The sequence below is a fragment of the Paralichthys olivaceus genome, chromosome 12, assembly GCF_024713975.1.
Source record: "Paralichthys olivaceus isolate ysfri-2021 chromosome 12, ASM2471397v2, whole genome shotgun sequence".
In the NCBI taxonomy this organism is placed as follows: Eukaryota; Metazoa; Chordata; class Actinopteri; order Pleuronectiformes; family Paralichthyidae; genus Paralichthys; species Paralichthys olivaceus.
In genome coordinates, this window is record NC_091104.1 from 9975475 (window position 1) to 10036422 (window position 60948).

Sequence of the window (60948 nt, forward strand, 5' to 3'; positions counted from 1 at the left end):
TTACCATTTCTTTCTATAACCCATTTGCAATAACATGCAATACAGAACCACAGCGACTCCCCACCTCTGAGAAGCTGTGATAAAGAAGCATAAGAAACATGTAGCCCACACAACACACACTGGAAAACACCACCAGTGAAACGAGGAATCCCAACACGCTGATGCCAACTCACTAATGTTTTTAAAAAGACTCTTTGATCTGAGTCTAATCTTTCTGGAGACAAACACAAAGACGAACACAACTGAGATAAAAGCGTCTATTTAAAGAAACGTGTTGTTTATGAGCATCGGGAAGTTGAGTTGCTTTGCTGAATACATTTCTCACATGTTAAGCAGAGGATTAAATTGTTTGACACTTTCTAATGTCTCAACCTTTATTGTGGTAAATAATTGCTTCATTAGTGTTTAATGAATCACCTACCAGTGCCTTATAGATCGACTATCCTGCGAGTCATTGATTAGAACTATTAATATGTATCACTAAAAAATACTTGATGACTAATTCTTAACACATTACAATAATCAATCACATTCACTCAAGCTGTTGGTACTTGTACTTAGCATTTACACAATACTAGGTAGATATTGTGCTTTTTATTCTAATTTAACTCTACTTTACTTTTTAATTTTCACTTTTGCTTTTCACTCAGTTAATAATGACTTTCTAGTTTCAATATTTAGCATTAATAATCATAATCCAGTGATATAATATATACAAAAAATGGCCCATTCGTCAAATAGAGTAATTTCACCTTTGGTACTTTAATTTTATCATGATTGTGAATACATGACTTAACAGAATAATTTAGACTGTGGTATTTGCAATTTTGACTTCAGCAAAAGTTCTGAGTGCTTGTTCCATTACCGGAAAAATGCAGTTTTTTTGTTGTTTAGTTTCATTCATTTTTAAATATTTCAAACATGTAAATAAAAAAAGAGAAATTGACTTATTGAATCAACTTCATCGTTTATTATTTTTCTTTAAACCACATCTACCTACTTGTGATTTATAGAACTGTGCAGGAATGATATATTTGGAAGAGTGGTTTGGCCTAACTGATATCTGCCCAACATAAAGTTATGACAGGTTTCGGGTGGAGGACGAGCGCAGGTCCTCAGAGAGATCCACATCCACCTGGGGAAATCATGCAAACCCAGATCGTGGAAAAGCACACAGGCAGTTCCAGCCTGACTAAACACACATCACATCATCAACCCAAAACCACTCAAAGGGAAAATATACAAGCCTCATTCCTTATCAACCTCATTTACCATCAGCCAATGCTGGGTCCCCACCCCGGGGCGTGCTGTTTGGACTGATCTCACGGACTGAATCAGAACTGGTCATTTTGATCTGTCACATTACCACAATAAATATATGCAACAACAAATGCCAGAGAAATGTTTGCAGCTCTGGGATGCTGGTGGAGAACAGGCAGAGTCAGCTGTTGGTGCAGCCAGTGGGAAGTGATCCTCCACATCCAGCAGTGGAAACACGTCTTTCACTCCGAGATGTGATTAGTCAAAACACGTTCCACCATAATGGCTCGTGGGAATTACCTACAAATGCCTGACAAGTAGTTTGGGCTGCATTGGAAGGAGAGGAGCTGGACTCAGTGCTGCCCACCAGCGGTAGTAACACAAGAAGCAGCGTGAACCACCAGCACCGGTTGATCTGATGGTTGCCAGACATTCTAGCTTTCTTATAAGTAACTCAGTTTGGAGTCTTGCACAACTCAAGGAGTCGATGACTTATTTGTTATTTCCTGTGGTTGGAAAAAATGGGAGTAGCGCTCATAAATAAGATGAGGAAATACATTTTTTCACATTTCACAATAGTCAAAAACAAGTTCCACATGAATTTAATTCCACATTGAATTCAGGAGAAGGATTGTGTTCACAGGATTCATGTGTTCAATATATTGTAAATAATGTAGATAAATGACAAAAGTGGAGCCAAACCATCTACACTGACTCTTGGTGGTTGGCTGCAGTATAGATCATAAACCTCCTCCATGTTATTGAATGGGATATGGACAAAACAAAGTGCACATCAAATACATTTTTCTTGAAGACAGTTTCTGTCATTATACTGCTTCTCACTAATTTTGGTTTTTATCAATTTTATTCGTTGCTATAAAAAGGGTAATATGTCACGATTGATAGCTGAGACTGACTCGTGAAGGCACCTCACTGCCATTCCCCTGTTTACTACTGTACAAACTGTGACTCCAAATGCGAAAGATGGAAGTGTTCACATCCAGGATGTTTTGGCTTCATTTCTGGATAACTGGGGGAAGTGGAGACATGTCGTCCATCTTTATCTACAGTCTAGGGCCTGTGATACTGTCTGTGCAAAATCTTTCTCTGATAATTCTTCTTCTTTTTGAACTTAATTATACAATTTCCATGTTTGGTTCAGACGTAAAGATAGACAAAAGACAAAAATGTTATGGTGAAGTGTTGAATGTATCGTGTGAGGCAAAAATGCAACTGGACTTAAAATCATTTACACCTTGAATCAGGAGACACACGTTGGCCAGGGCGTTCAACAACCTGCATGTTTAATATAACGACTCTCAAGATAAGTAACAACCCACAGAGGTTAAATACCTGAAACCTCCCACTGTATTGAGTTAGAACTCAAGAAGCATCTTGGATGAGAAGAGAAATGTCTTCAAGAAACACTTTGGATCACTCTAAAAACCCTCAATGTGATGTCAGTTGGAATAAACCAATACATTTTCACATTTTATACCAGGAAAACAAAACGATTTCATTTTAATGCATTTTAAAATATAAATGTTGATTCATTTTCATTGTACACTAAAAAAAGTGACGTGTCAAATTTACAGTTTGTCATAAATACCACGGGCTAAAGCTTTTAAAGATGTGGGTAAGGATGCTGGAGCCACTTGAGAGCCCCATTATTCAGTTTTTGTTGTTTGATATCACTGAACACATTTATGAATAATGAAATCTCCACAAAGTAAATGCTACACAGAGCGTTCTGGGCCACAGATGGTTTGGGGCAGCATGGTGATCCATCCTCGCCTGATGCAGTGCATTGTTTATATGCTTTAAGACGTTTTGAATAGACTGTAAATCCATCTGCAAAATAAGTAACTACAGCTGTTTGATAAATGTAGATGGAGAGTATTTACCTACACCTGGATAGTAGGAGGAGGTGGAGACGTGTCGTCCATCTCCATAGAACATAACAGCGATCGCCCACTTAAAGAACGACTCTGGTTTCAGAAGAAAAGAGAAAAGACATGATTTATGATACCTACCTACACACTTACCCACCTAGTTACCTACCTACATACCTACCGTCCTACCTTCCTACCTACTTACCTGCCCACCTCTTATCTACCTACCTTCCTTCCGACCTACCTACCTAACTTACTTACCTATCTATCTATCTATCTATCTATCTATCTATCTATCTATCTATCTATCTATCTACCTAACTTATTTATCTATCTATCTACCTAACTTATTTATCTATCTATCTACCTATCTACCTTTGTCTGTCTACACTTTCTATTGGCTGCTGGCGGATGACGCGGTCGTTACGTGTGAACCAGTAAATTAAAGCGACTCTCCCTTTCACCGTGTTTTCACATAGAGAGAGAGAGAGGGTGAGAGAGAGAGAGGGTGAGAGAAAAAGGTAGATCTCTTCTTGTTCTTCTTCTTCTTCTCTCGCTTCATCCGGGGATCGCAGCTCCATGGAGACGCAGTGAGTCTGTGCGGCGGAGCCCAGAAACCAAAGTAAAGTAAACGGGGGAGGGTCGGCCACGGGAGGGGGGGTCTCTCTGAGCGAGTCACAATGCGTCTTTCACGGTGTTGAGCGGTCGCGGTGAACGATGAGCCAACTTCGCCGGTCGCCTCTCAGCGGACTGAGCCACTCTTGAGCCCCCACGAAAAACAACGAGTCCTTCCCGGCGGCGGAGGGAGAGAGAGCGAGCATGAAGAAGCCGAGCGCCGCGCTCCCTGCTGTCGGCTTGACTGGGAAATGGTAGCGTACTGTGGGGACCGCACTGGGAAGGAACATGGTCGAGAGGAGCAGCAAATTCTTGTTGATCGTCGTCGGATCCGTGTGTTTCATGCTGATTCTCTATCAGTACGTGGCCCCCGGGGTGATCAATTTCGGCTCCCCGCACGGTTATTTCACGGAGGAGGACGAGGGGGACATCTTCCCCACTCCGGACCCCCACTACGTTAAGAAATACTACTTCCCCGTCAGGGACCTGGAGAGGACGATTGACTTCCAAATCAAAGGCGAGGACGTGATCGTGTTTTTGCACATCCAGAAGACCGGGGGGACTACGTTCGGCCGGCACCTGGTTCAGAATGTCCGCCTGGAGGTCCCATGCGACTGCAGACCGGGCCAGAAGAAGTGTACCTGCTACCGGCCGAACCGCAAGGAGACCTGGCTCTTCTCCCGGTTCTCCACCGGCTGGAGCTGCGGCTTGCACGCCGACTGGACCGAGCTCACCAACTGTGTGCCGGGGGTCCTCAACAAGAAGGAGAACAAGCAGAAAAACCTGAGGTAAAACTGGGGGAAGTGTTTTTTCTTTTATTTGACTATGGAGAAGTAAAGTGTTTGGTCGTAACCTGTAGTCACAAAGTGGGAAGCTAATGATTATATCACTCTAACTTTGTGTGTGGCTTCTTATCATATCTCATGTTAGATGAGTGTTCCAGTGATGCCACAGTGTGGAAAATACACCTGAAGCTACAATAATCAATAAACTCCCCAAAATACAAGCAGCATTTCTGCAAAATGACTCTAAACAGATTGAATAACACAAACAAATTTAAACATGTATAAAAAGACTAAGTTCTCATCATTCTCTGTCTTACACTGTGCGTGTTTGTGTCTGGTTTACAAAACAGCCTTTAATGCAGGCTCGGTCCTCTGGAGAGGTCCTTATAACAGGCCTTATCAGATGGTAAAACATTGAAGCGTTTTGCACAAAATCTCAAAACTGTCAAATCTATGCCAAAAGAATGTAGCAGAGACACAAGAGAAGACGCAACCTAACAGGAGGTAATATAGTGGTGATATAACCCCACATCTGAAGACTGCAAACACATTCAAGTCCCACCATGTGGTTAATTGGTAATGTCACATTTGGTTTTCCTAAATCACAGGGTTTTCTCTTCATCGGGTCATTATTGTGTCACCGCTTGGAAGAACAGTGTGGAAAGGACTGTGTGCGACTTTCTGAAAATAGAGGGTTGATAATATGTGTTGAGAGACAAATGTTGATTGACAATTCAGCCCTCCGCTGTCACAAATGCCACAGGAGCTCAACGGTGGTTGTGACAACTGTTGATAGGAGCCAGTGTCAGGTTTGCCCTCCCATCGAGTCCCACACTGAGGATTGGGCTGAATTAATTTGCAGGCAGTGCATCCAGGAAACGTACACTTCAGTAATAATCCCCTCGCATTGACTGCAAGGTATCCAGACACAATGTGCATCCTTGTTAAGTTATAACCCATTTTCTTCTCCGCGGCCCCCCCATTGTTGTTGCCAACACATTGCATCCCTCACACAGACATATTGACGGCTGTATCACCTTCCATTTCACTGCACCCTTGTGGTTAAAGAGTACGCTCGTTGAATGGGGTGTAGTTTCTTTGTCTTGCCTGAGCTTGTTCAATATTTAATTCTGGCTGTGGATGATCAATAGGACAAAAAGGGGGTTAGAAAAAATGTGGGGTTTTTAGAGAGAAAAGAAAGAAAGAAGGGTTTTTCAGCCCTGTGCCTATCTGTCTGGCAGCCAGGGGCGGTGGAGGTGTCGGGCCGGCTGCTCTGCTTCCCATGGCAGCTCAAACTGGGGGATCAGAGCTGCAGGCTGGGCAGGGCAGGGCCAGTAGGAGGGGGCTAGAATGGGGGGGACCCTGCGGGGGTTTGGCTCCGCTCTAATCCGGGTGATTATTACCGCTGGGACACACACACATACACACACTAGCACTGGTATTTGCTGCTGGCGTCAGTCCTGATTCCCGTGGTCTCCCCCCGGTCATAGGTGATAACGCGTCCGGCCATTCTGCATGGCGCTGAGATATCACAGTGGATGCAGGATAAACGGCCTTTCATCACTTTGTGAGCACTTTTTCAAAGCCCAGATGTGTGTGTTTGTGTGCGTGTTTGTGTCCGAGTTTGTGTGCGTGTTTGTGTGCACCTGAAGAGGCCACAGGAACAGAAAGAGACAGGGAGGCAGAGTGGATGAGAGAGATCCACTGTGCAAGTGTGAGCGCAGCAGAGAGAGGATCTTGCCTCTGGTATAATCGACTCTCCTATCACTCCTGACAGAAGAAACAAGGGACTATAAGCTTAATAGCACCCTGAAGAAAAACAATGCTGCTCCGTATTACACGCAGCTCCGCTTCCACTGGGACGAGAAGTGAATCGCTGCGGCAATGAACTATGAAGAGAAACTGAAAACACACTCTGCGTTTCTTCTCCTGTTTTTGTTTCTTTTTCTGACTCATCGCCTGCTTCTCTCTGTGTTTGCTTCTGTCTGAGTATGTTAAAAGTCCTCTGTCCCTTCTTTGTTTGGCTCTCTCGTGCCGGTGCTGCGGTGCTTGTTTAGGGACATTTGTCTCGAGGGCAGTAGCAGTGTGGTGAAGAGGCCGGAGAAAGTGTGAAAAAGATCATCTGTGTTTACAGAGCAGCGGTGAGGGATTTCTTGGCACAGTGTTGTATGCGTAGCTTTCAAATCGGCCGTGCGTATTATCAGTGTGGCGGAGATAAACAGTCTGTCGTTCCAGTCGACTTTAGTGGCCGACACGCTACATACCTGCCCACATAAGTGGAGGAAATGTTTTGGAGCTGTGTCTTGAACTTGACGAAAAGGGGGAAAAAAAGCCCAAGCTGACAATCTAGAAATCTCTGACCTCGGCAGCAACAGCAGCAGTTCTTGTGCTGAGATCCAGCGTTTCTCTCTCTGCAGCTGTGTTCTCATTCAACTGTCATGTGCCATTTTACACAAACGTTTCAAACGCTGCAAAAATAAAACGTGAATTAGGAACATTTCCATCAACTGGATTCCAGCACATAAATTCCCCCTACTCTGAACGACAAAAACACGCTTCCACAGGGAGAAAATGGAAAGAATTCAAGACTATCCATCTATATTTAAGAATTGGTCAGCACTGGACGAGTTGCAAAGGAAATATTGTAGTTTTTATTTTTGATGATGAAAACCAAGAGATGTGTTTAGGTTTAGAGCTGTAAATGATTGTTTTCATCATCAATCAACTGTGTCTAGACATTCTCACATTGATTGTTTTGTCAAAAAAACATCAACAGACCTCAAATTTATTCCATTTCCTGACAAAGACCAAGAAATCAGCAAATATTTATGCCCGTCAACCTGGAACCTATGTGAAAATTGTAAAGCACAGTATAATGTCAGTGAAAGCCTGACAATTTCCCTTTCAAGGAATGAGAGCGACAGTTGTTGTGGTATTTCTTAGATTCCTGAGTCTGTAAAGCTTCTATTGAACTGTTTTGTATTGATACTGTAATGTTCACAGGGCCTGTTGTTGGCTGTATTATGTCTCGAGTCTGTATGACAGCGTGTATCAGGGTTTCTGCAAAATGTTTCTTCCTCACGAGAGCATTAAAGCATTCATCACACATTGAAGAAACTGGATGGACTCTGTTGGATTTTCAAATTCAGTCTTTCATAAATTGTGGGAGAAAGAATAAGAAATGTGCAATGGATTAGGTTCAGTTTGGTCCAGTGACAAATGTCTCAGCTTTAGAGGAAGGAGCATTAAGGAGGAGTGAGTGTCACTGAGATGAATGGTTGGTAACAGGAGAGACAGGTCCGTCTGTTCAGTGATGAGGTGAGATGGAGACAAACTGTGGCATCGTGGGGGAAAAGAGCTCGTGCTCAGCAGAGCGCCGCTCAGAGTTGATTTGTCATTTGCCACCTTTTATATCAATTTTTATGTTCTTCACTGATCCCATAGGACACCCCCCCCCTCACACACACATTAATGAGTGTGTAAAACAAACACTCAGACCCTAATGCAAGGCCTTAGAAATGAGGTTTCTAATTGGTTAAGGAGGTTCCTATCACTTTGCTCAAATTAGAGCCACACTCTCAGATGGGGGATACCATCTGTCCTGTGTGTGATGTGTGTGTGTGTTCACATCTCAAGACTGTGTGTGTTTGTTTTTAATCCCAGTGTGTCATAGAGCGTCTGGGTAGGCGAAGTGATGGGGCTAATTTTACTGCCTCTATCTCAGTCCTCTCTCCTGTTTTTTTCTTTCTCTCTCTCTCTCTCCCCCCCCCATCTCTTTCTCTCCTGCCTCCTCCTCATCCCCTCTGCTTCCCCTCTAAAACACTTTCCCTCCCTCTCCTTCCATCCTTCGCTCCCTCCATCCCTCCGTGAGGGTGTCACTCTCTAATCAAACAGCAGGCTTGCTTTCTGCTTGGTGGCTTTATGGCCGGGGGCTCGCAACTCTCTCTCTCTCTCTCTCTCTCCTTCACTTTTCCCCCCTCTCTCCATTTTTCTCCTCTCTCCATCTCTACCCCCCGTCTTTCTTTCTCTCCTCTTGCCATCTTTCTCTCCCTTTCCCTCCAAGCGTGACTACCGCATTAGAGGAAATGTCTTTTCATGGAAGATTTGCTGCAATTTCCAAAATGGCCGCTTTGCCTAATGGACAACTGCCTTGGTTCTAATGAATGATTACATGTGTAGTATGGGGGGGGGGGGCAGTATGATGAGGGCAAGGAGGGGGACAGAGAAGTAGATGGAGGCAATGAAGAGTAATATGAGGAAGATGATGGGATGAGTGTGGGACAAGAGGCAAGCTGTCAGGGAATGATTGAAAAGATAAAAGATGGAGGGGTGAAAACGTTTCTTTTCATTGCTGGGGAGGGGGCTAGTCAATTAGCACGGTTGTCAGGCATTGGGTATTACTCTTCTTTCAATGGGTCTGTTTTAGATTCACAGCACAAATCACTGCACTCTGAGATGGCGTGCGTGTGTGTGTGTGTTTGCGCGCGTGCATGCGTGTGTGTGTGGCATGAGAGTGGATGCGTGTGCATGTGGTAGCCCAGCATGGTGCCATCAGCCAACCAGTACAACTCAGAATCCAGATGAACTCCAGGAAGCTGCAGAGGCAACCATGGCTGATTGGCATATAGCACAAATGTGTGTGTGTGAGATTGTGTGAGTGAGTTGTGTGAATGTGACCATGTCTATATATGTGCGTGCGCGCGCTCATGTGTAGCCAGGCAGGTCGGTGTTAATCCAATCAGATTAGCTGGGTTTAAGCGCTGGCGGCCAGGCGCTCCAAAGCTGGTTACGTCCGCTCATCCTGCAACTGCGGCTGCACCACGTTCCAGCATTCCCAACAAACATTCCCACATCCCTCCAGCCACCCACTCCCCGACTGTTTACAAGGCTCAAACAGCACAAGTCTGCTTCTCTGACTGGAAACCTGGCTCTAGCAGGGATTACTAGCGGTGGTTTAACACCTGCAACACGTGTATGTTGAGTATGTGAGGAATGAGTGAGTGCACAGGCAGAGGCATTCATGTGCATTTTGTGTTAGAAAATAGGATGCTTTGAATGTTAACTTCACATTAACTGGACTTTTCAGTGTGCTCAAAATGAATCAATGGTCATTTCAATCTAATTTAGTAAAATAATAATCCAATGCTGGTCACAGACTCTTTTCAAATGGTTGAATGGTGATTCTGTCCTAAAAATGTCATGGAGACTCTGATTACTGTTTAGAAGCTTTTCATTTTGACATTTTAAACACTAAACTAGCACGTGCAGTCAACGCTGGCTGTCAAGGGAAGTGGTCTTCCACATAGGGATCTTTGTGTATGCTAGTGGTAATGGGTGAATGATGACATTTTCATCCTGAACATAGAGGACCAAACTATAAATTAGTCTTTAATAGGTAAAATTACCCTCTAATTTCCAAACTTGCTAATCATCTCATGGCCCTTTAAATTCATATTTTGTCCTTTTGGTGGTTTCCTGACCCACAGGTTGGAAATTATCTTCAGTTACAGCTCTGCTCAATTTGGTTATAATGACAATCACCTCATTGACAACACCAGTAAGCTGTTACTATCTAATGTTTTCTGTTATAGGCTTAGATGTTTTGTTGATGATCATCAGGATCATTATTTTTCCTAGCACAGTGTATTGCTCACTAATTATAGCCTTAAATTCAACACCAGATCAGCCCACCTAGCTGATGATGTGGCTGAGTAAGTGGCCCTTCGTGTTTTATGCTCTGCCCTTCACAATGCAGTGAAATGCTGGTCAGCTCACACACAACCTCACACATAAAAGGGTAATATATGGCCCCTATGTGTTTTCTTCTTCAGTAGCTTGAGGCGAGCGTTGACAGGGCTCTCTTACCTACACCGCCACTACAAGAGTTCAACTGAGGTTCAGCCTCCGGTCACAATAACTTACAAACCCAACATCACAATTCAGAGCTAAGACACTTTAGCTCAAGAGGGTACGTTGTTACATACGGGGCAGTAGTTTGACTCGCTGCCATTCCGAGCGTCTGCAGCCATTTTGCTCACAGATTGACCGAATAGCCCTGATTAAAGCCAAACTGTTGCTTAAAGTCTGTGGTGTTCTTGTATTCACTGTAGGATCACAGAACATCAAACTGAAACTGTCCAGAATACAAACCAGTACGGTCAAGTTGAGTTAAGGCCGATGCCGCTATTGATCTGCCCCGACTGTCTCACCTCAGTGCATCTTAAAGACAGGACAAGGAGGGGGATTCGCCTGACTGCTGACGACTGTCTCTGCTGGTTCTCCGTGAAGGGTTATCTCTGCTCTGCCTGCAAGCCTTCATTATTGATTAGCCATTATGGATTGGCAAGGGTTTTTTCATTGATTGATAAAACTTGAACGGCGCTGACACAGAGCGGAGACTTTCCGGCTGTACGCGCTACAAAGAAGGAAGACGGGAGGGAGAGAGAGTAGTAAAGAAAAGCCATAGTGATGCATTTCCTAATCATTACACAGCCTCTGAACCTCTGTGTGTCACTCTGTCTCTTCCACGCTAAGCTGCCAACTGTCAAATGTCACCCCCCCTTCCAACCCCCCCCCCCCCCACCACCACCACCACCACCACCACCGACACCAAAGTGATTCCACGGCCCTGTGGACAAATAGCCATGCGGGGAATGATTAGCGGACATTTCTATGGCTTGTAATGAGGGGTGCTACGCCGCAGCAGCTCCACCAACAGGATTACCGCCCATTGATTAGCCTAGCCTAGCTTTAGCCTTGCTAGCCGAGAGCGACTTGACTGATTAGTGGACATTTCTGTGGCGGTTAATGAGTGCTGCTGCGGAATGCTAGAATGAGAATGGGATTACAGGCCATTAATCAGACAAGAGGCGAGCTGCAGTCATTAGCCGGCCCCGCGGCAATGTCAGCGCGTCTGTAGCTGATCCCAGATCCTGGTTTCTAAATCGGGGTTTGGCCTCGTCTCTGTCGTCCGGTTCTCCTGCAACATTATCGACCCTAAGTGTCTGTGTCTCTTTTAACACCCACACCCCACGGTGCCTTTTTGTTTGATTGCCGTCCTCCCTCATCCTTTCCCTCCTTCTGAGATGGAGAAGGACAGATGAGAGAAAGACATCCCCGGGGACTGCTCTGTGCGTTCATTAACCGCACTGTCCTCTCATGTCCCTTGGATGTGACGAGTCCAGACAGGATGTGACCCGGCAGCTTCTCACCATCTCTCCGTCTGAGGTCCTTGCATTCGCTCTATAAACAAACAAATGAATGCATCTATTTTCTGCATGCATGTGTTTATGAATAAATGCATCTATTCATGAAGCTGGTGTGTTGCTGTGGGAGAGCGTTTGTGTTTGTGTGTGTGAGCGAGAGATGGCCAAAGGAGGCATGTGAACGGAGAGAAGAGGCTGACAAGCGTGTTAATTGAATTGTGGGAAAAATGCAAATCCCGTACTGCCTCTTTGAATTAGGGGGAGGAGTTTTTACTGATTTGGACTGTCTCCTCTTTAGACGCGCACACAGACACAGTAGGTTAACTTTTACTAATTCTCACAAATTGGAATGAATGATAGCGTTGTGTCTGCATCCCTTCACGCCTCGTCGTGTTGTTTTCCCATCGGGTCTCTCCATTTTTCTGATGCCATCCCTGTGTCTTTTGTCTGTGTGTTTGTATGTGAGCATGTGTGTGTATATGTGTGTATGTATGTATGTGTGTATGTGTGTGTGTGTGTGTGTGTGTGCATGTAACTGTCCCACCAGAACAGCTAAAGTGCTGATACCATTCATGGAAAGACGGAGCAAAAGTAAAGAGAAAAATACAGTGATTCCTCGTTCTGCTACACTTGGTTTGTCTGCTTCACTCCGGGGCAGAGCTGTGGATCGCCACAGTTGCTCCTTTTTGAAGCTGCACACGTTTTTGTGTGTGTGCTTGCCCGTGTTTGTGTGTTAGTGGGTGCTTGTGTGTGTGTGTGTCTCCTCTGCCTTCATTTGTGCATTCAAGCAAGGATTGCATGTGTCTGGGTGTGTGCCGTGTGAATGTGTGGTTTGTAGGATCGGTGTTCACAAGTCAGACCGGTGATTTGACGTGTGTTCTGTCTGTTCTCGTACCCGAAGCTGAATGATATGAGCTTTTAAAATCTTAAATCACAAATGTTTATTTTCTATTTTTCTAACTCAATCAAGGCATTACTTGGTGATGTACAATACATAAGGGTCTGTTTGTATCAAGCATTACTCGCATTTTTTTACTTTAGACCTTAAGCCACATCTCACTTTGACTTGTGACAATTACCAGCTTTAGATGAGGTTGAAAAAAGTAAGACAGATATTACTGAACGACAAATAAATAATAAAACATTTTTTTAATAATTAATAGAAAAGCTGTCATGAGCTTTAAAATAGGCGTTCTTTAGCATATCTTTCATTTATTTCAGTAAAAGAATGTGGAATGTTTTAACACATTTTATGACAAATTGGAATCCAGTTAAAACCTTTTATTTATAAAGGTCGGTTTCACTGTTTTCACTCCAACTATTCCATATGTATAATTCTCCCCTTCACTCTCCCCGTTTGTATTCGCTGCTGTCTAAAAACACACTTTTAATCCTCTCTTACCTTTCAAACGTGTCTGAACGTGTCTGAACTGCCAACACACTGGTTTCCTTTGTCGCACAATGACGGTGTTTACTATGTCGTTCGACTTATGGGAAATGATGTTTGTCAAAGGCTTCTGAAAACAGAAATATTGAGCAATTTATTATATCATTTATCCCAAAACTACATAACAAACGATGTAAACATTCAATAAAGTGTTGAGGAAGTCTTCTGTGCAATGCATTGGGTGAATTCTTTTGTTTTTTATGTTATTACAACATTTCAGTCTTATCTTTGATGGGGAAAGAAGTGGAGGATTTTGTATCTCAGCAACAGAACCTGGAAGCTCTGCTTTCCCTTCAGCTCGCTGTATGACTCACAGAGTTGCTTCATCCTTTTGGGGGAAACATCTTTAGTTGAGCCTTGTGCAACAGTACAGACTTTTATATACAGTGAGGATGGTAACCAGTCAACAAACGACCATAGCACCCCCTCCTCAAATACAAACTCCTTTTTAAGAAAGAGAAACAAAGTCACCTCTTCTGGAAATTTCAACAGCTTAACGGTGAGAAAGTAGGACAGGCCTGTAACTGCTGTAAAAAGCAATTGAGACAGTGAGGTGGTGTCATCCTGCTGAATAAAGGTCAGTGTTAAAGCTAATCCAGTTATACTATTCTTAGTGTCTCTTCACCTCTTTGTCTCTCACTGCTCTCTCTCTTCTCCTCCTCCTTCTCCTCAACCTGTGTGACACTGTGGATCTGGGCCACAAGTATTTAGGTTTCACCCTTTTTCTCTCTTTTCTCTCTCTCCGCACTTTCATTCTCCACAACCCACCTTCCACAGCTGTTTCCCCCCCTTCATATATACCCCGTTGCTTCCCTGGATTGTCTCTTTGGCTCTGTCAAAAAAACTTTCACCTCTTCATCCTCCCTGCCAGCGCGCTGTCGTTTTGTGTTCCCAGCGCGTGTCAGCTTCCTCCAGAGAGAGGAAGTGATGCGTCAGGAAGTGCTTTTATCCGCCAGTGATCTGATCTGATGTGATATCGAGATAAACACAGGAGGAGTGTAGTGCTCTCTCTTGCTCACTCTGGGGAGCTGTATGATGGAGAAGCCCTATATAATTATATATCTACATACATATATTTCTGTCTGTGCTAAATTTCCTCTTGTGCACAGATTAAATTACAAAGGGGAAACTAGAGTGCTGGCCTTTTTATAGCCAGTTAGCTTCTCAACTAATTTAAAAACCTGCTGTGAAATCTAATAAGAGACGTTAAGAAACAGTCTTGGAAGAATGAAATCGCCAGTTTGATCCCTCAAGATATGTAAAATGTCCACTGACAGCCTCCCGTAGTCTGTCAGTGTCTTTGAAAAAGAATCAAAACCTCCACCTGCTCCCATTTCCTTTTTACTTTATGTTAGGCTGGCACATAAAGGCGGGAAATCTATTGGATCACCTTCAGTAGCTGTGGCGCATGCAAAGTACACTGTTGTGACATTCGGAGGATTAGTACACGGAAAAAAAGATACCGAATATATCAATATTTCACAGTTTGCCTTGGGTTGTCATAACAAGCACACAGACTTGCTCTTAAGAGTTTAATAGGAAGGGAAAAACTAGTCCCACAGAGGCTAGACTGTTTTGAGGATCTTGAATTTAGAGAGCCTCTGTGTGTTAAAGTAGATACAAATGAGAGAGAGAGAGAGAAGACTGATATACATTCATCAACTACTCATGCATTTTGGGTCAAGACAAATCATTTTAGATAACTAACTAAACTTTAAATTTGTGAATATCAGTTTTCACATTTTTCTATATGGTCGCAAAGGTGATGTTACGGTATATGTGCCACTCTGCTTTTGAGCAAACTTACAAAACTGATGGTGCTGCTACAGGACAAGCAAAAGGATCACCCATTAACAATGGGGAAAACAAGGGTCTGTACAAAATTTCATGGGAATCTTTTCCATAGTTGTTGACATATTCAAGTTTAAATCCAGGTGGTAGCTAACTTTGCCTTCCCTTAGGCCATGATCGTGCTCGAGCTTGATTTGATTCCACATGTATGCTACTTAACACATTTATATAGCCCTCTTCTAGTCTAATTGACCACTCAAAGCATGTCAGGCATCTGTATTGAAGGAACCTCTCTATCATGGATTTTGGTGTCATTTCTGGATTGTGCTTTAGTCCTTTGTTGACTGGTTACCATTTTCATTGCATACAAAAGTCTGTTCTGTTGCGCAAGGCTAAACTAAAGATGTTTCTCCCAAAAGGAGGAAGCATCTCTGTGAGTCATACAGCGAGCTGAAGTAAAAGCAGAGCTTCCAGGTTCTGTTGCTGAGATACAAAATCCTCCATTTCCTTCCCCATCAAAGATAAGACTGAAATGTTGTAATAACATAAAAGTGGAGACATGTTGTCCATCTTGATACACAGTCTATGGGATCCACCATCATGTTGGCTAGTGGGTGCCCTGCTCTGTTTCCTGAGCTACAACCGCTGTTATGTGATGTAAGATGAGACAAACTTAGGGTTCAAAATCACTTACCAGCTGCTGACAGGAGAATGTATCTTTAGTGGCTAAATCAGCGGGCACCAGGCACCAGACTGGCTGATAACAGTCTGAGATATTTGAATCATTTACAGTTCTTCTTTTGTTTCCGCTTGCTGTCAAAATTTGACTTGGCTGAGTATCTCCTGCTCTAATTACATATAATGGACAAATCAAGCCAAAACAACAAGTATCAAACAGCTTTTTGACTGGCTGCCTGTCACTACACTGTCATCTAGATGTCATATTCCCTACAGCAAATGGGCATAGAGGCTGGTGTCATACCTTATTGACAGCCAAGAAATTGCTGGTGGTAGCTCAAAATGTTTTGAACAAATATTCCCCTCACTACAGAGGAGCCTTAAAGTTCTAAACCCTGAGAAGCTTTTAGAAGGAACAGTGTCGTTGTGAAGTAAGTTGTGCCCAGAGAAGCTTCTGTTAGTCAACTATGATTTAAATCTTGCCCCTTGCCTACAGATTCTACTTGTAGAGATTATTAATAATGTAGCTAACACATTTACATTGTGTGGTAGCACTGTTAGGGGTATTGTTTCAAAAGATTTATCCCCCAAGCTTGAGCAAGTGGAAGCATCTGAGGCTCATGAAAACCCAGAGACCTGCAGGCAATGCAGTGTAGTCCAGAGGGCCTGTTCCAGAAACATGGCTCTCCATCAGGTCTTGGGTTATTTCCTATTTGTGTGATTCTGGCCTTCTGCATGTTGAGCGACACAATGCAAACACTCTGAGGCACTCATGCAAAAATGCGGAGCATGCTCTCTCTCGCACACTCTCCTTTTCTGCCACACACATTCTGCTTCCGTCCCTCACTGACTTTATGGATCTTCACTGTTTGACGTTTTCCCTTGTTGAATAACCCCCCCCCCTCCTCCTCCTCACCAGTTTTTCTCTTCCTCCCTTCCTTTCTCCCGTCTCTCTCTCTGTCGTTTTTTTTGTCCAACATCTCTTCATGCTTGACCAGCCTTGCTGTGACTCTTGACTTCAAAGAGCTACTTCATTCATCAGTCACTCATCAGAGAGTGGGGGCCATTCAGCGCCCGGGCTAAAAGAGAGGGAGGGAACGAGGAGTGAGTGTATAAAAAAAAAGAGGGGGAATGAGTGTATGAAAAGAGGGCACGAGAGAGAAAGAGGATCCGCTCTTGACCGTGGGGGACCTCTGGAGTCACAAAAGGCAAAAGGGGGTCGCACTCCCACACACATCCACACACCCATACAAAGTCACACTCAACACTTAAACACACACACTTTTTGTTTTTGTCCTGTTGGGTGTGTGCACTTGCAGCATATACGATCCCTTCCTCTTTTTTTGGTCTTTCTATCTCGTCTTTCGCTCTTTCTTTTCTTGAGCCTGCAGTACAAAGGGTTTTTGGGGCCTGTGCCTTCCCGTAATCCTCCGCTGCACCTGTGTGTGTGTGTGTGTGTGTGTGTGTGTGTGTGTGTGTGTGTGTGTGTGTGTGTGTGTGTGTGTGTGTGTGTGTGTGTGTGTGTGTGTGTGTGTGTGTGTGTGTGTGTGTGTGTGTGTGTGAAATCTTTTCTACACCAGGGCCACTCTGCGGTATTTCAAAATCTCGCCCTCTGTATTTTCATCGCCTTCGTGCCCACTGACATTCTCCCTCTTTTATCCTTGCCTCAGTATTTTGAGGTGGCTGGCAAGCTAGTTTTCAGGTCAGTGGGAATTGCTATTGCTTCCCCTCTCAGCTGGAGTCTGGCTCACACTCAACTGCACACAAACACACACCCACACAGAAATATGCATGCTTTTTTTTGTTGTTGATCGCTCTCTTTGTGCGAGTGGTTTCTACAGACGTGTGGTTGTGTGGTCCCCTACATGCATGGTTGACTGACTTGTAAAGATGCGCTGCTCACAGGTGTGGCAGGTTTCTCTTCATTCGTCTTTTGTCTCTTCATTATTTCACCGTTTATTTGTTTTTTTCCCTCCAAGTAATAAGTCATAGCTGAATGTCGGCTACGCTCTGTGTACCTGTTCTTGTGGTTGATGTTCTGTATGAGAGGAGAGGAGGTTTCCTTTGTGACTCACCTTGCTTGTGTGTGGGTGTGAATGTGACCGAATGCGGTATCTCTGTCCTGAGAGAAAAGGAATACAGTGTGTTTATTTAAGAAAAATTTTCATCAAGTCTGTCTGGCCGAGTCAGAAACTGAGGTCTTGTATTAATCAGATCAGAGATGTTCCTCAGTTTTTTAGGAAGTTGCTCTTTCATTTTTGTACAACTCAGGACTTTCAGAAACATTGTTTTGATTTAGAAATCTCACATTTGCTCTAAACAAATGCTGCAAACCCTGACAACTCTCCAGTCACCTATTAACTTTGTTTATAGTTTCCTCTATTAAATGTTGGAAATGATAAGAAAAGAATTCCCATCATGACCTTAAAATGATTTGACATCATTAGATTTCTTATTTTTCTAAAAAACATGGAAAAACTAAGGGCACTTGGAGAGTGCATCCCTCCACCAATTCTGATTGGCCTCTTTAATACCATGCATAATGAGATCAGATACATGTACACATGTGCTGTAAAAAAAGAGAATCCTGGATTTACACCAAAATCACACAACCAAAAAGATCAGTTTATAATCACAAATGACCCAGAAAAGCAGCAAAATGCAGCAGTTTAGAGTTTGTAAACAGTGCTTGGTATTTTTGCAAGAAAAGTAGGATGATAAATACTTAATTGATATTCACAATAATTGACGTTGAATTTTCTGTTGATCTGCTAAAGCTACCTGTAGAGTTTTTGTTTGCGTTCAGCGTTTCTTACCTCTTGTGTTGAGGTGAAATAAATGTTTCTTCTTTCTTCAAATCTGTGAATTATTTGCATACATGTTAGCAGTCTTCTTCTGCGCTGCTTTTTCTGGCCACATCCTGTTTCCTCAGTTAAATGATGTGAAAGCCATCGGCAGGAAGGAGCAAACATAACAGGGACCCACTTGGCTTCAGAATGCCATGAAATGGTGAGAAACTCCACAGGGTACCTTTTAATCAACTTCGCTGTTTGAGCTCAGCTCTCAGTCAGTTTGAATTAGGAGTAGATATAATTTAATGTCAGATGGCAAATAATAAAGTTTAAAATGGATTTGACCTGACATTTACCTTTTTATACAACCTAAAGTGAGTTAAGAGGAGATAACGCAGCTAACATTAATGAGGAATGACAGTCAAGAGTTCCATTAGATACACCAGTGCAGACTTATATAACCCAGTACGCCATAAGCCATTTGACAGTTTTGACATTTGTTGAGCTCATACTGTTTAGTTTGTTCCTTAAAGTATCAGATGTGTTAATTAAACTGCCAATGTTCGAGTTGTGTGTGATGGTCGGGTTTTATTGGACTGCTTTCAATTAAAAAGTGTTTCTAATATGCTCTCATCCTTACATGTTAACAAATTTATGGCACGGAGCAACACAGAACTCTGTGAAAACCGTTCAACTAATTAAACACCTGAATGCCTCATACTTTCTTTTGTCGCTGCATTTTAAAGAGCAAGGGAATTAAAGTTAAAATGGAGAAATTTTGCCAACTGAGAACCCATCAAACATTTGGCAAAGCGACTGGCGTGTTCGTAAAACCACAGTGTTTGGATTGGAGAGTCAAATGCCATACACATACGCACATGATCTTAATTGGGCAGAGCTTCACTGTCGCACACAACACACAAGCTGCTGTTTCCCGGTGCACACCAGCAGTCACAAAAAGCTCTGAGAGAGCAAATGCGTTCACAAGTCACAGGTCTCAATGAAGAAGAGGTGTGGACTAGTTAATACAACACTTAATTATGTTTTAGTTTTTGTTGTACTGGTTGCCAGACTGAGAAAGTGTTTATCTGCTTATGTTTAAAGGTTCAGTGTGTAAGATTTAGTGATATTTAGTGGTGAAGTTTCATGTTGTAGCTGACTGAACACTCACATCACCCTCCCTTTGCAAACACGATGGAACCTGTGGAAACCTTCAGTTGTCATAAAAACTCAAAGGATGTTTAGTTTGGACGACTGAAAAAAACATGGTGGCCTCAGAGGACCGGCTCCTGATGTAAATATAAAGTATTCAAATATAAAGAGCTCATTATAGGGTCAAGAAAACAACAATTTGTACAGATTTAATGAAACACACTATTGAAAACATTACTAGGATTATTTTATATGTAATTCCTGCCAATAGATCCCTTTCAACTGAAGCTTACACACTAGACTTTTAGTAGAATACATTTTTAGTTTTTCACGTGTTCATCGGTATAAATCAGAGTGTTATCACATGAACACACTCAATCCAATGTGGTGAGTCAGTCAAGTTCTTGTAAGTTGTAATGTATCTGCCCTGACATGCCTGAACAACACACACTCATACACACGTACCTGCATGCACAGACACATTAACCTTAAAAATGGCAAAAGTGGAGATGAAGATAGAGCGACAGAAGTGCCACAGAGCAGGAGATTGGGAGGGAGTGAGAGATGATTGCTTTCAAGTTGGCAAACAAAAAAGAAACCGAGGAGAAAAGTGAGATGTAGTGAGCAGCTGGAGGGACACGGGGCAAAGAGAAAGCAGTGATGGAGTAGAAAAAAAACTGGAGGAAAAGGAGGGCAAGAAGGTGAGGGAAAGTATCTCTTCGTCTCCCCCTTCTCCTCCCCCGATGGAATGTTAATCAGCGTAAAGAGGTCAGCCCTCAGAGAGTGTGTATTATGTGTGTCTGTGATGGGGTGAAAAGGTTGGATGTGGTGTTCTAGCCTTTTGGAGCCTTGTCTGAAGTGGTTGAAATGAACAACTGCACGCAGGGGTCCATTACAATGCCCTTTACAACTTCTTTCTTTACAACACACTCCCAGTCACGAAATTCCGAGAAACAGTTCTTTGATTAATCAGTTTTGACAGCATTATCATGACAATGAAGCTGCATAAAGAGTCTATTTTCAACACATCAAGTATCTAGTTTTGAAGATTTAAAAAATTAAGTTTTCCATCTTTAAAATACTAATAACTTACAGTCTTTTGTTTTCATGGTGTTGTTTCAACATCTGTATGTCTTTTTATTTCACAATGTACATCTGAGACAGTGGGTTAGCTGTGGTAGGGAGACATAGAGAGTTGCAGGTCACAGAATTATTGGTTCACACATTGCTTGCTTTAAATCGTATTGTACTTCTAATGTGTATATTTTTTATTTTATATTTTTTTGTTAAAGATGATTTTTAGGTTATTTTAGGATAGCTGTAGCTCAATGGTGACGAAAACATTTTTGTAGATTTTCTCTTCTTAATTGAGCACATTAGCACGAGTTGCATCACACTTCGACAATTTTTTTCCAACATTTGTACAAAAAATCCACTGCTTTCAACTAATACACAATGCACACAAAGTGCAGCCATGAGCTGAGGTGCTTTGGGATTCACTCGATTTTAATGAGTCGAAGGATTTTCTCCAGCTTGTATCTTTGTTTATTGGCCAGAAGATTCTTCACAGCACCAAATTATGATGTGTAGGAAGCTGGCTGAAGCTTTTTTTCTTCCCTTTTTAATATAAAAAAAAGATTACAGCCTCGGGTGATTTGGAAATAGCAGCAGTCAGTATTGCATTGCCTTCCCTTTTATATGATTTATTGTGCAGTGCCAGAACAGAGGAAGGTTTGAGACCTGAAGGTTGCATTTATGAGAAATCATAAAATATAAACAAGTCAAAGTCGTCCAAAAGTTGTCTGTCCAGTTCTGTGTTTAACACGATGGTCAACTGCTGCAGGAAGGCAGCAAAACACTCAAAAAATCTGACGTAAACAGTTTATTAAAACTGCAATAGTCAACAATTTCATTTTAGCAATCAGTCAAAAGATTCAGTGACAAATAATTCTTACTGAATTCTGCAGTTTGCCTAATTTCTGTGGAGTATTTAAGTGTTTGCCAGCTCATCACTGTTTTGGTTGACTCCCTTGGCTCTCATCAGTGGTGAGTCCAGGCACAGGTCAATCTCGTCCATTGTCGGCTGCGATTGCTCCCCTTGCAACCCTCAATGGATAAGCAGTATAGATAATTGATGGTAACTGCTTGCAGGCCACGTCACCATATCATCTTATAACATAACAAAAATCTTATTTTAAGTGTACAGTTTCTTTGTGATCCCAGGTGGTCATAAAAAGAATCAGTTCTCCCAGGGTTGAATGCATTGTGAGAGCCAAGCCATATTCATGAATATAACATATCTAGTGTCGTCATTCAAGATAATGTTTGGCATGACCATCATGACATGAAGCAACACTGAGCAGTAGGCGCCTCCATTATAGAGGGTCCTTTATAGCTCTATATACCCTCACAGATTACATCTAGTACCACTTTGTCCTGTGTTTTATTCTGGAGGCTAAATTTCCCCGGTCCGTATTCTCCCACCAACTTATTTTTACACATTTCACACTGATAGACCTATTTCTTGGGTCACTAGTCCAATGTGAAGAATGCCTCTGTGTGTTGCTCTCCTCAGCTGAGGTCATTTTTACAGCTAAATCAGTTGGAACAGCCTTTTCAAACTAGAAGTGCTTTTCCCTTATTTCAGTTTATTGGGCCGAATAAGGAATTTGGACGCATACATTTCACTTGGGACCCAAACAGTTGGACTGGGACCCTGTTGGGAGGGGGGGGGGGTCTCCGTACGTCTCACTGCACCTATTAAGTGAGAGTTGGAGTGAGGGTGAGCTCATACCACCAAACATTTCAACTACACATACACTCCATAGTATTGATTAAGAAGAATGAAATGTTTTCAGAAAAGTCACATAAGTTTAATTATTGTTTAAATTGTAGTAAAATTGATAGTAGACAAAGAGAGATGAGAACATTTTTCTGTCTCATTGTGTAGATAGCTGGATCATTCTTTGTTGTACATTAGGATGACAACAGGCACGATCACTAAAGGGAGTGTGGTAATCAGTGCAATGATCCACATCCACAGCAGATGCTGATGCTTCATGATTGTTTAGCTGTTAAGGAAATCCTCTTCAGCTCCAAACGTCTGACTAATGAAGAAGCAAGGATCAGGGGGTCGAATCGGTTCCACTCAGTCATCATAAAAGTTAAAAGAATTTAACAAAGTACCAGTAAGCATTAAATAATTAATTAATTAATCAATCGTAATGGAGGAAAAGTTTGAAATAATCGGGATATTGAAAAAATAACCTCCTTGGCAGAAATAATTACAACACCAAAATTGTATAGGTCATCAGTGTGCTGGCTGTCTTTTTTAGACAAGTTCTTGATCGTCTTCTTTCCAGCAATAAATTCAAATCACTTTCTAGTTTCCAGCCTCTCATTTTTAAGACGTTTGTTTTTATCGTTGTCTAAGAAGGTTTGGATTTAGGGTTTTAAAGTGTTGTCTGGGAAAACGAGTAATTTGATGGCATCACTTTGAATATTCACTGTCTTCTTCTATTCTCCAGACTGAATGATGAGTTGATTTATTGCAAAAATAGCATCAAATTTAGTGTCTACCTGCCAACTGTCAATTGGAAACACTCGTCACAGTTTGTAGACCAGATTCCAAAATTATGATCAACAAAATAAGATGTTGTAATAAACCAGAAAACATGAGATAGGTGTTTAATGAGAAGCTGACGAACTGTCTTCTTTGTGTGTGTGTGTGTGTGTGTGTGTGTGTGTGTGTGTGTGTGTGTGTGTGTGTGTGTGTGTGTGTGTGTGTGTGTGTGTGTGTGTGTGTGTGTGTGTGTGTTGGCTTTGTAGTAATGCGTTAATACATATGTATGACCTTATACACGTTAGCTGTCAACTCTGCAACATCTCCCTTTGATTAATATATCTTTGAGGTGAAAGGAAAGTGACGCATTTTTACCTACTGCTGCGCACACACACACGCACACACACACACACACACACACACACACACACACACACACACACACACACACACACACACACACACACACACACACACACACACACACACACGGTTTCTGACAGTGTTGACTGCTGTAGATATCTAGAATGGGATGTGGTCCCTGTGGAATGAGCGATGCTATCTCTTCTCCGCTGGCATCTTTCTTTCCATCCCTCCCTTAGTGTTTCTCTATGTCTCTCACCCCGTCTCTCCATTTCTTAGCCATGCTCTCTCACTGTCATCTCTACATCTCTCTCTCTCTCTCTCTCTCTCTCTCTCTCCCTCTCTCTCCCCTCGTCTTCTTCTTCTCCCTTCCATCAGATAGAAGCCGACAGCTGCCATCAGGCTTATTTCAGGCACTGACACACACACACACACACACACACACACACACACACACACACACACACACACACACAGGCCCGCTCTCCCACCTTCTTCACACTTTCTCGTAATTTCTCAATCCTTCTATCTACCTGCTTGTGATCGTGTGTGTGTCTCTGTGTCTTGGACTGGTTTGCTGAAGCTCGCATGAACAGAAGATCTGGAGGTAGACTAAAGCAAATCTGGGTATCACTCATCTGCTGCCTCTCCCCTTCTCCCCCGCCTCTACCTGTCCATCTGGTCGCCTACTCCAGGGATGGGATTTCTCAGTGTGTGTTCGTCAGTCTCCTTGAGCACACATCTCTCATTCATTTATAATGAGGTGTCAAGACTTCCTGTTCACCCTGCTTTCACAAATACCCAGATTTCAACACACTGTCTCTGTCATACCCAACATTTGTGCATGTCCACTATTCCAACTCTCCTCTCTTCTCAGTTTATGCATCTGTCTACCTGTCTGTTTGCCAACAGGCCTGTCACTCTATCGACTAAATAAATAGGTCATCCACCTCTCAGTCTGTCCTTCTGACTGGCCTTCCTCTTTTTATGCCGGTCTGTCCTTCTTTTCTGCTCATTTTTTCCGCGCCTGTCAAATGAATTCTTATGTGTCCTATTAAATGAGTCGATGAGTGACATTTTGAGCTGTTGATCTCAGCCGCAGTGATTGCTTTGGGATTTTATATGGTTGCCCAGTGTTTACACAGTGTCACTCTGTTGTTAGGACAGACTGCGATGCCCTCGTGTCAGTGCAACTCATTATTTACCTTCCCATGTCTTTTTCATGGCCACCCCATCATTCTGCTCTACGTGGGCTCGTCACGCAAGCGCAATCTCTTGTACCTGACACACACACACACACACACACACACACACACGGAGGCCTTCACAGGTGCTTTTCTAGGCTTGGCTCAGCTGCAAACAAGAGATAAGGGGCTGGAGGGAGGGGATGGTGAGAATACAGAATGATGGGAAATTAGAGAAGAGGAAAGGTGCTTCTGAGGCGAGAGGGATCACAAGAGACAGCTCAGGGAAAACAACATCCTGTAGGTGATCTCACACACACATGCACACACGCACACGCACACATGCACACACGCACACACACACATGCACACACGCACACACACTGTTCCAACTTATAAAGAAATCACACAAATACAAACTAGTCCCACAGGCTGCATGAATGGGAGGAAGGGAAAAAGCCAATCCCATTTGGAATGGCTGAAATGTCCCAACAGAGAGAGACACACGTGTATGCACACACACGAGCAAACATGCAAACACATTGTGAAAGAGAACGGACACAAAGACCTTCAGACCTTCAAAGTTAAGTTAACATTTAACTAGTTAGTAAATCTGTGTGTGTGTGTGCGTGTGTGTGTGTCTCTTTCTCTCTCACTGCTGTGCACTCTGGTAGAGTCAGGAAATGTGTTTCTACCACCCACCTGTTTTCTTTAATTCTTTTTTTTTTATCCTCTTTTACTTCCTTCTTATCCTACCATTTCTTTCTCTCTATCTCCCCCCCCCTCCCTCTTTCTCCCCTGAGTGGTCTTCAATTTTACAATCTGTTGAAAATCTGTGTTTCCAGTCCAGTGCCCTGCTTCCTTCTGCGTGTGCGTGCGTGTGTGTATGTGTGGTCTCTGGTGCATTGGGCCCCTCTGCGGTGCGTTCTTGTTCAGTCCACTGATGTCGACATGAAAGCGTAGAGCCTGATTCTTCTTCTCCTTTATCATCATCCTTTTCTATTTCTTTTTTCTTGAACGAACCAGAAGGCCAACACAACAACAACAAGAGCCAAAACAATCTAGTTTCCATCACCACCGCGCCAGCCAGAGCCTGATGCTCCGCCCTCCAGGCTGGCAACCAGAACACAGACGCTCAGATATATAATTGTCAGCGCGTGGAGTTGGTAAAAGAACTGTTGGTGATTGGCGGCATGGAGACTTTGGGGTGCATGACTCTCCTCCACGGATATTTTGTCAGAAGGTTTCCCCCCCCACCCCTCTTTCTTTCTTAATTTTTTTGTTCGCCTTGTTCCCTACCTACTGTACACCCTCAGGGAAACAGAAGAAAGGATGACCCAGATTGGGTGGAGAACGAATGTGAGACAAAGCGGGGCTTTAAGGTAAAAAGCGCCAAATAAAGTGGCATTAAAAGAAAGGAAGGAGGGATGGCAGTCCAGAAATTTACTGGCGACACCTGCTTCATGTCAGCACTCCGTCGAAACAGACACATTCTTTCCTCTCCCTCGTCTCTTGCTCTCTCCTAAATCTGTCTTTTCTTCTTTGCGTTTTTTTTGGGCCGCTTGTGAAACGAAAGGACAAGGGAATAGGAGGGGCCAGTGTGTGTGTGTGTGTGTGTGTGTGTGTGCGTGCGTGCGTGCGTGTGTGTGTGTGCACTTGTCTGTCTGAGAATGTGTGTGTGTTTGAAGAGGGATTCTCAAACAGCATTATTAACTCATCTGGGTTTTGCATGAGTCGCCTCCCATTCTCAAACAATACACACACAAACGCACACTTTTAACACACACACACACAAAGAGAGAGAGTGTGCAGTACAGTGTGTCTTGACAGCTCCCCAGGCTCCTATCCTGGAAAGGCGAGACAGGAGAGCAGCGGAGCATGCTGGGATAGTAGAGGACCCGGACGTTCATCTCTGAGCCCCCAGCTCAGTTAATACTTAATGTTCCAACACACACGCACACATGCACACACATACATGCACAAGCAGACAGTGGTATGAACACTTGCATACTCACAAACACACATGCACACCGATACACAAAGCCAGACAAGACACCCACCACACACACACACACACACACACACACACACACACACACACACACGGTGTACATAAAAAATTTAGGAGTCCATTAAATAATGATGAACATTGATGGAATGAAACTAGCTAATTTAACTGGGACCCTTTCCTTTGTTAGAGAAAGATGACAGGCAATGACTTGAGCCTTGGACACACACACACACACACACACACACACACACACACACACACACACAAACTCAGAGACTCACTCACACACACCTTCACAGAACTGACCGCAGCAGGAGAACAGAAGTGACAGCTTTGGACACCACTGGGACAGTTTCTGAACCGCAGAGTGTTTTTATTTTTTCGCAGCATCTGTTCCAACTGGAATCGAGGCACGTTGATGTACTGTGCATGTGTGTGGGCGTGCACACGTTCACTTAGTTTATATCATAGTAGGTGCACTTGAATTTTACAGTGGATTGATTGTAAGTACATGTGGTGTGTAAGTAGGGCAGCTGTCCTGTTTCCTTCAGTGCAGCAGCTCTGGCAGTGAGTGGGAAGAGCAGCAGTATTGCCATAAAGATTAATAATGCTGGCTGCCGTTTGTAGCATTGAGATAGAAGTTTTGTAATCAGTTAATTAAATCAGCTAATTAAATCAGTGTTTGGAGGCGAGCGTGTTTTTCGCACTTTGCTTTTCTGAATGGTGGAAAACAGTGGGAGGGAGATGTAGAGAGAAAGCACAGGGATCCAGGCGAGAGACTGAGGCAGAATATGAGGTCCTGTTGAAAGCTGAGCATCTTAAGTGAGAAGGGCACGGGACACGGGACGAAGCCGTGTCTTGGGCAGTCACACATGTGTCCCTGCACGTGTGTTTTGCTGAATGGAGTTCAGGAGGTGTATATGTGGTCATGAGTATTTGTGAGTAATGCCCGTATTTTCAGGGCACGTTATGAACTCATCTGGATTTCGTTCTCTGCTCTGCATGTTTAACTTAAACACTTTCCAACACCAACAACCTCACATTCCCCAAGTGGCAAATTGTGTGTGTGCGTGTATGTGTGTGTTTTTGGCGCACATTTTCCACTGATGTCAGCGTTTGGAGGCAGACTCACCTTATAGTGAGAGTGGTTACAACTAGGTGCTTTCCTTATATAACAAGAGGTATTTACATTGTGTTACCCAGCGCTGATTGTGCTCTTGCCTGCTCTGAGCAGCGGAGGCAAAATAGAATGTTTCCTCTCCCATTCATGAACTCCAATTTAGACAATTAAGTTAGCTACAAGACAAGAAATAACAGTCAACTCCACATTTATAGTATTTTTCACACAGTTAGGAGCATTACGAAACAGTGAAGAACAGTAAGATTGAGATGAAACTGCTAGACATGAATTAAGACATGGCTGCAGGTGAATAATATGTGAGAACACAGGCAGAATCGGACCAAAACTAAATAATGTGAGAGCTTGACTGTGAAACTATGTCTTAACAAGTGAATCTAAAGGATGAACACATTTTTCTCCCTGCCTAAGCTCCTCAGGCAGTGTGTTCAACAGCCTCAGACCCCAGACACCGCATCCCGGCCCCAAGGCTTATTACTTGCTGCAGTGGCTTCAAACTACAGCACATTAAAGCTCAGATAGCAGAGTTTGAATCAGCATTACTTGGTGATTCTATTCGTCATGACTCTGGGCTGTTTTGGGGAGCGGTCAGGCTTGAATGTTGCTGAAAGGAAGAGGTTGATTTAAATGACACCTCTAACTCTTGCAATTTTAAGGCGCTCTCATTTGAACATGCGTGTATACCTGACTGCTTGTGCTCAGTTTATTTATATGTGTGCGTGTGTGTACCTGACTGTTTGGGCCCAGTTCGTGTGCTCTAAAAATGGGGGATCCCCGCTGATCAGCAGATTGGCACTCCAGATCTCTGTTTGTGTCACCCTTTAATCTGTGCCCCCCTGCATCACGCCATAATCCCTCCCCTGCCGACCTGCGCTGACAGGTGGACGTTTCACGGGGGTGTCCTTGACCTCTGTTGCGTGGTGGGCTGGCGTGGGACTGGATCAGACCGGATCAGACCCCGACTCCCTCTGTGCTTGCGTGTGTCTGGAAGGCAGAAAGAGCTGCGAGTATCAGAGAGGCTTTTTGGGGGATTTTTATTTTTCTGACAGTAAGTGAATCCCACCGCACCTTATTTGATGTCCAAACATTTTCAAGTAGGAAGGTTTCAAGTGATTCAGGTATATTTAGCTGGAGGAAATTTGAGCACTACTGGAGAAAAAATAACTATACGCTCAATTTTATCCTTATAATCCAGGTTCAAAGGTTCAAATTCGTACAAATGTGACACTGCAGTGTTCTTTACCTTTGGTGCTTTAACATTTAGCTTAAAGTCTTACACTGCTTCATTTTCCAAAATAGGGACATTATGGTGTCACATCCATTCTTACAATCACCCCATATAAGAAAACATTGGATTTGATGGTCTGTGAGCTGCTGGCGTCATTTTGCAGGACTCTTTTCCAGGCAGAGATGTGTGTCGTCCTGCTAATGTCAGCTGATTGACAGTGAGCAGAGAAACACAATACAGCAGTCATCTGAAAACACTCGGCGCAGGCACAGCAATATGACAATAACACAGTAAAAAGTCAAGTCGAGACTTTTGTGTTTTTTGCGGAAGCTTGCTTAGACAAGTCTGTGGAGGCAGTTTTTCCATAACATTTGAATGTAAATGGCAGCTAATGTTTTCCCCTTGGGGGTGTAAGCAAATGAGCCTGGATATTTTCATTTGCACCAATTGTGTTGAGATACCAGCGGGAAGAATATAATGGAGCAGAGGAACATGAATGATTGACTCAAACTTAAAGATCACGAGCATTATCGTTCAACCGAGCGCCCTGCAGGTCAGAACAGATAAATCCATCTGTCTGAGGTCTTATGGATGTAGCCATTAGATATATATAAATTCATATTATGTATTTGTATATGTATAAAATATATTCCAACTGATGCTAAAGAGCAGAGAGGGAAAACAATTGCAAGAATAGAGTAATCATCTGTAAATGTTATGAGATACTTCCAAAGCCTTCAGCAGTTTTTGCCATATTTTTCACAACTTTTTGTCCTGAACTCTGACAATTCCTCCGGTGTTTGATTGTCTTTTTTCCTGTTTACAGCAATGACCTGTGAATCACTTTAACAGCTTCATATACATGTGGGAGTGTAGCTTCAGGGTGGGACACAGTCAAAATAATAAACGGAGCACAATAACACCATCATACACGTCTCTCTCAAATAAATCAAACCAAAAATACCTTTATAGTCGACTTAATTATCCACTAGCCTCCACTGTTACTGTTTACAAGTTGTGTCTGCCAGATAGGGACGGGCACAACACACAGTACTGCATAAAATATATTTTTATTTTATGTTTGTTTTTAAATCTCTGTACCCTTTTGTTTATGCTCTGCACATTATCTTTCTCTTACAGAGTTATCCAGTAGTGATTAGACCCTGCCATCACTGCTAGTCTTACACATACACATAATTATTGGACCAAAACAACTTTGAACAAATAATCACTCAAAGGCAAAGTATAACTGCACAGTACCGGCAAAACAATCATATGGATTGTGAAGAACTTGCTAATTATTTTTATTTTTACAGGAAAAAAATTTTTTTTGTTTATAAATCCACCCAGATATCACTGAGACAAAAATGACTTCTACAAATCGACTATTTGTTCAGTCAGTGGCACAAAGAATTACATTTTACTATCCTAAAGGACAGAGACCAAGCAACAAATTCTCTGGAACTCATTTGTGTTTTGGCATCATTGCTTTAATTAGATATTCATCTATTAAAGTAAAACCTGCACCAATCTGTTCACAGGTCTCTTGAGAGCACAGCTACAGACTATATATGGAAAAACCTTGTATAAAGCATCTTGTGGGGCTGAAGACAAAAAAAAGATTTGAGCGTGTGGAGGTAAAATAAAGTGTAATTACCAGATATCTGTAGTCAGCTTCCCCTTTCAGCTGGAGGCTAACAGCTCAAGGCTCAATGAGTCACTTCTATAGCAATCTCTGAGCAAATTATCAGTCATTGGGTTTAACTGACAGTAATATAGTCACCAAGTTTAGATAAGAAAGAAGAATGCATGGATGCATCAGTTTTGATCCAGTTAAATGATGGAGGTCAGAGCTTTAGCCTGCATATGGAAAAAGAATTATCCATATTCATCATGCTGTTTCTACACTAAACTTGAATTACAACATAAAAAGACCGTAAATAAATCAAGGCATGTCAAATATATATGTTGCCTGATAATAAATCAGAATTGTCTACAGTTATATAAAATGGAAGAACTGACCTTCAGCTAAATTCCCCCAGCAAATCAGGAATCCACCCGGCGCAGATGCAATGCACCCTGCGACCCTCGGATAGATATCTTACAACACAAAGTCTTAGCTCAAGGCCTTTGGCCGTAGCTGACAGCCTCAGAGACAGACCCACCGCTGCCCCTGGAGATCTGCGAATACCCTCATAATCACATAATGGATTCTGGCAGCTCAAAAGCTTCGGGCTGCATGATAGGTTCGATCTTTTGTGAATGTCTCCTGCAGGGGTGGTTAGTACTGTGGTCACCCAGGACAGAATTCTCAGACTAAATGTCTGCTGGTGTGGGTGAGCTAGGCAAGATGTCCTTGTAGCTCAGCAGTGGATTCAACATGAATCATGTTGCTGACCCTTTCTGCTAAAGCAAAAAATATTTTACCAAATGATTCGTACTTCAAACAGCTATTTCTTAATTTCCCTTCGTCAGATTGCTGGTTTCTACTTTAATAACTGTTTATTAACTTTTTCCAAGGCAAGATAAGGATTCATTTTATTTAGTTTTACTCAATTCAAGGAGATTTTCTTGGCTCGTTGCGTCCTAAGATGTAGGAGTGGAAATGGGGAATGTTTGGACTTGAGTCAGTCTGACACAAACCAGGAAGGCCTTATCTGTTACACCCTCTGTTTGTCAGCCATAATATTTATTATGTTGTCTTTTAATTTTATTGTTAGGTTTCTCAGTGTCCCCATTAGTACACACGCTCTTTGGCCTTTACACTGTGCAAACAAAAGCTTGAACCCTGCTGTAAAGCTGAATTTGGGACAGGAAACACTGTAAAATCCATTATGATCATCATCATCACCGAAGCCCCCCTGGCGCCTAGAAGATGTTGTACATCACGGTCCCCCCCATTTATTTTTCCAGCTGGCTCTTTTTCCCCCCTACAGGCCAGTTCCAGTCCAGTGGTTATGGATCTGTGGAGCTGTAGTCAATAGCATCCTGTAGTTTTGTATCAGTGGTCGTTTCTTTTTCAACCCTGCGGTCAGACTGTTCACCGTATAGACCTCCAGCTATCACGTGTGAGGGTTAGAAATTGAATCAATCCCATCACTGCAAATGTGTGGAAAAGGAAAAGTCGCAGACTGTATGTCAGAGCCACATATGGGAGCAATAATTAGAGATGGATTTCAAAGCCTGCTGCACAGATTGTTTTAGAGTTGATGAGAAATCCATGACTTTGTTTTTTAAGCCAGAATTGGAAACATTTTCAGCCGTCTCAAAGACTACCATATAATCTGTTATAGTTATATTTGGGACCCATTCTGCCTGAGAATTCTAGGTATGAAGTATACTAAATCTTACATTATATAAAATCACACCCAAGGTGAAAACACTTTTAAAATGAATTTGTACAAAGGGTTGTATTTTCGATTTTTGATCTGACCTTCAAATTTTTGCATTCATTTTTTCACTTATTGCCATGATTGCCAAGTATGGGGTAATATTCTTCCACTGCGTCTCTTGTTCATTTTATTTTCAAATCTAACGTTGGTGAACAACATTAAAAGTTCACAGTAGTTTATCCAGACAGTGTCCTCAAGAATCTCACCTCAAGGTCCATTTAGTAGCTGTTCTAAAGCTCTCACTCATGAGCTTTTCTGGATTGGATTGTTTTATTGCTTGAATCATTATTAATTTTCTTCCATTTCTCTGTGTTATTTTACACTTCTGACAGAATAAAATTTGTGGATTGGATCATAAAATAATACAATTCTGATTTGGTTTTGTCAAGTGAATCATGATTTTATTTTTAAGTTAAACTTAAGTGAGTTCAGTCTTGACCTTGTAAACAGCTGCTGACTAAAGAAAACAAACAACAGAAACTAAGAATATCATGCATCAAGGAGGTGATGTTTCCAAGATCTAGAATAAACTTTGAACTTCTATCTAACATACTAGCTGCAGGTGTTGTTATGCCAGGCTTCAAAATATTCTTACCATGATGTGTGGTCTTATATCTGCAAGTTTGTTTACACTGAACGTCCGTGTATCACTCCTATGTGTCTGTACAACTGCTGTATCCAGTTATATTATTTTCTTTATCCTACTGCCAAGCACTGATTGAACATGGGGCAGAATGGAATGGAACAGATTAGAAATCTACAGTCGATTTCTAATTCTTCTCTTCTAATGGCCTACAGTAGAGTCAGAGTAATGTGAAAAGGATTAACGCCGGGACGGATGCACGAGAGGAGGGAGAGAGTCTGAGATTACAATGAGAGCTTTGTTTCTCCAACTATCGAGCGGAGGTTTCTGCAAGGATCCATTATTCTTGCTTTGATGCTGCTGTCTCAATGAAAAGTGGTTGGCGGCGATGCATTGTTTCAACAGCAAAAGGGGGATATCACTGCAGTGCTATTCAGCATAATTTTGCCTAACCCTCCTTCCTCCCTTCCCACACCCTTAGCTCTCTCCCTGCCTGCTTCGTTTTGACTCTGTGCAATTACCTGCGGTGCTAAATCAGAGTTTGACAGCAGTGGCTAAATATGGAGCACCATGCCCACCTTCACCTTATCAAACTTTCAGGAGTTTGCCATGCAGAAACCACCCCGTGCGGAATGGAGGACCCTGATAAACGCCCTGGTTACCCAGGACGACGGTTGTCGAGGGCACAGTTTGTCAGTTATATGGGCTGGTTGTCAAGGAACAGATTGTCAGAGACCAGTGAAGTCGGGGACAATTAGAAGATGGGTGATTTATTGCGTGTGATAAAAGACAGAGCTGCTCCTGTGTTCTGTGTCTGAGCACCGCCATTCTCAGCTCCTGCGTGCTTTTGTGTGCGTGCAATCGGACGCGTTGATATGTCACAGGGTGACAGATTTTCCTGGCTTCGCACTTACAACATCATTTCCCATTGCTTCTCTCGGCACAGATGTTTGCCCGTGCATGCCTGATCACACTCCCAGCCACACACATACACGCACATAATAAGCGCATGCATCCCAGCTCCAGCTGTTCCAGCAGTTAGTGGGACATGGTGGATGCCGCTATTAGAGAGTCGCAAATCCCTGCAGTGGTAGAGAAAAGAGATGGAGGGAGCGATGGGTGAGGAATGAACAATGACCCGAGTGCTGCAGGGAGGGAGGGAGGGAGGGAGGGATTGCACTCTGGCAAGTCTCACAGCAGACATTCTGGACATTTCTGGATTCCGCTTCAGAGATGTGGAGTGGAGGGGGATAGGTACACGCAACAGGGGCCTGTGGAGGGGGGGTGGGGGTGGTCTGAGGAAGGGTCTTGGAGCGGGTGATGAATGCTGGCGGAATGCTCCAGGAATGTCGGACGGGGCTTTTTAGAGGCGGGCCACTCAACAACGGCAGATGTGGCCCCAGGGGAAATCATAGGATCATCATTCCACCACTGCTTACCTTTTTCCTTCCAACATAACACACAGATCCACACACACATTCCACTGGAACATTCTCTACTGTACGACCATCCAGGGGAGGAAAGTTTAAAAGGGGAACTTAACCCCCAGTGAGGGAGCAGGGGTTACGTCCGACCTTCAACCTTTGCAGATGGTTTTATTTACTTTTTACATGGACTGATGTTTGCCAGTGTGAAGCTCCTTCCAGCTGCTGGTAGGTTAAACAAAACAAAATAAAGTACAGAACTGGTATAATCCCTCTGTTCAAGCAGCATCTCTTTGGTACACCTTCTCAGCGTTGACTCATACCCGACCTCTTCAGAAGTCAGAAGTTTTACACCACCCATCCCTCCTGTTTCTTGCTCATCCCTCTGTCCCACCACCGTTCCCCTGGGGCCAGGTTGTGAACTCGAGGGGTCGCTGCCCAGAGCTTTGAGTAGGTACGCCGGCCGACTATGAGGCAAAGACGAGCAGCGTAGGCTAGATGAAGAGACTTGTCCTGTGGGCTTTTGGACGATTAGCTCTCTCTACGTGCCTTGAGGTCGATCTTTTTTCAGCTTTTAATAATGTTTCCTGTTACACTGGGATGAACCAATGTGGGTGGATTAACAGATAATAGGCAGTTGGAAGACATGGGGGAGAAGCACTGTGAGCTTTCAGCATGGTGACCCAGAGTGGGAGGTATGCAGGCAGGCTCTGATAAGGGCAGGACTGCTAACTGTTCCCTCAAGTTCCCACTGAATGCTAATCAGCAGGAGCAGTATTGTCTGGTTTCTCTTATTTCCTCTGTTGAGCGTCTGCTTCTTTCTCAATCCATCTTGCACCCTCTCGTTTTTTTCTGTTTTCCTCTTGTTCCTTTCCCTTCTTCCTTCATCATAGACTGAGCAGAGATAGCTGTTACGAGGCTTTGTAATTTTTTGACTCCAGCCATATGGAGAGACTTCATTTGCATAGTGTGTTGTTCCTCTGACACACGGCCCCCTTTGAGTTTTGTCCAAAATATACTCAAGTCTCCCCACACACACTCTGACCTATGACCCTTGGACACACAATCAACAATCCCATCACCCAGACAGCACGATTTTCATTCCCTCCCACCCCCCCTACCTTAGCACTTGATACTATATTCTCCCGGAATCACCCTGATTCTCCCCTTTATCGGTGTGTTTTCGAGTGTCTGCGTGCGTGTGTTCGTCTGTATGTGTTTCTTCTGGCCGGATGAATTTAATCACATATCAGCCTCCACCCACACAGATTTGATGTCCTCCAAGGAGACTAAATCTTGTATTGTTAGCCTTGTCCAGCGCAGCAAAATGAAGGTTTTCCTGGAGGGGGACCATAACTTTAGACCATTAAAAACACAACACAGGTTGTTTTTCACAATAAACTCAGACATTTGCAAAAAGAAAAGTGAAATACGCTCACAGAGGAAGTGAGCACTATGGAAGTAATCCCTCACATTTTTGTGAGTGACCGTTCTGGACACCCAACAAAATATGATTGGCAAAACAAGACTAAAAGTAAGTAGATTTGTATCTTTGTATACAACAAATTATAAAACCCTTGTGTTCTCATGTTCTACTATTATTCAGTATTTCTAAGTAATCCCTGAGATCCAACGCGGTTCAGTAGGGCATGAAATCAGAAAACACACAAGACAGATTGTAAACAGGTATTTTTTTATCTGATCTTCTTTATTGAGACGTAAAATCACTGAACATATTGCATCAAATTCCCTGTGCAAAGAAATTGAACAAGTTGAACCAGAAATTCAATCTGTAAACTGTAATGTCTGTTTACAATGGACTGTTCAGTTATTAACGTTAGCATTTTCCATAATTCTTTCTCGTAGTCAAGTTCAGCCAACATCGGCAGAGCTTCTGTGTTTAGCACAGTTGATACTTTTAGAAAAGTGATAATTACCTGTGATGTTGGGGGATGAAGTCTATTTCAGGACAGGCAGGGTGCTTCCACTTTAAAACGTTGTTAACACTTTCCCTGATCTCAGTAGTTGACTTGAGTTGAATGCAATATTATATTTTTAGTTTATTAATATATAATTTGGAATGATTCCCAATCGAAGAGACAAAATATTCCCACAACTTGTACTTCGGTACGTAGGAGTCCTCTAACGCACATGACCATTAAAGGGAATATTTATTGACTTTATTTTTAATATTTCTTGCTTCTCTAGCAGGGAGCACTCTGGCTCTGACCCTTGTCCTTTTGTATACTTTCGTTTTAGTGGATCGAATAAACATGTCAGCTGTGATGTATAATTCTTTCCCATCAGCTTATTCACTTGTTAGTTTTTCCATGTAATTCCTCTTCCATTTTGAGAGAATCGCGAATGCTCAGTTTGTGCTGGAGGAACAACAGCTTCGTGCCAGTTTAGTTCTATAAGACAAATGAGCAGATTTCCTGCCAAATCCAACCAGGTGGCATAAATTGTGAAAGGCACTGTGGATGCCAGGCTCCAAAATTAATTTAGCGCTGATTTATTGATCTTAAAATGTTCCAAATTCCAGCATTTACATTCATTCTGCTATTGCATTCAGACAAAATCTTTCTGGGCGAGGACTCCATACTTAACATTTACTGACAACCTGAAAGGTTATAAAGCTGACACCTACACACACACGCCCTGCATGCACCCTGTCCTCTGCTGTGTTAAATGTTGGGGTGTTGATGCTTGGTAAGTTTGTGTCCCGCTCGGTTGGCGAGGAGCATTGCCAGGCTGACAGCTGCTCCAACTCCACATTCCCCCGCATGTGATCCGGGACTGGAAACTCTGCACATCAACATGCACGTACACACACACACACTCTCAGTGAAAAACACTTGTACTTACAGAGACACACATGTACCAGCTTAGAGTCGCATACACCCACACATATATAGGGTGGAGACTAAAGAGCTGGAGAGGCTAGATGTCACAGGCCTTATAATAGAGGGATGCCCTCTTAAGCTGCTTCACACCATCGCCCAGAAAATCAAACTGTCGTATCAATGAGCAGCTCGTCCAAAAAAAAAATATCTCCTCCTCACTTTCTCCTCTGTCTCTTTCCCTCCTCTTTCCCATTCCTTTCTTGAAAAGCAAAGTAGAATTGTTGTGACGGGCTGAGCAGGCTTTTCAGCTATTTTCTGTGTCATTGGTAGTGGCTGAAGAAGGAGAGAAGAACAGAGAGATGAGAGAAAAGGGGGAAGCGAGGGTGGAGGAGAACATGGGCGCTGGCGGAGCAGAGCTGTTTTGTGGTGGGCTAAATGGAGATCTAATTCAATTTTGGCTATGACCACAGGCCAGGTTGCTTTTAGTAAAAGGCTGTTTGCTTCAAATGCAAACACAACATGTTTTTTTATTCCTTTCTTCCTTTCAGCTGAAGAGAGCAACATCAAGAGGGCAGAGACTTTGCATCCACTTGCAGTCAAACCCCCGCCCTTCTTCTTCGTCTTCTTTTTCTAGCCGTTATTAAAAGGCTGTTTGATAAATGCGTCTCTTCCATCGCCCTCAACGTTGGATTTTGAGCAGAATTAACAGCCTTTTGAATTTCTCAATACACACAGTCAATATGCACCCAACAGATGGTGCAGGCTTCACTGCTTTTCTTCTTCCTCTTTTTTTTCACCTCTCGTTTTTTTCCCTCTCCACTAGCCAGTAATAATTTGCTGCTCTGTGTATGTTAGCTGCACGTTTCTCCACGTTTGTTTGTTCTGCTCCCTTTCTCTCTCTGTCACAGATGTAGCCTGAAATCACGTCTGTCACACTGGCCTTAATCTCGGGGTTAGCAGCTGCCAGTTGATTGTGTGTGTTCTTGTGTGTGTGTGTGTGTGTGTGTGTGTGTGTGTTCTTGTGTGAAAAATCAGATGAGCAATTAAATTCACCTCGCTGCTCTGGTCACCTGAATATGTAAATGTTTAGTTTGTCTAAAGTCATTGGTCACGTGATAGTTAAAGGAATAGCTTGACGTTATGGGAAGTACCGTTAATAAGGGGAAACTAAATCCACATGTGTAAAGCTCATACATATCTTTTTGTTTAAGCTGCTTAAAACAAGTGTTTTTGCAGTTTTATTGGGTTAGATTTATGTTGGATTATTACAATTAATCATTGTTTTTTTAAGACCAGCATGAAACGTGTCTGCTTGATATGGGCTTTGCTTGGCCTGTGGTAATGCTGGTTGCAGCTTTCTCTCTGAAACTGTAAAAGCGACCTGCAGTAATTGAGCCGCACCAAGTATAGACTTACTGCAGAACCACAGGTCGCTGCATTTCCATGGACCCTTAACAATACACACGAGTTAAACCAATGAGAACAGTTCTCAAGAAATGCGTCCGGCATGTACTCAGCCAACAGAGATCTTCTTCATGTCTGCCACAGAAGAACCCAACCCTTCATACATGGTGCCTGTATATGCTGGATCATTTCTTGGTCAGGAGCAACCACCTCCTTATATTTGGAAAAATCACAGTGGCAAGGAATCACAGTCTCCAACAGTCTCCCATTTTATTTTTGTTCAAATTAAACCACAAACAACAACTCGACTATTCATAAACTGTATATAAACTTATAATAAATGGATTATAACATATTATAATGTAGTTGTAAGCAACTTTATTGAAAGTTTTGAATCTTTATTAAAGAACAAATCTCATATGTGCATTGGTGAGGTGGTTATGCTAAGATAAGCTAATCAGCTGGTAGCTGTAGCTTCGTAATTACTGGAAAGACATTAAAGAGGTGTTAGCATCTCATCTAGCTCTTGACAAGGAAGTAAATAATTATATTTCCCCCAATGCCAAGAAATAAAGAGATTGCTTAAATGGAGTGAAAGTGAGGTTAAAGTAAAGGACAGAAGGGAGGAATGAATGAAGGAAAGATGCCACAGCCTCACAGCTCATTTGAGGCGAAGGCTGTGAGCTTGAGTTATGCTGCTCAGACAATGAGCTTCTTTCACCCAAACTCCCCAACACTCGCACAGACACACTCACACACAACACAGAGGCATTCTGTCTCAAAGTGTTGTTGTAGCAGTTGCACAATATTTTCTCTTTTATTATTTCATCATGACCCCCACTTTCTGCTCCACCCCGGTATCTGGTTTTAATGTTCTCAGCTGCATGTTTTTTATTTTTCCTCTGACTGACTGACTGACTTGAAGCTTTGTGCTCATGCGTCACTCATATCTGGACTTTACCGTATGATTGCATATGATAACAAAGCCTAATTTTAGCTGTGAAATCCCTCTGACATTGTGTCTCCCGGTTGCGGCTGCATAATGAGAGAGAAGGCGGGGGGGGGGTGAAAACTGGGGAATGTCATCGTTATTCTTTAAAACCCTGGAATTTTCTTTGCCATTTTCTTCTGTCTTTTCTCATGCTATTCCCTCCCTCCAGGCAGTGCTCATTAGCCCCTTGGTCCCTCTCTAAACAGGTGGAGCATGTTTGGCACAGCCCTCCGACATGCAGTCAGGCTTAATTGGGCTTGGAGGACCCACACACACACGCACACATCACTCATATACACCCCTCCCCTCACACTTTTCCCTCCATTCTAAAGGGCCAATTGTCCCCTTCCTATTCCCCAGGGTGAGGTTGCGGTTCCGGGGCAGAGCAGTGTAAATCCAGCCCCAGGCCTGTCTCCAGGCCTGACTGACTGACTGGCCTCCTGTCTGCCTCCTCCTCCTCTTCTTCCTCCACCACCTCCCCTCTTCTTCCTCTTACTCAAAAGATGATAACAACCACAACCCATACATGCTCCATTGATATGCAGACTTATCCTCCAAATGTCACCGGGCCGTTCTCAATGCAGGCTCCTCCGTCTCCTTGTTCGCCTTTTCCCCCAGCTCTCCACCTTTACCTCTACCTCTCCACCACCTCTCTATCTTTCCTCCTTTTTTCTCTCCCTCTCTATCTGGCTCCAACTAGACGCTTTGCTCTTCTTTGTGTCTTTTGTTGCTCGAGAATTTTTTAGCCCACTGAGAGGATTTTTTTTCTTTCTCTCTCTCTCTCCTCCTTTCTGGCTTTTACTTTTCAAGGATGCCCAGAGCCTGAGAGTTATCCTCATGTGACTCGTCTGTTTTGTGTTTGTTTGTGCTGTGTGCGTGCATCCGCTGAGCCCTCTTCGGGTGAAGCATCGGCATACTAGTCCACGTCTGTGTAATTACTGCCACATCAGCCTCTCTTTTGTTTTTCTTTCCTGGGCAAACACTTGACACCACCTTGACACAGTCTTTCTTAACTAAAAAGAAATTACGCTTCTTCTTCTTTTTTTCATCTGCCACACACACACACACACACGTATAATAAACACTGCCACTGGATCAGCGATGTCTCATTATCCTCTTTATTCATACAACAAATACCCACTTTCACACCACAAATATAGCTGTACCACTGGAGTGGAGAGGGAATGAAGCAAGTGTGTGTGCTAGTGTGGGGTTGCACAGGGCAGGTGGGGAGGTTCGAATGTTAACTGCCTTATCACTCCAATTTCACACTCTTCCCTCCAGTCTCTCTCACACACACACACACACACACACACACACCCCCACAAGCACAATGCAGGCACACAAAAACACCCTGTTGCCTCCAATCTCATATGTGACGACTGATTAACGGGCAAGCAGGGGTCTCACACACACATACACTTGCGCACACTGTAATCCCAGCCAGAGGGGAGGTTTTGTGTGATAATGAATGTGTGTGTGTGTGTGTGTGAGTGTGAGTGTGTGTGTGTGTGTTTGCGTGCATGAGCCTTCTTCTGTAATGGGGCCACCTGTCTTCTCATTAGCCTCGTTACCCAGCCTTTTAATTGCCCCCAAACTCTGGATCATGTCTCCTCCTTCTCCTCCTCTTCCCCCTCCTTCCTCACTCCTTCTCTCCTGGTGATTTCTCCTCAACGTGTTAAGTGAGCTACTGGGACGTATCAATAACCTGACCTCACTGCATACAGTACAGATTATGTCATAACATGCAGGTGTGTGTGTGTGTGTGTGTGTGTGTGTGTGTGTGTGTGTGTGTGTGTGTGTGTGTGTGTGTGTGTGTGTGTGTGTGTGTGTGTGTGTGTGTGTGTGTGTGTGTGTGGAGATTGGGTGGAGTAGTGTGAGTGCTGCATGCCCATATGTCAGTGCATTAGCAAAGTGATTGCTTTGACCTCGGTGTCAGGAGGTGTATGAACATGACGACGATTGGAAGGGAATTGCCACTTGTACACACACACACACACACACACACACACACGTACATATGGTTATCATGTTATATTGAGTTGCCTTGAACAACCCAAAGCTCCACCTCCACCGGTCTATCTCACATCCTCTCTCCTCTGCGGCTCCATGATAATGAAAAGGACACTGATACTGTGTTTTTCTTACCCCTGTGCTCACATAATCATGGTTATTTGTCTCAGCTACAGGAAACTGCTGCAGATTGTTTTATTGAATAGTTTTCACATTACCATACATTTCCCCCTTATTTGGTTCACGGCAGTATTTCTGAAAGTTGCTGAGAGTCTGTTTTTTATCACTCAGAAGTCTTTATGAACAAAGTTCAGCCAATAATCACATCTTTATTACTTTGGGATCCAGCTACAACCAACAGGCAAACTTAAGTCATGAGCTGGCTTTAAACCAAATATAAGTTTTGCAGTTTTGCGGAGAAAGGAATTTACTTTTTCTAAAATTGAGCTAATCCACTCGGATTGGATCCACTTGATTTGGTCAAAAAGGAAAATAGCAAGATTTTGCAATGGGAATGGATACAGTCAGCATTCAATCCTGCAGTAGACACAGGCTTTTCACTTAACTAAGAAGTTGTAATTTTTCACAAAACAAACTACATAAAAACATTTCAGGTTTCAGACTGTTGATTTGGAACAGGATTCAGATAAAAATGCTGTCAGGCTTAATCACATTGACGCAACATTTAGATATGGCACTTATATATTAACTTTGGCTTTTGGCCACATTGTGTCGTCATAACTCCAAGACCTATCAGGGTACATTGCTTTAGATTGTGAAACATGAAAAATGGTCTGTGATTACTTGCAAAACTCATCTTATCCTCCACCCATCTCCCTCTCACCCAATCCATCTTTTGCTATCCCTCCCTCCCAGCTCTGCTCTCCTCTCTGCGTCTCTGTCAGACAGCTTTCTGGGCTGTTGCCAGTCAAGTTACATGAGAGAACAGGCGGCAGCACATTCCTGCAGAGCATATCTTTGCACTCGGGGGATTCCCTCCCCTCTCTCTCTCTCTCTCTCTAACTCTCACTCTCCCTCCTTCTCTTTGTTTTTGTCCATTCCTTTACTCTAACGTCCAACATGGAGCTGTGGCCTATACTTGCATCAGAGGCATTCCTCCTCATTTGCTGCTTTTCTTTGTCCCATACGATCACATACAGAATGTTTGTTTTTGTGCTGAAATGCAGTGATTCGTGATTTACGCTCATGGTATAAGCTGCATTGTCACATGCTCCTGTAGTTAAGGTCGCACAGCAACTGTCTCTCGTGGTGTTGTTGTAAAGAACACCTTGCATGAAGAGAGGGACTCGCCTGAATGGTTTGTCAGTGGCTGCAGGGGCTCTGAAACCTAAATTTATTGTCTTGCTGCGATGGGGACAGAAGAAATCATACTGTACACAACCCCCATGAGAAGGCTGCCTCTTTGTTCTTAATCTAATAAAACACTTTGTTTGATGCTGCTTGAATCCAGGCTTGACACTTTTAGATTCATTTTCTTGTTCCAGCTTCTCAAATGTAAAGAGTCTTGTGTAATAAAGAGCTGCTCTTTAACAAAGTAAGACATTTACAGATGTTCAGTTGGGGCTGTTGCTATTTGCCCATTGATGAAGAGCCAGGGTTGAAAAGTTTTCATTCAGTTTTGGAAGCAATAATCAATCAGTTTGCTTTCTGGTGTTTTAACTCTAACACATTAGTCCGAACAATTATTTGTTTGATTAATTTACTTATAATTATTCTTTTTTCCTGCAGTCTACTTTGAGTTATAACCACACCACAACGCTGCTTGAGTCTGTTTGAATTAACCAGGATTCATTATAGATCACAAATGATCAGATAATCAATTAACCAGTAATGGCAAACATTTAATGGTTTCACCTTATTGAGATTATTGATCAGACAGTATAAAACATTTATTTAATTGTTTTTTAGCAGTAGACTTTAAACTAAATGATGAATTGATTCATTTCAGTTGTAATTATCGATAATGGATCATAAATGATATATGTTGCAGCCCTACATCCATGCATACATTATTAGCCAGTGTAAAACATAAGTCGTGTATGTTTGCACACAAGATTTATACTCAAACTATTTGGAGTGATCGAACTGTGGAGCAGCGGGCCAAAAATAGTTTTCATCATCGAGTAATATGATAATGTTTGTTCCTATAATTAATTTCATTTGACTGATGCAATTATTCTTGATCCAACGAGACTTCTTACGAAAATGATGAATGAATGACGAGAATTGCTTGTTTTGTTCAAAAGTATATTTAATGTATGTATATTTATACAAATATTGTGAACTAAAAATCTTTATTTAATTTACAATATTTTTCAATAATATTGAAAACGAGCAACAAAAAGCAGCATATTAAAGTTTAAAGGCTTAAGCAAATTAATGTTTTATGTTTTTCTGATAAATGACTTAAACCGGCATCAATAATCAAAATTGTTCAATAATTAGCTGTCAGTCAACTAATCAGTTAACGAGTCGTTTCAGCATTTCTGTATTAATTGGGTAATTTTCTTCTGTTGAATAAAGTAATTTAATTGCAATGGAACCAATGAATAATGTGATGTGATTAAATATAGAAAAAAACTTTGACAAATTTACATTTTTACAGTTTTAAACCAACTCTTAATACTGCTTGCAATTACAGCTGAAACAATTGGTCAATTTGATCTTTAAAAAATAATGGTAGACTAGTTTGATTTTCTAGAACAAAAATGCCAGTGGTTTTCTGGCCCATTTTTCTGAAATGAAAACACTTCTTATGCATCTTTGTAATCAAATATCTTTGGGTTGGTGTTTTTACATTAATAATGATTGATGTATTAGTCAAAAACTAAACCGATCATCAGCTGCAGCTCTTGTTGTGGTGACTGGATATATTACTTATAGCATCATGAAGACTTAAGATTTCCAAGATTCTTGTCCCAGTCACTTTGGTCGGCCACATCCGCACACAGCAGATCACATTGCACCCAGAAGTCTGCAAGTCTCAGTCAGGATGTTATAATATATAGAAAAATGTGGACGGCTTGAATGGAAAACACAGAGGAACCATTACTTCTTGGCACAATTTGATTTTTCTCTTTGCTGCGAGAGAACAAAGAATTTCCACAAGTGTCCGCATTCAAACCCAATCTCCAGATGTCGGCTTCACTCCAGCGTGCCCCCTCTGAGTCCCCTCTCTGTCCAACACTGTCGCTGCTGCCTTCTCTTACTCTCCCCTACTCTTTCTCTCTGTTTTCTTTTTTTTTTTTTTTACTCTGTCTCTTGTTCGTCTTCTGTGTTTAAAGTCCAAACTACCAAGGCAGGCTGTCTGAGTCTTCAGGCTGTTATTGATCGACTAACAAAAAGAGAGAGCGAGGAAGAGAGAGACAGTGAGTGGTATCAGGAGCAGGAGTGAGCCAAGACCGGCAGAAAAGACGCCTCGAGAGCTTGTTTGAGCCAGGGGGGTCTATTTCTGTCTGTCTCAGTGCGTCATTATTGACCAGAAGACATGCAGGACGCAGGATGAGATGACGGAGGGTGAGCAGAGGAAAGGAAAATAGGAGGAGGAAGGAGGGTGAAGGGTGAAGTTCAGTCTTGAGATGTCAAGAGGTCATTAACACACACACATGCTCAGGATCAGGTTGGGTCTTGGTCAGAATTTATTCTCCTTATCGACTGTTATCGTTTCCTGTTCTTCACATTATAAGAACATCTAAGGTTTAGTAGGAACTCTGTTAATAAACCCTGTAATCTCATACCTGATCTTCCTCTGGAGGTTCTTCCTGGTAACTTAGTGAACTGGACACTGATCCGCTACCTGGCATATAGTGATAAATAATGCAATTGTACTGAGTCAGGATGGCACTGTGTGGGGTTTTCCCTCCAGGTTAAAAACTGTGTTATCAATTACACTGGATATTTTACAGTATCTGTAGAGCGCTTACTCTAACATTAGATTCACAGCAGGCATCATCACTCTTGTCCGGCACTTAAAGGTGTATAAACAGATCAGTTGTGTTATCTCCAAACTCACTGAGTAAAACATTTGCAGATTGCCTTATCTTTATTAAGGGGTTTTCAATCCACTACCAATATCTGTATATTAAGAATACAATGCACTGACAATTTTATGTATTATTAATGTTATCAAGGTTATAATCAATCAACATAGTCCTGATGTTTTCATGTCTTTGTCACTTCACTGGAGCGGAGTCTTGAGTGGACACGTGAGGTCACATGATTCATGCATCTGATGACTTGTGAAATGTGGAAACAAGTCAAATATCACAGGTAATGGAGTGTTGGCAGATCCCAGTGTCCAGCAGTGATTTATTTTTTTAACCCAAGCCAAGAAACAGGCAGACATCCTCCCTGTAACCTCAGCTCTTCTCTCCTCTGCCTTTGTTTGAGTTTCGTTCAATTCTCCATTTTGCCAAAAGTGGTTTATTACTCTCGCTCTTTCTCTGTGTGTTTCAATTCACATCAGCATTCACAAAACACAACACCACTATATATCAGGTGGAAAAAAACACTTCTTCTGTGGTGTGATTTCTTTTTTTTTTCTTTCTTTTACTCAGTTGTTTGAATTCAGTCCATTTTTAGAGGTGCAAGATCCATGTTGTTAAGTGGATCTGGTTTCAACAAACATCAGTGGACTATTAATTAATCATGGTTGCTCTGTGCAGTGGGATGCTGGTGGCGTCACCGTGTTTGTGCGTCTGGGTGTTCATATGTGCACATGTGCGTGCGTGTGCATTTGTAAATCATTCTCTTTATATGTAAACAAGGCCTCTTAACTTTTTCACACTCTCTGGAGAACAAATGAAGACTTTGTAGCAGCCACAAACCACCTCTAGTATTTCCTATGCTCCTAAAAGCCCAAGAAAACAACTGGCATTAAACCCTCGGTAGAAATCACCAACATGTAACCTTGATTAATTATTTTCCTTTTACTGAAACCTTCTATTAACCCAAACTTAACTGGCGCTGAAAAATTATTTGAACCTCACCATTCTTAAATCGTGGCACCACCCCGGACATGACTCGAGACTCCTGCTTTGAGATTATAACAAAACAGAAGTCTCAGAAGGGAGAACACACTGTAATCAACTGCAGAGGAGAGAGGAGGGGGGCAAGAGATGGTCAGTCAACGGCTGACAGAAAGGGAAAGATTTAAAGAGAAGGGGAAGAGAGGTTAAACGGAGAATGTGGAGGTTCTAGAAGCGGTGATTTGTGACCCACAGGAAACAGGCAAAGGGCTTATTTTCCCCGGGCGCTCGGAGACCATAACAGGCCCAGGCGCTGTGTGTTTCCTCTTGATAAGGCTCGGCAAGCACACATGTACTCGCTTTGACTCACTAATGCGCTAGATCTGTACCAGTGTGGCTGTTGTCAGGGTTTCAGAGGTGTCTTACAGAGTCTAAAATTGAAACATCCCATTTCCAGGCTTTAAATTGTCTTAAATCTGTTAAAATATTAGCCTGATAACAGGTTTTAAAACTTTTCGGTAAGTCTTAAATATGTTCATATTCATTCGCACTACTTTTGTCACTAGTTAAAACCTGAAGAAATGTGTTAGTTTAAACATTGTTGTACCAAGAATGTGTTCTGATTAATGCGCTCTTGAGGCTTATGACTGTCTCATTCTGACTTATTTTCGACACATGTAAGATGGTGAGAAAAGGAGGATTTAAAGTCAGAAAGCTGTTGGAAATGTTTTTGTATTTCCTGTTCTGTTACTCAACTCATACATTCTGCACTGTCTGCTCGGCTAAATGTTCGGATTTACCGAACAGAGCAAATAAAAATAGAAGAGAGAACGTGAGAGAGAAACAACAAAACTGTGATTTTTTTCAGTCCAGATCCCACGGCAGTCCAGACAATAGCTCCATCACAACTCTCCATGCCAAGCTCCCACTTTTTTTATCAGCCTTACTCTACTCTCCACCAGGCTGATAGGATAAATCAATACGATGACAAAGCGCTCGCCAGTTAGTCAACATGTTTGATACCTGATGAATGTGGTCCAGGGTGTTTTTCGTAATGGTGTTGGGTGGGTGGGTATCCTTGAAACATGTATTGCACGTGAGCGTGGTCTGCACAAGAGGCCCCTCGAGCTGCTGTTCTCAGAGGAGGCTGTGCTAAAGTCTGCACTGTGAGAGACTGCAGCGCCGCGTATTATTAGCTTTGAAGTTGGTTTGACAAGTGCTTCAACTATAAGCAGTATCCCTGGAAAAAAAAAGTGGCTGTCACCTCAGAGGCAGCGAGTGTGTGCGTTAGAAAGTGTGTACAGGGAGTGGACTTGCAGGTGATTGAGTGTGTGTGTGTGTGCGCGTGTTGAAATGTCATTACCTAGGGATTTGAGTACACGGCCAGACATCATTAGGCTTTAAGGCGAGAAAGTCTCTACGGCACCAGTTTTTGCAGTCGGCCTGACCCAGCAGACACGACAGGCAGCCACGCCGTTTAAGATCATTTATTTGCGTCTGTATGTACGCCGGTGTTTGGATTACGATTTGTGTTGCATCCTGTGTGTGTTTGCACCCGTGTTATTTATTTATTTTGCCTGGTAATATGCCTGAGCCTTCATTATAGCAGGAGCCATAACTTTGATAAATCACTTGGGCTCAGGGCCCTCACTGCTTTCACAGTATTAGAAAACTAATTGAAATTCTCTTCCGCCCCCCTCCGCTCTCTCTCCCTCTCTCTTTTTCCCTCTCCCGCTCTTTCTTTCTCTTTCTCTGTCTCTCTCTGTGTTTTTCACCCTCTCCCTCGTTCTCTCTTTCCATCTCTGTAGCGAGGGCCAAACAGCACCGTGTTTTTTCAGCGGAATAGAAGCCAAGAGGGGGAAAATGTCATCACTGATTTAATAGGCATAGTCTCAGAAACACACACAGCATGCTCACAAACACACACACACACACACACACACACACACACACACAAACACACTGTACTCTGGGGAGTGTTAGGAATCCTGATAATGTCATCATAGGAATCTCCATAATGTACCCCTCTCTCTCCTGCAGGCTCCACTTCGACTGTGCCTCTCCACTCCCTCTGCTTTTGATTAGATCGGGGAGGATGAGTTTTTAGGTTTAGGTTGATGGGATTTAGAGTTTAGATACTTGTTTCTATGGCTGTGATCCCCCCGCTGTCCTCGGATTGAGGGTCTGTTTGGTTCGTTGCCTGGGATCTCCCAGCTGCCTCTGGATTTAGGGTTTAGTCGTCTCATTGTCCATGATCCCCCTGCTGCTACTAGATTTGTTTCATTTATAGAGATCTCTCTCTCTTGCCCTCTCTCTGTCTGTGCTGCAGATAAATTCAGGGTGTGGTTGCTTAGTTGTGCAGGATCTCCCTGATGAAATTTGTTTTTTTTAGCTGTTTTATTCAGTGCGGGATCTCCTCGCAGCTGCTGGATTTAGGGTTTGGTTGCTCTATTATGCACCAGCGCTCAGCTGTTGCTAGATTTAGCGTTTTTGGTTGTGTTTTTGTGCACGATCCCCCTGGTGCCGCTGGATTTCGGGGGGCTTAGCAACTTCTTTTTTAATATCTAGACACTGCTACTGTTCATGTGACACTTGGGGCTTTGTGTCCACCCAGCAACCCCTCCTCTCTCCTGGGGTGAGCTTTGTACTGTGAAGCCAAAGGTTTAGCGATGGAAGCAGAGACTATGTGTGTGTGTGTGTGTGTCTGTGTGTGTGAGATGCAACTTGTGTGAAGCGGGCGATTTCGTGGAGTCCTGTCAGCACACAAGATATCTCTCTGCAAACATTCCTCTGACGTGATGCAAGCCCAGTACAGGAGGGCAGCGTTTGTGCCTGTGTGTGTTTTTTCGACCGGTGGCGTGCGTCTGTTGACCAGACAAATCCATACCATCGCTCCCAGACACACTGCAGGCACACACCCACCCACACACAGGTTGCGTGTGGGTGTGTGTGTGTGGTTAATGGGGATGTGTTGATTGATTAGACTGCAGTAATTAGCTGGAGTGTGAAGGCCTGGAAAGGTCTCTGCTCTGGTGGGAGTGTCCCCTCTGGAGAGACATTGAACTGTGCTATGCACCATTACATTGCACGCATACACATAAATGCACGCACACATCACAGAAAAAGTCACATCCAAATCTCAGATGCGGGATGAGTCATCTCTTGGAGGCAGACCTAATACTTTGTGCAAGTGTGAGGGAAGAGGAAGGATGTTGGCTGTGTGTGTCTGAGACATAAGGATGTTTGCAGCATGGAGATGTGTGTGTTGTGGAGTGAGATGTGCTTGTGCCAGCATTTTCTTTTCCCGCTGAACGTTGACCTGATCCTCTCCCTGACAAATCAACTCTCTGCCTCAACACACTCATTTGTGGTTTCACTTCTTATCTCCTGCCCAGTTCCCCAATGTGCATCACAGGGCTGCTTCAAGTAAATGCAAATAATACTGTGCTAAGGATGACAACCACAGTCTGTCGCCTTCCTCTCACTGAGTTACGAGGATTTGAAATGAACTTCTGCAGAAAAGTGTTGTAACTAGTGCCATCACATGGATGACTGGAGAATTACACCTGATGCATTGCCTTTTTTGTTCAAAGAATTATCTTTTTTGCTTCTCTTCTTTGAATTGTTTCACTTGATCTGAACAGTCAAGAAGTTACGCCCAGAAGAAAAAGTCAATAAAATTCAGTGTGCGGGTGAAACACTAATACATGAAGTTGTTTTCACAGGTTGTGCTGCTGCTGGGTTTATTTCAGTCTCCTTAATGCAGCGTTCTTACTCTTATTGATCCACTGAGCCTAAATCAAAGACAATTTTCTGTGACAATTTCTAGTAAGGCAATCATTTGTTAATGTCATTTTTTTTTCTTTCTTGTCTCTCCTTCCTTTTTTATTAACCCCTGACAGGAAGTTCTACTACATCACTCTGCTGAGGGACCCTGTGTCTCGATACCTCAGCGAGTGGAGGCACGTGCAGCGGGGCGCAACGTGGAAAACCTCCCTCCACATGTGTGATGGACGGACCCCGACACCCGAGGAGCTGCCCTCCTGCTACGAGGGCTCCGACTGGTCGGGGTGCACCCTGCAGCAGTTCATGGACTGTCCGTACAACCTGGCTAACAACAGACAGGTAGGGAGACAAGAAGCCTTTGACAGGAATAAACTTCATGACAATAAGACAATAGCACTACAAGGTCCAGATGGATGGGATATCTCACACCATTGTCACATTGACTGTTACTGCTACAGTCCCCTGAGCTGAAGCCAGTGAAATAATTTAAATGCCATTCACTTAATTAATTCACTCTACTGGAAAACACCAATTGAGGGATTTAATCTCTGCAGGAAACTAGATAAAATAGTGACAGGGCGTTCATGTGGCAGCCTCCACCCTCTGGAATTCTCTCGTGGCAGAGATATGTTATCTATAATGCCCCATCTCTGGACACTTCCAATAAGCTTCTCACTGCCCACCTGTTGACAAAGAAGTTTGACCAATAGGTTCTTTATCTCCTCGGGTACATTGAAAGGCACTGTATAAACCCAAGATATTATTATTGTTATTGATTTCAACTTAGATCAGCAGATATTGATTTCTTAACAGGAAGAGAATAGGTTTCTATTTGATTTCTTACTTCCAGACTCATTGAAAAGCTAAAAGATGACTTGCACACGTCACACACACACACACACACACACACACACACACACACACACACATATACGTGCCCAGTAAGGAGTTCTCCTGCTGGCAATAAACACCTCAGATTCACACCTTCTTTTCTCATGCTATCTCAGTCTCCCACCCAAACGTGTTGGCCAGCTTATTTCATCTGTGCTGGAGGCTGTTATTACTCAGGGTCTCATGACTTAGAAATGCGACACACATGAACACACTGAAACACAAAACACACATACTTGAGGCATCCTGGTGGACCGAGAGGTTGAGGTGCACACTGTACTCTTGTGACTCTAAAGTATTTGGTTCTTGTTCCTGTGCTGTGACACAACGGCTCCAGAGTACACTCAGTTGCGTAGTGATTTCTTATCTTTGCAACACAATCCTGCTGACAGTCAACAAAGTCCAAAAGGGGGTGAAAGAAAGAATAGAGTAAATATTATATATTGCCTGAGATAGTTATTCAATAATTTATTTTCTGCTGCCCCATAGGTTCGTATGCTTGCAGACCTGAGCCTCGTCGGCTGCTACAACATGTCCACAGTTCCAGAGAAGAAGAGGGCTCAGCTTCTCCTGGAGTCGGCCAAGAAGAACCTGAGAGACATGGCCTTCTTCGGTCTGACAGAGTACCAGAGGAAAACCCAGTTCCTGTTTGAACGGACCTTCAGGTTGCGCTTCATCAGGCCCTTCATGCAATACAACAGCACCAGGGCAGCAGGGGTGGACCTGGATAATACTACGGTTAGTTCAGCTCAGCATGGATGATATCGATTTGTGGGGACAGATTCTGATACAGATATTGGTAATATTTTATATATATAAAACCCTAAAGTTTTGAATAACTGTAAATAAAAAACACAAAAACAGCCAAATATATATTATATATATAATATATAACTTGAATTAAAAAAAAACTATTTTATATCAAATATAAAAATAAATCTTTTCTGCATTGTTTATTTTGTTAAATAAAAGTCTTCATATTGGCACAAATCAGAAAACATTAACACAGATATAGACGTGTCTGTGGCTCTAGTTCTGTCGGCATAAAGCTAAACTCTATATTTCATCAATGTCTCTCTAAAGAATTGAAGAGTTAACATTTCTTATCTTAGATTAGTCCTGTTATGACAAATAAACTTCTTTTAGGAAGAAAAAATGTAAAAAATAAGGTGAAAGATAATCTGAGAGCAGGAAAACAGAACATGAGAAAGACCGAGACTTGACGAGCGCGGTGGTTTAATTTCGCTCTGAAAAGATTTGGGATGACTGTCGCCATTAAAAAATAAACAGCAGCTTCAAACATGTTCTTCACACTTTGGTCCAATGTGGGAGTTCTTAGGCTCGTTTCCCAGCAAAACAAATCCAGCAAACAGCAGACTGGTGATTTATACATCAAAAATCCAGAAGGGAGGAGAGAAAATAAAATGTACCCCGGCTGACAGAGGCTGTGTGAAGGTGGACCAATGGTTATTATCTCAAAAAAGAGGAAATATTATGTGGTGAATTCGTTTCTAAAATTAACTTTCAATTTAAATACCTGTGTGAAATTGAGACATTATTTAATTCATAAAAAAAAAGTCAAATAAATTACATCACCAGGTGATGAGGAGAATATTTGCCGTCTCCTTTGCTTTGTGCTGGTGTCCCTCGTGCTACAGATCAAACATGTCTAATTTCCTCACATCGATGTTCCGCTTCACGTCTCTGTTGTCGCACACATTGCTCACAAATGATATTCCGCACTCCGCCGCAGATTTCAAAGGGATTCTGTTAATTAAACATATTTCCCGCTCCATGTTGTAGACAGACGCAGCAGATGAGATGCGCCAATAAAGCCAGCTGCACTGCCCAAGCTAACATCAAACACATTTCAGTCGCCTTGCATATTGCCAACATCTCTCGCTCACCTCCCTCTCCCTGTAGAAACCCTTTTTAAAACATTTGTATAAATGTTGTGTGATAGGGAACTTTTCCAGAGGGACCAAGAACCTTTTGAGGAACTCGTGAACTTAACAATAGTTTCCTGCTCTTGGGATATTCCTCTCTAATGTTTCAGGAACCACTGTGGTGAGGTTTACTGTGTTTTACAGCCTCAGAGGTTGATCAACTACAACTTATTCATAAAATGATGAAGCTGTAGTTCGGACATAATGTTGGTGTACGTCGCAATCACACTCTGCTCTGTAACATATCAAAAGGAATATGAATTATCTAATTAGCCACTCATGTTAACATTATACATTAGATAATGTGTTATTCAGAATAAGGTAAATAGTCAAAATTGCGATCTGACCTCAACCCCCCCAATGTTGTAAATGCAGTCAATGTATGGACAAGGAAAGGCAACTACATGAAAGTTTTTTAATGTTTAAAGAACAGTAAGGTTTTGTTGTCAGTGCCCCGAATAGATTTGAAAAAGATCTTGATAAAAAAGGGAGTGAGAGGCAGCGGCGATGGGAGAACGAAGTGGATAAACTCAATCATCCATCATCAGTCTAATTTGCTTAATCTTCAGGGTGATTCAGATGCTGTGGGAACGCAATGCACAAACAAGACATACGGTTTCATAGATTGTGGGATGATTTGGTCGATAAAGACACACACTCTCTCTCTCTCTTTTCTCACCTTTTCTATCTGTTGATTTTTTTCCTTCTCTGTTTCTCTATATCCTCCTGTCTTCAGTCTCCTTTCCTCCATTCTTCTTTTCCCTTAATCTCATTACGAAAACTTAAGTCTTTTATCTGCCCCCTCCTCATTAGGTCCAGCGCATAGAGGAGTTGAACGAGCTGGACATGGAGCTGTACGACTACGCCAAGGACCTGTTCCAGCAACGCTACCAGTACACCCGGCAGCAGGAGCGGCGGCAGCAGCGCCTCAAGCTCCACATGCAGCAGAGCCATCAGGGCCTGGGTCTGGGCGTCAGCCTGTGGCCCTCCCACAGCCGACAGAGCTCGGTGTCGACACTGGAGGATGGGGAGCGGGAGGAGGGCGAGGAGGGAGGGAGAACGGAGGAGGCGGGCAGCAGGCTCCCCACTGAGGACTACATGAACCAGATCATCAACCGCTGGTAGCAGCAGAATGAGAGCAAACACACAGACATGCATATGTAATGTGAAATGCATACACATAAACACATATACACTGACATACACAGGAAGTGGCGCCTGCATCATAGACCCAAATGAATGACAAAGACTTTACCGGAGAGTTGGGCTGCGGGGATGAGAGTCCAAGTGGTTGCTATGGAGACCAGGGCTTGGTCGATTGCATCAGCTCATGTTACTGAGGCTTGCCCAGTTTTTATTAGCACCTGCTTAGATTGTCTCCCCCCTCTGAGTTTCTCTGTCTCTCTCATCATTATGACTGAGCAGAGAAGAGATATTTTTAAGAGTTGCTGACAACCGAGTATCTCATCCATCACTCCAGCTTCCTCCTCCTCCCACCGTGCCCCCTCTCGTTCTCTGTGGCCTGATAATGGAGCATGAGAAAGTCCAAATTTTAAGTCTGTGAATTCCCACTAATCCTCGCTAAGGACCGGTCTACTTCCTGGATGCTCCAGTTTCAAAGGAAGCCGCGGAAAGCTATGAAAGCACGAGTAGCTGAGCTGAACATTGCAAATGGTGGGAATACATGAGAGACTGTACCGAAAAGAGAAGAAGTTGGACTGAGTTGTGTAATAAAAAAGCTTTTCTGCTTAAAATAATCTGCCATTTCACCCATGAACGGTCATGAAATAGTGACTGTCTCATTCTCGGATGACTTCATTTGTATTTTACCTTTTTGTGTTTTTTTTTTGTTTTGCTTTTTTAAAAGCAGAATTGTAATAACACTGAGACCAATATTGCTGCCTAAAAGAAAAGTGATTCCTTTATTTCTTTATTTTTGTTTTTGTAAGTCAAAGATAATGGATCGGATTGACGTACAAATGGACCATAGCCATTACTGAAGCCTTGTATCTTGGGGGCAAAAAGACAAAAAGTGGCCTGTTTCTCTGTTAAAGCTTCCCAAAGCTCCTGTCGCTTAACAAGTTCATTATTTCTCCTTTTCTCCTTTTTTTTTTTTTCTGCGTCTCAGTGCTGCACAGAATGACAGCCAATTACAGACCCCAATCTCACATATAGGTGCGAAGAAATCAAAGGGAGGGAGAGGAGACGGCCTGCTGCAGGTTGTTGCCAGGAACCGTGCTGTGTGAGCGGCAAATGCTTTTGGAAGCCTTAACTCAGACAAACGCTGGAGATGGGAGTTGCGGAACCACTGGTCACCATGGCAATGTGAGCCCTTAATGCAGTGGGTGGCATTTTCACTTTCTCTCTTCTTCTTTTTTCTTTTTCTTTTTTCCTGTGTCCAAGAGCTGTGTAGTGAAAGCGGCAGTCTTGAACACAAGCCTCCATCCCACCTGCTGAAAGGGAACACACGGCGCTGGTGACCCGTAGTTCATTAGCGTGACCGGTATTTCAGCTGGATTTAGCCTGAAGAATGCACAGGGCGAGGTAGCAGTGCCTCTATGTACTGGGATCATAGTAGACATAATCATTGTCAGATATTGTATCTGCATTATACTACAGTAATTTCTCTGACTACTTGTGCGTGTGTGTGTGTGTTTGTTTGTTTGTGTGTGTGTGTGTGTGTGTGTGTGTGTGTGTGTGTAAATAGTATGTACAGTATGCCTTTGATTGGCGTATGTGTATGCCTTTGTAAATAGGGTGCCTGACAGTGAGAGGATGTCCAATGAGTTTTGTGAATGACTGGTTTCCTGACCAATTATTTCGCCATTTTTTTTGCAACCAACTGCGTGTGACAGCGATGCAAGCCAGTAATACTCCCCTCTACCCTTTCCTCAGCTGTTTTCTTTCCCCCTCTTTTTTATTGTCTCCTCACCATCACTTGGATACCTATATTTTTTTTACTTTGAATAGCTTAAAATCTTAAATCTATTTCAACAAATCAACTTGTCACATGAAAATGCAGGGTTGGGTCACGACAACTCTGTAACCAAGTTGTTTTTTCAGTGTCCATGTGTCATTATACGATTCGCTTTCCCTACACAAAGACGGGAAGTCAAATTATTCAGAGTGTTCAGGTCCCAGGTTGTACGATAAATAATATTTTCATAATGGCTAAGATTAAACTTTGCGTCTGCAAACCAGCATCTGCACTCGGCCAAATATGGTTTGTTAGTGAACAGGAACATCGCTTTGTAAACGCCACTTTACATCTGCGAGGGGACTCTGAGGTCATCAACAAGTCCAATAGAGTGTCAACACCCCTCTACAGATATAATCGGTGCATTTAGCTGAACGCATCCTGTTTGGTTGAGGAGGATCTCTGTAGTCTCTGTTTCCGCTGCCTCAGCGAACAAAAGGTGGATACAACTTAATTTACAAATATAATCTCCAAGCCCAGTTAGATTTGACACTGGATTCTGATTTGCTAAAATGCTATCAACCCCCCAACACATAGAATCTGAGCAATAAGAGAAAAAATGAAGGAGAAGGGTTTTCAAAAGTGTGAAACGCTAGATACCCTGTCATCCGTGGGGCAATTTGAGGATGCATGCAGGCAAACTGCTTCCTTGGTGTCGCCATAAATAACATGTTGCATCCTGTTGTTAACAATAGTGTTTTTTTTAATATAAAAAAGGAGGAAAAACTAACCTTTTAACCATTTACCATTGCCCTCGTTACATTTCAGCGAATCACCCAGATGCTCTTGTTTTTGATTTAACGGGGATGACTTATGAAAAGAAGAGAAGAATAAAAGTGGGGATGATGAAAGGTATTGGGACGCATCCAGAGTCAATATGCTGCTTTTTGTGTAACCTTCAAAGTAATACAATAGGGATGGAGAGAATGGATATGGAAAAAGAGATTTTCCCCCATTTTTTGTTTCACATTAACTTCCTCCTGTCATTGTAGTCTTGAAACTGGAGACTTGAAAAGCACTGCAGCTCCAGGCATTCTGCCCACAACTTCTTCTTTCACAGTCAGACTCGTATTAGACCACATTTGAGCTCCAAACCAATAATCTGGCTCCTCATTAGAGTCTAACCGCAAAAAAAACCAACTGATTCTTTATCCTGAGAGTGTTTTATATTTTCACCGTTCCAGTTTCAAGCGACCATGAGATTTTAAAGCAATCCTCATAAATACTCACCTGAAGAGAGTGAAAGGAAAAAAAAAACTCCCTTTTGCTGAAATTATTCCAGAGATTGATGCTGTAAAGCTATACTCAAATATTTTATGTCTCATCATTATGTATATCTGATGTCTTAACAGCGTTTCGTCGTGACAATGAAGCAACCCAGGTGTCACTATCATCATCTTTTTTATTTGTTATTTTCTTTTTTTAAATGTGTTAAAAGAGAGTGTGATAGAGACTTTGTTTTTTATTTTATTTTTGGATTGGTGTGCAGTCTGTCTCTGGCTCTTTCTGTATGCATAATTCTGGGTTTGTTTTCTTATGATTGCAAAAATGAATCATCAAGCCACCAATTAAAATATTTCATTTTTACAGCTCTGACTGTGTCGTGGTTGTCACTGGTTATCGTTTATCATTACTCTATTATCAAGCTCACACTGCATGGAAAAAACAGCTGTAGAGACAAGTGCTAAACTTGATATGCAGCCAGTTCGTTTAAGACTCACTCATTTAGCGATATTATTTCTGACAACTCATGTGGGAGCTTCGACCTCCAAGTTTCTGCACTTCCATCCACAGGCGAATCTCTAACTGTAGGACATTTCCACTGCTTGCCCACACTAACCACAGGAGTGTGACCCCCATAAAGCAGCCTGTTCCCCTCCTAATGATAGCTTCAGCTCTGTCAACGGTGATCTACAGCCTAATTCAATCTGCAAACACTCTGGGTCTGTCGAATGCACGTACATGCACAAAAATAAGCTTCTTCCTCTGCTCTGGGAGGTGGGCGTTTGTCGAAGGGAGGGGGGGGTGTAAATATCATCCCCTGTCCTTGGCTGAGCACGCAAAGGAGATGGAGCAGAGCGCAGGCCTTCGCCCCGTCTCATCAACAGTCCGTTTAGCTTCAACTTTGACACCCTCAAAGCGGAGCAGAGGAATAATTTGCCAGGATGGTGATGAGCGGAGGCAATTGGCTGGAGGGAGATCAGCGCGCATCAAGAGCAAGAGTGTAAACGAGAGGAGGAATCAGAGAGGGTGTTTATGTAAGACAGGAGGAAAGAGAGGATGTTTTTTCTGTTGTCTGACAAATGAATAGAGAGGGAATAAGGGGCAGTGAGGGAGAGAGCGAGGCTGTGCAAGGTCTGTGGCAGCTGTGGTGCAGTGGACTGAATGTTCAGGGTTATTTAATCCTGCCCATAGTTCTGGGTCACTGTCATTTCAAGTGCAGCTGGACTAAACACACAGTAATAGCCGTGCTACTGCAGAGGATCCGACAGCTTTTGTTTGCCTGAAAATATGCATGTGAGTGTTTGAGAGAAAGTGATCGCTGCTGCAGTGGGAATCCAGCTCTGAGTGATTGGGCTATGGCCACAATCCGTTAATACGAGGTTAAACTGGCTGCAGCTCCTCATTGCTGGTTCTGTGCTTCCTTATGCAAACAAAGAAGCTCTGGCATTATTATCGCTTATTTCCAGCATGGAATTCTGCAGATAAGTTCATACTGAGTGCCTCCCTTACACGCATCAGAGCCAGGCTATTGTAGTTCTGGAGGACTGCCCTGTTGGCTCTGGCACTGGTCACGATGGAGTTTCTGTCTTTTGTCTGCAGTTGAGTCTTTTCCAGCAGTGGCATGGTTTAGACCTTCATCGTCAAATATACAATGTGGACGAATCTCTATACACAAACAATTTGCAGGGCTTCAATACCCTGTTTTGTCAAAAAAGTAAATTCGGAAGGCAATGAGAGTGCAATCCGGCGTGGGAGTGCAATAGAAATAGAAATATGATTAGATCAGACATCTGCGCCATTATCTGACCTTCCATTCGGGGGTTTGGCTAATCTCCCAGGTCAAGACCAAATCATCGCTCACGATATTAAAGGATTGAACTGAAGAATCCAACCTCCCAGGCACACAGGACTCTCGCTTCTACCAGTGGGAATCACACAGCAATCCCATTATAGTCTCAATGTTGTGTTTATTGTGTGTGTGTGTGTGTGTGTGTGTGTGTGTGTGTGTGTGGGGAGCTGTGGCCCAGGAGCTCATAAAGAGCTGATCTGCTGAAAACTTATTAACCTCTCCATAAAAATATGATAAACGTTGATGTGGGAGAAATGAAGCAGGATACAAACTCTGGGTCAAAGCCAAACACGAGATCTGAGGTTGTTAGAGGGATAATATTCCACCTTTATACTCATGAAGTAATATTGTAAGGTCTTGACCTTACAATGGTAAGTGTCTGGAGATAATGGATTTTGCGGTTTGGCGCTACACAAATAAAACTGACTTGAAATGAATGGAATGTAGTGGATTTGAAATGGCTAATGCACACACAGGAGAATTATACTAATGTTGCAGCACAAAAGTGTCAGTTTCCAATTTGAAAGTTCTCTTTTTGTTTGGTTTGGACCCTTGGCCTTTTCAGTTTATCCAAACCAAAATAAAAGATGTGGAAAGTTCCTTGGACTACGGTCCAGACCGAAGTTTTGTCAGATGAAAAGAGGTGGTCTCAGCTGAGACGTCAGTGAACAATAGAAGAAGAAAAAGAACTGTAAACAGCTTGTCGGATTGCTTTCAGTCTTCAGCTGCAACGATTCATCCATGGAAGTCCATCATGGCAGCTGCAAGGTAAATGTACTCAGATACAGTACGGGAGTGTCCTTCAACCTGGAGCCCCACAGGAAGTCACTCAGGGCTCGAGATCTGAATGGATCGTTTGAGAACACAGTGCGATCATTTTATTGGTAATAATACCATAATGATATTTCAATGGTAAAGAAATTTAAGAAGTCGGATGCAGATGCTGATCTACAAACTAATTAATGTCAAGTACATATAGACGCAGCCCACGTAGGTGTTGATGACAGCAAGTACGCATGTCATACAAAAGACATTTATTTGGACCATGTTCTAGACTTTCAGGTGTGAAAATGTCCTGACTATGTGTCTATGTTGTGACCCTCAGGGCCTCTGTATTTAAATTTCTCCCCTCCATCTATACTTAAGACTGGAGCCCAGACCGGCCCATTGTTTGGTGGCTGTAATGTGGTGAATAAGCTTCATGTGGGAGACCCCAGCTGACCCCCATTATACAGTCAGGGACACATATAATTAGCGGCAACTCACGTGAAACGACAAAATGTATTAATATTAATGGGGGTTTAATTGAGGTCGTTTTGGTCCCCCGTCGAGGCTTTCAACCTCTAAAATGGCTGACGTGTAATAGTGTGAAGAGAGGGAGCCCGCAGCCCGCACCCGCCATTTCTTATGTGACCCCAGAGAAGATGACAGCCATCTCCCATAATTCATCTGAAGATGTCACTTCCCTGACAGATGAACAGGCCCAGTGGGCAGCCTGTGTGAAGCTATGTCTAGTTATACTTGTGGGGACTGT

General features: G+C 42.8%; 1 protein-coding gene across 1 annotated transcript; it reads left to right on the plus strand.

Moving 5' to 3' along the window:
* The first annotated feature begins 3614 nt into the window (after positions 1-3614).
* Positions 3615-57930, plus strand: hs6st1a (heparan sulfate 6-O-sulfotransferase 1a). The gene is made up of 4 exons (XM_020097996.2): positions 3615-4555; positions 50644-50866; positions 51908-52156; positions 54178-57930. The coding sequence occupies exons 1-4, from the start codon at positions 4056-4058 to the stop codon at positions 54487-54489; spliced, it is 1284 nt and encodes a 427-aa protein (XP_019953555.1). The 5' UTR covers positions 3615-4055; the 3' UTR covers positions 54490-57930.
* Positions 57931-60948: the final 3018 nt, after the last annotated feature.

Bases quoted from the DNA above. Each gene is read 5' to 3' on its own strand.
- hs6st1a (XM_020097996.2), top strand. From the start codon at position 4,056: ATGGTCGAGAGGAGCAGCAAATTCTTGTTGATCGTCGTCGGATCCGTG. The intron at 4,556-50,643 runs GTAAAACTGGGG...AACCCCTGACAG, and splicing joins AACAAGCAGAAAAACCTGAG to GAAGTTCTACTACATCACTC. The intron at 52,157-54,177 runs GTTAGTTCAGCT...CCTCCTCATTAG, and splicing joins TGGACCTGGATAATACTACG to GTCCAGCGCATAGAGGAGTT.